Here is a 72,089-nt window from a genome sequence, read left to right as displayed (position 1 = left end):
GGTAGATATTTTCGTGTCTTCACCAATCAAGTATATTCTCAGACCAGTATATTTTTACCTAGGCCCATTTATGTATTTTTCAATTTCATACTTTCAAGATTGTAAGTTATCATTGTCAGCGTTCTTAAATAGGTAAGTAATATCTAAATCAAATTCGTTATCTTCTTTTTTCAGACTAAGTGCTGGCTCTGGTATTGGATTCTGTAGATCATTCTGGGATTTATTAAAATAGTAAGCTTTAAATATTTCTTAAAATTTTTGTACTGATTGTAGAAGGTTTCTCCAAGATGAAGAGGAAAATGCTTTATGCTGAGGATCCAAAATAAGAACTATATAGTATATCCAATATCCAATTAGATTTGTTATAGTGTTTCAGTATTTTATCTCTCGTAGCTTGAATGAAGTCAATTAATTACTCTTCCGTAGTGTCTCTACCAACTTAATTATCAAGTTAATGAGCCCAATATTTCCAGTTTGTCTAAAAGTAAGTTTACTCAAATTACCACCAATGGGAGTGTGCAATATTTTTCCCCTTCGAGCCTTCGAGTATTGAAGAAAGTGTTTTAAAGCTTCTCAGATACTGAAAAAATTTACTGATCAGAACCCATTATTTATCTAATATTTTGCATTTCTTTAGATATTCGATCGGGACTCCCCCCAGTGGCCGTGTTAGCACGCAACGCAATAAAAAGGTCGCCGGGGAATCACCGGGCCGGGTAATCAAGAAATTTCAAGATCTTGAAATTTATTGAGTCAAGACAAGATATAAAATGTCAAGAAAACGTCAAGACAAGATTTTCTAAATTTCTTGATTTTTTCTCAAGACAAGACAAGAAGTTATTGTCAAGACAAGAATTCTTGTGTGAAACAAAAATAATGAATCAGGACTAGACAAATATAAAAGTACAAAACCATATCATAGAAAATGTTGAACATTGTATATATCTAAGCCATGTCATCAAACTGAGGAAACCAATTCAAGACGTTGAAATTAAACGAAGAACACAACTGGCAACTGGCATGGGCCGCTTTCGGTAAACTAACATATATCTTGAAAAACATATCCATTCCTATAAACTTGAAGAAAAAGGTGTAGATGAAAAACACATGCATACTACCAGTTTGTACCTATGGCTTGTAGACCGTAGCCCTTACAAGAAAATCTGCTAAAACACTAAAAACAACCTGAAGGGCGCTGAAACGAAATATGCGGGGAATATCAGCGAGAGACAAGATAAGAAACATCGAGATATTACGTAGAACGAAGGTCAAAGATATCGTGGAAGAAATTACAAAAATGAAATGGCGCTGGCAGATGACATAGCCAGATATAATGAAAACAGGTGGACACGGAGAATCCTAGAGTGGAGACCAAGGAGTACGACAAGAAGAATGGGCAGACCTTATAAGTAGAGCCTGGATTATATGAAGAATGCATGTGTTTATTTATGCAGCATATTTGTGGGTTTCTAGCCCAGTAAATGAACGGGAAATTCGGCGATACCTTGTAATTTTCAGGGGCAACTCCGAATTGCATGAAAATTTGGATTTAGGTTCTACTTACCCTCCACTTCAAAGTTGAAATTGTGCCGTTGGTTGCTTTTACTTGGGGGTGACAGTCACCCCTTCTCGGGGGTGAAAAAACATACGTTCAAGATAAGACCGGAACTGGATAAATTTACTGATTTTAAGCAACTTTGGTTCTATAGAGTTTTTTACGTAAGTAGATACTTTTCGAGTTATTTGCCATTGAAAATGTTGATTTTTCGACAAAAAAACTAGCTTTTCAGACGGTTTTTCGCAAATAATTCAAAAAGTAAATATTTTATCGAAAAAAATATCGTTGCTTATAAAAAACCCAAAAAAATGGTGTATCAGTAAAGTCTATCAATCAAATAAAAACAAAGTTGTAGCTCATAAAAAATGCGTTCTTATTCGTCTAATTCCAAATCGAATATTTCAAGGTGAAATCGCCGAAAAATTAAGCACTTTTCGGGAAAAACCCATTTAAACTTTTTAAAAGTGTTTATAAAAAGCTTTGTTTTAATTTGGTATAAAAGTTTATAGCATTAAAAATAAGCGAGTTACGCTCAAAATAAAGTTGGCCCTCTTTTTTTTTGTAAAAAATCATGAAAATCTCGCCGTGTTTAGCTCTCCAAATGAAATTAATTGCTAACGCTTTACAAACAATTTACTTACCTATCTATTTTTTATATGATTTGTCAGTCTCACCGATTTAAAGTGTTTATTTTTGAAAGGGTTATAATTGAGAAAGCTTGAATGGGTCACTAATCACGAGTGTATGCAAATTTTGAACAGCCATATCTTAACCAATTTTTGTCTTACGGAGAAACAAAATGAAACTAGCATATTTATAATAGCAAAACCTACATTTGTTACTCTTTAATATTTTTCTTATCACTAATACTTTTAAAGTTATTTTGAAAAAATGAAATTTTTCAAAAATTTTCAAAAATTTTTTTTTTACTATAAAAGCAAATGTTTTCAAAAATAAGCACTTCAAACCAATCAAACTTATAGATCATATAAACAATACACATACAGTTAAAATAGATGGTAAAGCCAAACAATTAATTTCATTTAGGGTGCTAAATAGAGGGAGGCTTTCACGATTTTTTTTACCAAAAAAAGGGGCCAACTTTTTTTCAGTGTAACTCGTTTATTTTTTATGCTGTAAGCTTTTGTAAAAAACAAATAATAAACTTTTTTCGATACTTTAAAAATGTTAATAGGGTTTTCTCGAAAAACGCTCCTTTCTTCGGTGATTTCGCGTTGAATTATTCGATTTGGAATTAGATGAATAAGAACCTATTTTTCATGAGCTACAACTTTGCTTCTACTCAATTTGTAGACTTTACTGGTACACCATTTTTTTAGTTTTTTTATACGCTACACTTTTGCTAAAAATATTTTTTCGATAAAATATTTACTTTTTGAGTTATTTGGAAAAAACGGTCTGAAAACGTAGTTTTTTTGTCGAAAAATCAACATTTTAAATCGCGAATAACTCGAAAAGTATTGACTTACGTAAAAAACTTTATAGAACAAAAGGTGCTTAAAGTAAGTCAATTTATCCATTTCCGGCATTATTTTAAACACGCGTTTTTCTCCCCCCGAGAAGGGGTGAATGTCACCCCCCAAGTAAAAGCAACCAACGGCACAAATTCAACTTTGAAGTGGAGGGTAAGTAGAACCTAAATCCAAATTTTCATGCAATTCGGAGTTGCCCCCGGAAATTACACTCCAAAACGGTCATTTATTGGGCTATTCTTGATAAATGCATATGTTATTCATATTTACTTGACTAAGAGCATATTGCGGCATATTTTGATGTATTTGAAAATATTACATAAATAATTTTCTATATATATTTAGATAATAGGTTCTTGGTTCTTGGAATTAGAAATCAGAAGAATAGGGCCAACAGGTAGCTAAGTAAAGTAAATTCGCTTTTAAATACTCTTTACCAGTTAGCAAAGCTACTTGTGATTGTGAATATTGTGCTTATAAAATAAAAATAATTTATTTTTTAAAGTATGTTAAAAGTAGCGAAACAAAAATCAAGTCTTTTACTGGGCTGGATTAGTGAAAACAGTGGATTGAAGATTATCGAAATAAAATGAAAGAGTTTTCTTTAATTCACATATTTCTTTCTTCGCAAGAAATATCTTAAAAATATGTTATAAAGACGTTATCAAAGGTATTAAAAGTAGGATAAGAGATGAATATCTGTGGATATATCTGTTTTTTATTGCGATCAATAAATAGCATTATCAATGGAAGCTTTGTACAGCAGGAACAAGGACTGTTCTTGTGAATTTTCATTTATATTTTATTATTAAATGCAATAATATATAAACACTCTACTAAGTTAATGTATATTTTAATTTCTCACCGAACTGCAAGCCTTGAGAATTGCAAAATCTTTGTTCTAAAGTGCATATATAGATGCATATTGCATATAACATATAATAAAAGCATATTTGGTTACTTTTTAAGTGCATATTGCATGCATATTTTAATAATTTTTTAGTGCATATAATCCAGGCTCTACTTATAAGAGATGGGTAGATGGCATAACAGAAGAAGCAGGCAAACAGTGGATTAGATAGTCAAATAGAATATAATAGATGCTTTATTGTCATGGAAAATTGTACAATTTTATCGACAAAGCTTATAAAAAGTCAAGAGTTGACTAAAATTACATAAATCGTCAATATAATTGAAAAAAAAAATAATGAAGTAAAACAGAAACAATCAATTGCAAAAATTAAACATTTAAATAAATTTTAAATTGCATAGTCTATCTAGTAACTAATAAGTTTCAAAGTTGAGATGCTGCATATGACACCCAAATATGGATAAAAAATACTACTTGTACAAAGGGTACTGTAATTTCTTAATTGAATGCTATGCTGGAACAACGTTGTAACCGCCTAATATGGGTTTTCCATGGAACAACGTTCTAAATGTGCAAAATAATGTACTGCTGACTGTGGGGAATATTATGAGACTTAACTTTCCTGTTTTGGTAGTTTGAAAATTAGTCAAACTTCAACTTTCGGTGTAACAACGTTGTATGTGTTAAAGTGGATAATCTTTCGCGTCAAATTTTCTGCATGAGTTTTGTAAATCAACGTTTACAATGGTGTAATTTGTCATTTATAACCCATGTTATAGTATAACCCATTCAGTGATTACCCAAATTAATAGAGGGAAAAAACGTTTCTTAATTTCACGTGTACTTCATTTTTTATTTCTAAAACAACGTTTTAACCGGCTTACTTCCACACAACAACGTTTTAACCGACGGGGATTTAACACGTTATTTTATTGAAATATAGCATATAAGTTCATAAATGCTTGATTTGTATAACCTAAGGTTATTTTTGTTGATATTAATGTTATTCATCCTATAGTCTATCATATTATTCTCATAAATATTTTTTTTTCACAATAATCAATTATAAAGTGTTTTTTTCAATTTATCAACAAAATGAGATTTGGCGTTTACAACGTTGTTCCAGCATAGCATTCAATTATTGATTAAGAAATTGTTCTACTGAATAATATGGTCTTTTAGATAGGTAGGCTTTTGTCAATTTACGGAATTTGGGGAAAGATGCTGCAGATTTAAGTTGTAGAGGGAGATGGTGGTAAAGTTTTTTGCGGAATATAATATAGATTTCTTTACTAACTCAGAGAACGGAGTCGGTAAATAGACGTCAAAGGTAGAATTTCTCGTGAAGTAGTCATGATTAGATCTTGCTGAAAAGACATGTAGATGTTTACGAATTAAGCAAACAGTTTCTAAAATATACAAGAAAGGAAGAGTTAAAATCCTGTGATCCTTGAAGTAGCTTCTGCAATGTGTTATTCTTCTGAGGCCAAACAGATATCGTATTGCTCTTTTTTGTAATTTGAAAATAACATCGAATTGGGCAGCTGTACCAGAACCCCAAAAAGGAAGACCATATCGAAGATGCGACTCGAACAAGGAAAAATATGTTATTTTGGAAGCTGCTAAACTGAGTTCCTTCGAAACAGATCTTATAGCATAGCAAGCTAAACTAGAACTAGATCAAACTAGAACTAGACATTAGTGACATCAAATTGGGCTTACACAATGATATGGCCACAATACAAGCCCTACCTATTTGCTTTTAATGTTTTTATTCAAATATGATTATAAAGACCTTTACGTTTATAGGCCATTCCACGAATATAGGTACGGCTGTTGTGGATTATCGCGACAATATTTTTAGTGTGCAACATAAGAAGTACGAAAGTAAATGGATCTAATAATTATTCCAATAAACAACAATGTAATTTGCAATTTACTTTAGTTTTTCATAAATTGCACAGTAAAATATTCGTTGTCGAGATAATCTAAAACAGTCGTATATTCTTGAAATAGAGTATATTTCATAGACTAAAATAATGTGTTTTATAGAAGAACTTTTTTACTTAAGGGGATAGGCGCAAAATCTTTGTCCAATGCTATTTAAATGCATAATTTTTTTCGAATCCTGAGAAAACTAAAAGTATTTTTAAGAAAGTTTTAAGAAACGAATAATGAAAAATTATACTATTACCGAGGGCCGAAAGTCGCTGAGAACTTCTATAATGTTTATTTTAATAAGTTACAGAGGTGAAAAATAAAGAGAAAATTCAGTGCGATATTTAATTTCAAATATTTCATTCAAAAGAAACTTCTTGTTTATTCTGAGGGACTTTCGACCCTCGGTAATAATGTAATATTTCATTCTGCTTTTAAATTTTTCAAAAATATTTATTAGTTTTCTCAGGATTCGAAAAAAATGAATGCGTTTAAATAGCACTGGACCAAGATTTTGCGTCTACCCCCTTAAATTTTAACCATTCAGAGGCCATACAGATATTTATTTGTGACAAACAAAACTAGTCCAGCTGGCTAGATAATGTAAGAATTAAGTAAACAAAAGTCTACCACAGACAATTTTAATCAGAGAAGCTCGAAGCACTCCACTATCGCACACAATCAATAAATCATATTATACACGATCCTTATTCCGTGATGGGAGCTATAGACGAGCGGCAGCAATCCCTAAAATTACGTTATACCGACCAGAAAAATCAACTTTAAGGTGAATGACCAATTTTGATCATTATTTATGTTTTCGAGATTGCTAAATCCGAATATGAAGTTTATATTTATCTAGAATTGGTGGAACATGTTCAAAAATCAAATTTTATGCAAAAATGCAAAAAATAAATTTTGATGATTTATCAAATTTACTCCGCTGTATCTTTGGTCTCTGTAAATATTTCCTTTTGAAAATTTTACTGTGTCTTCGAAGTATTTAGATAACAATGAGATTTGTCGAAAATCATCATCATCATCATTCTCTTTGCCTTATCCCTATGCGGGGTCGGCTTCCCTAATTGCATTTCTCCACACAATTCTATCTTGGGCCATATCAATGTTAATCCCCTTTACCATCATGTCCTGCCTTATCGTCTCCCCCCAGCTCTTCTTTGGTCTTCCTCTCCTACTCCTTCCAGGAATCTGCACTTCAGCTATTCTTCGTATTGGGTGGTTAACGTCTCGACGTTGAACATGACCAAACCATCTTAACCTATGCTCTCTCATTTTGGCATCAATTGGTGCCACACCTAGACTTCCCCTAATATACTCATTTCTAATTTTATCCTTCTTTGTCACTCCACTCATCCATCTAAGCATTCTCATTTCCGCCACATGCATTCGCTGTTCCTCTTTCTTTTTCACTGCCCAACATTCAGTTCCGTACATCATAGCTGGTCTTATGGCTGTTTTATAGAATTTTCCCTTCAGCTTCATTGGAATTTTTCTGTCACACAACACACCACTCGCTTCTTTCCACTTCATCCATCCAGCCCTAATTCTACTGCATGCATCTCCATCTATTTCTCCATTACTCTGTAATACCGATCCTAGGTACTTAAAACTATTGCTTTTTACAATCATTTCACCATCCAAAGATACCATTTTATTTGTAGTAGCTCCATCTTTAAATGAACATTCCAAATACTCTGTTTTTGTCCTACTAAGTTTTAAACCTTTTTCCTCCAGAGCTTGTCTCCACTGTTCCAGTTTTTGTTCTAAGTCTCTTTCACTATTTCCTACTAACACGACATCATCAGCATACATTAAGCACCATGGAATGTTACCCTGTATTTTCGCTGTTATCTGGTCCAAAACTAATGAGAATAAATACGGACTAAGCACAGAACCTTGATGCAATCCTACTTTCACATGAAATTTATCAGTCTCTCCCACACCTGTCCTAACACTAGTCGTTACTCCCTCATACATATCCCTCACAATCTTTACATATTCACCAGGGACTCCTTTCTTATTGAGTGCCCACCACAGAATCTCTCGAGGAACTCTATCATATGCTTTCTCAAGATCAATGAATACCATATGAGCGTTTGTTTCTTTACTCCTGTATTTTTCCATCAACTGCCTTATAATGAAAATTGCATCTGTTGTTGATCTACCCTGCATAAAGCCAAATTGATTCTCGGATATTTCGGTTTCTTCACGTATCCGTCTATCAATTACTCTTTCCCATATTTTCATGGTGTGGCTAAGCAGTTTTATAGCCCTGTAGTTTGTACATTGTTGTATATCTCCCTTGTTTTTGTAAACAGGTACCAGTATACTGCTTCTCCATTCGTCTGGCATTTGTCCAACTTCCATAATTCTATTAAATAGACCTGCTAGCCACCTTGTTCCTGTCTCTCCCAATGCTCTCCATACTTCCCCAGGAATATCATCTGGTCCTACCGCTTTTCCTTTCTTTATTTTTTGAAGCGCTTGAGCCACTTCCTTGTTGGTTATTTTGGTGACCATTGCTGCTACTGTCTCCGTTGACTCTACAGGCTGTCTGTCAAATTCTTCATTTAATAAGCTGTCAAAGTACTTTCTCCATCTCTTTTTGACATCCCTTTCGTGAACTAGTATTTTATTATTTTCATCTCGGATACATCTAATCTGATTAAAATCTTTTGCTTTCTTTGCTCTCTGTTTGGCTATTTTATATATCTTCGTTTCGCCTTCCCTGGTATCAAGTTGATCGTATAGGTTTGAATACGCTTCTGCTTTAGCTTTTGCTACTGCTACTTTCGCTTCCTTTTTGGCGACCATATAGTTTTGAAGATCTATGTCCGATCTGGTTTCTTGCCACTTTTTATATAATTTTCTCTTCTCTTTTATGTTTCCTTGTACTTCATTTGACCACCACCAAGTCTCTTTATCTTCAAACTTCTTTCCTGACGTTTTCCCAAGTATTTCAATAGCCGTCTCTCTAATAATATTGGCCATTTTTCTCCAAATTGTGTTAGGGCTTCCTTTCATGTTCCAACATATTTTTTCTACTATTCTTTCCCTGAATAGACCTTCCTTCTCATCTTTTAGCATCCACCACTTGATTTTTTGTGGTCCTCTCCGATATTTTTGTTTAGTTTCGCTTTTTACTTCGATGTCCAGAACAAGCAGCTTATGTTGTTGGCTTACTGTCTCACTAACTATTACCTTGCAGTCCTTGCATTCACGTATGTCTTCTTTCCTTATCATGAAGTAGTCTATTTGGGATTGATGTTGTCCACTTTTGTAGGTAATAAGTTGAGTTTCTCTCTTTTTAAAGAATGTGTTAACAATCGCCATATCCAATGCTGTTGCTAATTCTAGCATGTCATCTCCAGCTTCATTTCTAGTTCCAAAGCCTAATCCCCCATGTATTGTTTCATATCCTGTCTTGGCTTGGCCCACATGTGCATTGAAATCACCTCCTATTATAACTTTCTCCTCCGCTGGAATATCACTCAGTATGTCTCCCAATTGATCATAGAAAGCCCTTCTTTCATTCTCACCCAGACCTGTTTGAGGAGCATACACACACACAACATTCAATACCTCTTTATCAATTACAAATTTCACTGACATCATTCTATCACTCGTTCTTACAACATCTACTACGTTATCTTTCATTTCACTATCAGCAATTATACCAACTCCATTTCTAGTGTTACTACTCCCTACATACCACAATTTATATCCATCACCTAGTTCTTTCGCCCTTTGTCCTTTCCACCTAGTTCCAATGAGATTTGTCGAAAATGTTTAAACAAATTAAAAGAGGAGTTGTTAATTTTTCAAATATTTTTTCGTCAGATTTCGTTAGTTTCATGTTTACTTAAAACAGTTGAGTGACAAACTATTTAGTTTATAATATTAACTAACATAAAAATAAAACATAATGCATGAAGAAGTTTTGTGGAAAATTTTAAATCAAATATGCAATAGGCAAAAAGTTATGTGACTTTATAGACGAGCGGCACTCCCCAAGAAAACGCTTATTTCTCGAGATACTGACCACGGTGTGGTGAATGGCTAATTTTGATCATACTTTATGTTTTTGATGATGCTGAAAACGAAAATGAGGTTTTTTTGATTTTTAGATGGGGGAACATTGTCAAAATTGCAATTTTACCCTAAAAATAAAAATAAAATGAAATCGCGTTTTTTTGCGTTTAACTCGATACAACTCTGTTCCATTTTAATGTTTTTTTCTAAAATTTTTATAGTATATATTTCTTACCTTTCTGAAGACAATCTGATTCAATCTTTCTGTCATCTTATTATAATTAGTGGAGTCACTGAAGGGTTGCACCTCCGATTTCGTTGAACCTTCATCGATTTTCATGAAAATTGGTGGGTCGTTAGAAGATACTTCAAGAAACAAAGGTGACATGATGCCAATTTGCGCTTTTACCCTGGGGGTGGATTCCACCCCTTCTCGGGGGTGAAAATTTTTTTATTAAAAGTAGTACCAGAAATCGGTAGAGGGGCAACTTTTAAGCAAAATTTGTTCTATACAGTTATTAACATAAATCAATACTTTGTGAGTTATTAAATATCAAATATTTTATTTTTTCCTAAAAAAAATGCATGTTTTAAAGCTGTTTTTCACGTATTACTCAAAAACTATAAGCTTTTGCAAAAAACCTATTATTACCAAAATTACAGATAATAAACAATTTAATACACTTCCCACTTAAAGAACTAAACTAATTTCAAAGTTATTTCAAAGTGGGTTACGGGTAATTGAATGTTAATTTTTTCGACGAGTACTTAAATCTAAGTATTCAAGCTTACATAACGGGAAAACGATGCATTTTATAGAATATACTTGATAAACACTTGTCAAAATACTTTGGAATATCTATCAAATGAGCTCCAGTAGAAGTTAATAGCATCAAAATTAATCAAGTTATGATGAAAATAAGAGAACCCTGTCGATTTTTTAGGAAAAAGTGAAAAATAAAACATACACCATTTCCACAAAAAGTAAGATTTGTAGTAATCCTCACAAAAATGTCTTTAGGTTAACATAGTAAATAATTTCAACAATTTTGACCGGTTTAGAATGCATATTTTTGAAAAAAAGATATAATTCAAAAAAATCATAATTTTTAAAATTATTGTACTTTTCATTTTCTTTTGAAAATAACTCCAAAAATACTCAATATACGTAAAAAATGATATATAACTAAATTTTAGTTTTTTCTGTTCCAAATACTTTACCTATTTTACTATTTCCGTAGAGTAAAAAATAACCGAGACAGAATCGTTTAAAATTTCAATTTTGCTGCGAGAACCATGTAACCGGGCCCATTTAACCTTTTTTTTTAAGTAAGAGATTTGAAGGACTAATTTCGAAGTTTTTTAATAGCCCTTGGAATTAACTTTTAACTAATTTTGAGGTGAATCTGATACCTTAACAATTAACGGAGTTATTTACAAAAAAACAATAACATTTTTTGGAAAAATTTTTAAAAGATACATTTTGAAACATTTTGGTGCATAAATTTTAATGGTATCAACTTGTTCGTTGTCTTATTTGATATATATTTTTATGAACTTTGACCAATGTTTAATAAGTTTATGTTATATAATGCATTATTTTCCCGGTATTTAAGCTTGAATACTTAGATTTGGGTACTCGACGAATGAAATATACATTCAATTACCTATAACTCACTTTTAGTTAACATTAAAAGGTTTTCCTAGTAAGGAGTTTATTTGATTTTTTATTAGCCTCAATTTTGATAATAATAACTTTTTTGTAAAAACTTATAGTTTTTAAGTTATTTATGAAAAATCGGTTAAAAACATGCATCTTTCTCACGAAAAATTAAAATCTTTGATCTTTAATAACTCAAAAAGTTTTGATTTATTTTAATAACTTTATATAACAAATTATACTTATAATTTGTCCCTCTATCGAATTGTGGGGTTATTTTTAATAAAATAATTTTCACCCCCGAGGAGGGGTGGCATCCACCCCCAGGGTAAAAGCGCAAGTTGGCACCATGTCACCTTTGTTCCTTGAGATATCCTCTATCCACTCACCAATTTTAATGCAAATCGATAAAGGTTCAACGAAATCGGAGGTAATAGCTCATATCCACCTTCAGTGACTGCACTAAATAAAAGTTATGAATTGTTTAATGTAAAAGGTGGAGTTTCCTGAATTGCAAAGTTTAATCCCAAAAGTTGAGTGATAAATTTCAAATTTAGCTTTTTAATCAAGTTTATGTTAAAATGGGTCTAGGACGTTTCATCGCCGCCAGTTCATCGCCACCGTTTCGATGCCGCCAGTTCATCACCGGCCGATTCATCGCCGGCCCATTCATCGCCGGCCGATTCATCGCCAGTCAGTTAATCTCTAACTGATATATTTCCGAATTTTCGACAGTTACATTTATTATTTATTTTTAGTATTATTTAGGAATTCTAGGAAATGCGAGATATGACCATTCCCGTTGCCATACTTAATCTTTTAATAGACTTTTAAACTTTTATAATTTAAAATATAATTTAACACTACAAATTTAATACTATTTAGTCTCAAATTTAGGGGAAGTAGAAATAGAACAGTAAATTAATATAATAATATTATTTATCTATTTATTTGTCATAAGATTTGAACTGAATTTAACGTCGTCAACTGGCGATGAAACGGTCGGCGATGAAACGGACGGCGATGAAATGGACTGGCGATGAACCGGCGGCATCGAAACGGCGGCGATGAACCGGCGGCGATGAAACGTCCCATTCCGTGTTAAAATATATAGTACAAATAGCAAAATGTTTTATAAAAAAAATGGTGCAGCTTTTAATTTTAATAAAAACGTGATCTAATTTTTTTATTTTTAGGGTAATAGTGCGATTTTGATAATGTTCCCCCATCTAAAAATCAAAATAAACCTCATTTTCGTTTTCAGCACCATCAAAAACATAGAGTATGATAAAAATTAGCCATTCACCACACCGTGGTCAGTATCTCGAGAAATAAGCGATTTTTGGGGGAGTGCCACTCGTCTATAAAGTCACATATTTTTTTTTCTATTGCATATTATGACTTGAAATTTTCCAGAAAACTTCTTCATGTCTTATGTTTTAATGTTATACTGATTAAAATTATAAACTAAAAAGTTTGCCACCCAACTTTTTTAAGTAAACATGAAAGTAACGAAATCTGACGACAAATTGTTTATTATCTCATTTGTTTATTATTAAATCTCGTTATTATCTAAATACTTCAAAGATGACACAGAATAATTTTCGAAAGGAAATATTTACAGCGAGGTAAATATGAAAAATAATCAAAATTGATTTTCAGGTAAAAGGGGGAGAAGTGTACTTTTGAAGTGTGTAAAATTAATAATTCTTAGCTGAGCGCTTTCGGCTTATAAAGCCATCTTCGGAGCTATGGTCAAAAAGGTCAAAATACCACTATGAAGAGAGATGGGTTCCATTTATGATATGAAATACTTCTGTTTCTTATGTAGTTTTTTATTGGTTGGAAAAAACCTTGTCTGTCTGTTTAAAAAATTGTTCAATTTGCTGCTGGTTGTTTTTGTATCCAGAAAAGTTAAACATCAAGAACGAGCACAAAGGACTTTCACACGAAAATTAGATTATATATAAAACGAATATTTGATCATGGTAAGGTCAAAAAGACCTTACCATTTGAATACTACGGTGTCAGATAGCAGAATTCTGCTATCTGACACCGTAGTATTCAAATGGTAAGGTCTTTTTGACCTTACCATGATCAAATATTCGTTTTATATATAATGTAATTTTCGTGTGAAAGTCCTTTGTGCTCGTTCTTGATGTTTAACTTTTCTGGATACAAAAACAACCAGCAGCAAATTGAACAATTTTTTAAACAGACAGACAAGGTTTTTTCCAACCAATAAAAAACTACATAAGAAACAGAAGTATTTCATATCATAAATGGAACCCATCTCTCTTCATAGTGGTATTTTGACCTTTTTGACCATAGCTCTGAAGATGGCTTTATAAGCCGAAAGCGCTCAGCTAAGAATTATTAATTTTACACACTTCAAAAGTACACTTCTCCCCCTTTTACCTGTTGTCATAAGTGTGTACAAAACTTTTTCAGTCTTTACATTTAAAATTGATTTTTCATATTTTTGGTTAAAATTTGATTTTTGAACATGTTTCACCAAATCTAGATAATTATAAACTTCATATTGGGATTCAGCGAACTCGAAAATATAAAGAATGACCAAAGTTTGCCATTCACCTATCATGGTCGCTTTTTCGATTTCTAAGCCTTAAATTAGGGGTGTTCCGCTCGCCTACTAGTCCATGTGGAATAGCGGAGTATAATTGTCTATTATCAAATTTAATAATACATTTTAACTATCCTGCTGATCTTTTGGACTTTTGAAGTCACGTTGTTTTCGATCTTCATCTTTCCTGGATCTCTTTCTTTTTCTTCTGTTTCCTTTCCGTTTATTTCTTTTCACCCTTGCCACCAAAATAGATACAGGGTGATTGATTAGTAGGGTAAAGCTCAATAGCTCCGCTCTAGTAATAGATAGCAATAAAAGTTAATAACAAAAATTTTAGCCACCTTTGAGCTTCACATTAAAAAATTAGTTAGAATGTTACAGGGTGTTCGATAACACAGCGGCAGACCTAAGTTTTGTTTTTTTAAATAGAACACCCTATATTTTATTTTATATTCGAAATCCTGTTAACTTCTACATCACAAAAATATAAAGGTTTGTAATGTTATACAGGGTATTTACAAAGTTATAACCAATTTTGTATGAAAATCGTAATAAGTTCAACTCCCTGTATAAATAAAAATAAGCACAACAGCAATGGTTTATTAATGCCATATTTTTTATTTATTGTCAAAATTTTTAAGAATTATTGATATTGCTAATTTTCTTTATATCAAATACAGGGTGAGTCAAAACGCAAGTACATTATTTTCTCAGTAATGTTAAATGGAACACCCTGTATTTTATATCATTATTGAAAAGTAACATTAACGTACTTTAATTTTTATATAACATTCTTATTTATGCCCAAAATTAGTTTTCGAGATATTTTCATTTGTGAGAGCAAATTATTTTAGGTGTTTAAATTTATCTAAATTTTAAGTAAGCCATGACTGAATTGACAATTGAAGATTACCGATTATCAATCCGGTAATCAATGTAACAATGTAGCAAATAAAGAAATAAAAATAATTTATTAGTAATACATTTTACAAACAAAAACACAACCACTACATGCAACATTTTTGAAACAATTAAAAAATATCTTTTTATGTAAATGCAACAAATAAACAAAGAAAATTAGTAATAAATTTTACAAAAAAACACACAAACACAAAATACAATATTTTGTGAACACAATTAAACACTACTTTTTTATGTAAATGTAACAATGTAACAAATAAAGAACGAAACATAATTTATCAGTAATACATTTTGCAAAAAACATGTTTGAAAAAATTAGAAGCTACTTTTAATAAAATATTTTAATTATTTAATAACGTAAGGTGTTCAAAATTATCTCCTAACACATTTATGTACGCCTAAAAACGATCATTGAATGAGCTACTATTCTATTTTTCATCTCATCCCTTGTTGTTGGAGGTATTTTATAAACTTCATTATTGACGTAACCCCAAAAAAATCAGTCCAGTTTATTAAATTCTGGTGATTTGGGTGGCCACGCTACTGGTCCATTGAAAAATGAAAATATCTCGAAAACTAATAAATTTAGACATAGAGAATGTTATCTAAAAATTAAAGTACGGTAACGGTACTTTTCAATAGTTATATAATAAAATACAGGGTGTTCCATTTAAAATTACTGAGAAAATAATGTACTTGCGTTTTGACTCACCCTGTATTTGATATAAAGAAAATTAGCAATATCGACCATTCTTGAAAATTTTGACAATACTTTAAAAAATATGGCATTAATAAACCATTGCTGTTTTGCTTATTTTTATTTATACAGGGAGTTGAACTTGTTACGATTTTCAAATAAAATTTGGTAATAACTTTGTAAATACCATGTATAACATAACAAACCTTTATGTTTTTGTGATGGAGAAGTTAACAGGATTTCTAATTTAAAATAAAATATAGGGTGTTCCATTTAAAATAACATAAGTTTGGTCTGCCACTGTGTTATCGAACACCCTGTAACATTCTAACTAATTTTGTAATGTGAAGCTAAAAGGTGGCTAAAATTTTTTTTATTAACTTTTATTGCTATCTATTACTATAGCGGATCTATTGAGCTTTACTCTACTAATCAATCACCCTGTATATTCGGAATATAATGAAATTACCTTTCCATCTTCTCAGTTAAGTTCATCATTTTTAACTCCTCCTATGCACTTTTTGAACAATAAAGAATATTATTAAAATCTTACATGTGACTAAATATGATGAACTGATGCAAAATCTTAGAAACAAAACCTCCCCAGCGATATGTAACATTAATATTATTATCAAATCTATACTATATTTAGCGAGCAGCAGTAAAACAATAATTGTATTGAAAGTTATTAATTAAGAAACAGCACGGGTAAAGTGAAAAGTGAATGGGTTTTTAATTAACTCTATTAGGTATGCTTATGACGTTTTAATAATAGCCGATAATTTTTAAAACTTAAAATTAATGATGAATAAAAGATTAAGGTGCCGTGGAAAATATGGACTCACCATCAACATAAAAAACATGTTCGTAAAAATGATTAAGAACAGAAATACTAACGAAACCCTAATGGCAGCAGAGGACACCAGTTTAAACGAATAAAAATTGACGTGTATCTGGTAATAGTCTTCTTCTTGAAGTGCCCTCTCTTCAATGGATGTTGGCTACTACAATAATAGCAAACTCTTCTCTGTTGTCAGCTGTTCTTATTAGCTGTTCAAAATTTAGCTCTGTCCATTTTTTCCTAGTCCTCGCTTTCTCCCTATCTTTTTTTCACTATTACGTAGTTGAGCATATTGGTACTTATTATTTCTCGGTATATGCGGCCTAGGTATGTTTTTCTAACTTTCACTCTGTTGAAAAGTTTTCTTCCTATTCTTGCCTATTCTATGCAGCACTCTTTCGTTTGAGGAATGCGACGTCCACAAAATTTTGGGGATTCTCCGGTAGATCCACATTTCAAAGGCCTCCAATTTATTTACGGTTGATATTTTAAGGGTCCATGTTTCAACTGCATAGGGAAGAGTCGACCAGACGTAGCATTTTGATAAACGTAGTCAAATTTCAAATTTTATTCGAGAATCACAAAGCAGTTTTTAATTTTTTCGAAAAATTTTCTAACCTGTTCTATTCTCGATCTTATCTCTAGATCAGGATTTAGCCTGCTATCGATCCAATGTCACAGGTACTTAAATCTTTTGACCTGTTCTAAAATGTGCCCGTGCATTATGCAAGGTTGAGGTACATTTTGTTTTTTTTTTTGGATTGACATTACTTTGGTTTTTAATGTTTATTTTTATACTAAATTGCACTCAGGTCGACCTGGTCTTGTCGATGAGTCGTTGTAGACCCAAGTCGGAATCCGCAATCAACACCGTATCATCGGCATATCTGATGCTGTTGATATTTACGCCATTCACTTTGACTCCATCCTTGTAATTCTCCAGTGCCTCTTTAAATAGATACTCGGACACGGATTAAACAGCAAGAGTGACAGAACACATCCTTGTCTAACTTCCCTCCTAATTTCTACTTCTGCGGATGTGGAGCCCGCGATCCTAACTCTGACTTTTTGGTTCCAGTGCAAGATTTTTAGTAATTTGATGTCTTTTCCATCTAAACCGACTTCTTACAAACGTTATAATAGTAGGTCGTATCTTACTCTTACTCTGGTAACAGTAATAATAGAAAATAACGACTAAACTGCCGAAATAAAATAGATTAAATAAAGATTATAATATTTCTTTCTAGCAGTGAGCGAACTGAAGTCATGCATCAGTTCCATCAACAATGTTTTCCGAATTCCTCAGACGAGTATTCAAATCCGGAAAACCTCAGAAATCACATGTAGCTCCCGCAGAATGATAGGCAAATGAAAGACTAGGAGATTCCACAAAAAGCGACTCCATATTATTATATTATTGAGTTCTTCTTCTACATCATGTGCCATCTCCTCTAAGAAGGTTGGCAACCATCACGGCAATTCGCACTTTCGATACCGCTGCTCTAAAGAGCTCAGCAGAAGTGCAATTAAACCAAGCTCTCAAATTGTTTAACCAGGAGATGCGTCTTCTTCCGCGACTCCTTCTACCCTGTATTCTTCCTTGTATTATTAATTATAACAAGTTATAATGCTCGCCCCACATAACATGTCCCAGATATTGCAGTTTTCTGACTTTAATTGTATTTAAAACCTCTTTATCTTTTTCCATTCTTCTCAACACCTCGATATTCGTGACTCTATCCACCCAACTTATTCTTAATATTCTTCTGTAGGCCCATAACTCGAAAGCTTCTAATCTGTCCGAAACATCCTTCTTTAATGTCCAAGCCTCCAACCCATAGAACAATATGGAGAACACGTAGCATCTCAGAAGTCTTATCTTTAAAGAAACTGTAATGTCCCTGCTACAGAGTACTTTTTTCAGTTTGTTGAAAGCATTTCTTGCCTGTTCTATTCTTGCTTTAATCTCTTCTGTGTACTCATTAGTTTCATTAATTATTGTACCTAAATATTTATATTTTTCAACCTTTTTAATTTGTTCTCCATGTATTGTTATGCTCTCTTGGCGCTGTTGAGCTTTTGTGATTACCATAAATTGTGTCTTTTTTGTGGTTAGGGACAGTCCGTTTTCTTGGCTGACTTCTATCACTCTGTCAACCATTTGTTGTAAATCCTCAAGACATTCGGCTAATAAAATAGTGTCGTCGGCAAACCGTATATTATTGATTGGTCGGCCATTTACTTTTATTCCCGTGGTTAGGTCTTCTAGTGCTTCCTGGATTATTTCCTCTGAATACAAATTGAACAAAGCAGGAGACAGGACACAGCCCTGTCTGACGCCCCTCTCAATCTGTATTTCATTTGAAAAGGCGTTGTTCTCTTTTACCACAGCGATCTGATTATCATAGATACCACTAATGATCCTGATGTCCCTCATATCTAAGTTTTTCTTTTCAAGTAATTCGATAAGGCGGTTATGTCTGACCTTATCGAAGGCTTTGTTGTAATCCAAGAAACACATATATACTGCCTGATTAACATCCATGCACCTTTGCTCAAGTACATTTACAGCGAATAGGGCTTCCCCTTTTGGCAGTGTTATGAACGTTGACAGCAGCCAATCTCTGGGAATGATTCCTGTACTGTATATTGTATTAAGTAAGTAGACCAATATTCCAATTTGCTGTTCTTCTATTAACCGTATTATGTCTACAGATATTTCGTCAGGACCTGTTGCCTTGTTGTTCTTTGTTCGCTTTATCGCCTCTAATACCTCATCGTCTGTTATGTCTGGGTCGTTGTCGAACTTTTCCTGCTCTAGTACTATCTCAGTCCGTTCGTCTTTAAATAGCTCTTGAATATATTCCTGCCATCTTGTAAGCCTTTAACCGACGTCTATAATTATTTTGCCGTTTTCATCCAGCAGCATGTTTGATTTTTTCTTAATATTAGTGCCTGTTATTTCTCTAATTTTCTTATGAAGGTTTAAGTTATCATGTTTCTCTACCAACTGTTCAATCTCTGCGCATCTGTCACTATACCATCTTTTCTTTGCCTCTCTGATCTTTCTCCTTATTTCTGTGTGTATAATATTGTACATGTTTTTGTCTTTGGTTTTATAAGATCGCCTTGCTTCCATGAGATCTAGAATCTCCTCGGTCATCCATTTATTTTTATTCTTAATTAGTTTAGGTGTTAGTGTTGTCTCACATGTGCGGATAAGAGCATCTTTTAACATGTACCATTTCCTGTTCGCATCTTCAGTAGGAATAATTTCTATTTTGGTGAGCTCTTCTTTAATTTTTTGTGTGACTTGCTCTTTTGTTGATGGATCTCTCAAACGAGATACTTGTATCGTCTCTACTTTAGTTGTAACCACAGACTTCTTTAGATTAATTCTAAACCTTCCTACAACTGGGTTCTGATCTGATATGACATCAGCTCCAGGGTATAATTTTACTGATTTTATGGAATTTCGGTATCGTTTTCAGATGAGAAGGTAGTCAATTTGGTTTCTGATGACGTTATGTTGGTTGTCTGCTGGTGATTTCCATGTATAGAGTCTCCTGGTCGGCAGATCATAATAAGTATTCGTGACAATAAAGTCGGTTTCTTGGCAGAATTGAGCCAATCTTTCTCCTCTCTCGTTACGAGTGCCCAGTCCAAAGTTTCCAATAAAATCACCTTGACTTCCTCTACCGATTTTTGCATTTAGATCTCCCATTACTATTGTAAAGTCTCTAGACTTGGTTACTTCTAAAGCTTGTTGTAATTCGTTATAAAACTGTTCGAGTTCTTCATCCGATTTATCTGCTGTGGGAGCATATACTTGAATTATATTGACTCTAGACTGGGCTGTTTTGAGTGTTACCATCATAACTCTATCCGAGATGGGTAAGAAGCCAGTTACAAATTTCTGGCTGGTTTTATCAACTAATATCGCTACTCTGTTCCAGTGATTTGGGTCATTGTCATTACCAGAGTAGTATATCTTTGTTTGGCCCACTAATATGTCACCTGAATTGGGCCATCTGGTCTCACTTAGTCCTAATATTTTTATGTTTTTCCATTTCCTGAATGACATTATGGACTTTACCTGCTTGGTATATTGACTTAACATTCCACTTGCCTATTTTCATGCACTTTTTGTCGATTTTAGTCTTCTTTTTGGACGATGTGTTACTGATGGGTATTTCACAGGGATTTCGTTTGATATCGACCTGAGAGGCCCTGTGGTCTATCTGTGATTTGCCTCCCCTGTCGGATCTTGGTCTCCGATATCCATGATCAGTAACAGAGTTACTTTTTTGTACAGCCATGACAATTGTACTAGGGATATCCGTATATGACCTTTAATGCAGTGGTTTCCCCTACTATTGAGTAACAAAATCGAAAATATCACCCACTATTATATGTGGCATATGTATCTCAAAAATCAGAAGGACTAAATACAGAGAACTACTAATCAGAGAACTACTAAAAAATCCTATTTCGGAAACTATAAATCCTAGAGACTTCTTCTAAACGTCATTTTAAAGAAGAAAGATGGAAGTTATTTTTTGCTAAAGCAATGCCTATACCTATATCACTGTGGAAAAAAGATATGGGACAAAAAACAAAATTGCTTTCTTTCGTGTTTTTTTCTTGCTTGTCATTTAAATATATTTTTGTAAAAAAAATACTTTGGACTTTAAGATATGATATTTCGATAGTAAATTTAACCTGGAACAATATTCCTGTAGAAGTGCTTGTACCAAAAGTGAATAGAACTCACCCTAATTCGCCCTGTGCCTAGGGACTAATTCACCCCTTTCTCAAAAACGCACCCATTTAAATGGTAGCACTCCGCGGTTTTTTCAAACTTAGAGGCACATTGACCATATGAGACAATAAAATCCCATTAACGTTGTAGTTCCTTTTAGCTCTCTTATTTTGAACATAATCAATAGCCTACAGACGATGCAATACTAATCTCTCAAAGTGACGTATACTATACTGCATACTGCAAACGTATACTGTACCAATTTGATATAACCGCTAGAAAATATAACAAGTTAATTTCCCCAAAAAAGACAATATGCATCGTTATAATAGCAAATCTAGAAAAATATGAAAAATATATTTTTAAGAAACGCTTTTCTTTAGTTACGAGTGATTAAAACCAAAAAGCAAAAAATAAAAAAAAAATTGAAAAGTCCAACACATTCGTCAAAGAAAAGCGTGGCGCGTCTTCATCGAATAAGCGGTTTTCGCCCCACGCTTTTCTTTAACGAATGTGTTAGATTTTTTCAATTTTTTTTTATTTTTTGCCTTTTAGTTGATTTTTTTTATAATATGTTTAATTTTAGCCACTCGTAACTAAAGAAAAGCGTTTCTTAAAAATATTTTTTCATATTTTTTTATTTTTTACTTTTTAGTCTTACACTTTTTAAACATTAAAATATATCGTCGTTTATTAAAATATGTATAAAACATATTATGATGTACAAACATGAAAAGTAGTCGGAATCGGCAAAAAATTTGAAACTTTATTGTTTATTTATGAAGTATAACGTAAACAATTAACGTAAAAAGTGAAATTATGTATAGTTCATATAGTTAGCTACAATCTGTAAAAGTTTCAAGTTTTTTCATTGTAAAAAACAGGAGAATTTAATCACTTTCCGTTAAAATCGTTTTTTTTTATAAACAATTAATAAACAAAAATTTTTTTTATTGACTATTCGTGTATTGTTCCCGCGAATGCATATGTCTGCAAATTTTTAGTCATTTGCATTGAAGAAAAGGCAGTCAAATTGACGTCCAAAGATTTGACCCAAACGATTGGACTAAAGAAAAGCGTTTAATTAATTAATACGACAAAACGAATTCTAATGTTAATTGTAGCACAAAACGTCTCTACCGGTGATTTTTCCAAGACTACGGTAAAAACACGAATTTTTTGAATTCGAGTTTTGGTTGAAGTTTTGTTTGGTATCGTATTGAATTTTTTTTTATTTACATTAACGTGCTCGGCAACTATGGCCACTCGCACGGGACGATTACAAACAAGATTACAAGAGGTATAATTAAAGAGCATTAACAAGTTATGTCATAAAAAAAATAAAAGTTTATGATACAATGATATTTTTTTTTAAACTGAAGAACTCTGTCTAACTGGATGGTATCACTTAGAATGTCACATAGCTGCGGTTTGAGTTTGAGCTGTTGTCTTACTACACTGAACTGATGACATTCGGTAATAATGTGGTTCACGGTAAGTTGGCACTGGCATGTTAAACATATAGGCCGGATATCTGATGACATCAGGAAGCAGTGAGTAAGTTTGGTGTGGCCTATACGGATTCTTCTTATAATTCGAAGGTCTTGTCTAGAGAGTCCTGTGGGGCCAGTGTAAAGTGGCTTATATACTGAGGGCTGGATTGCACGTAAAGATGTATTTAAGGAGCTCCAGTGGGTTTGCCATAATCTCCATGTGAATCTGTACGCTTCTGTTTTCAAATCTTTACAAATTTGGATGTGGGTTTTTGTCGTGGTATCTGTTGAAGCCGTTTTAGCATGCTGATCTGCAAGTTCATTGCCAGGTATACCAATGTGAGACGGAAGCCATATAAATGTATTGAAATTTGACACGAATAAATGCCGATTTATATATAAACAAATATATGAGCGTTCAAAATTTGAACCTTTATTGTTTATTTATGAAGCATAACGTGAACAATTAACGTAAAAAGTGAAATTATGTATAATTCATATCATTAGCTAAAATCCGCAAAAGTTTCAAGTTTCTACATTGTAAAAAACAAGAGAATTTAAGCATTTTCCATTAAAATCGTTTGTTTTTATTTAAACAATTAATAAACATAACTTTTTTAAAAATAAAAAGTGAATAACCATTTTCAATTTCTTGATATTTTTTGATAGCAGTTTTTTGATAGCAGTTGCCGCTAGGGCATCCCTGCCATTTCGTTCGTTGCAATCCGTGACTGCACGCCGGGGTTTGTCCTAGTTGGGTCAGAGAGAGCAGCATATGTGCCTCCTGATGAGAGACTAATAAGTTTCGAAACCATTAGAGGTGCTTGCTGCACTCTCTGATTGAACTGGAATAATGATGCGGCTGTAGTTTCGTGTTGCAACGAAATTGAAAATGGTTATTCATTTTTGATTTATGTTTACTCCCATTGGAGTACGAAGGGAACCATTCCCGTTGGAACTTTACCGCGCTGAGCAGTTATAAATTGTAAAATTCCCTCATCTTCCTTAGTCTCAGCATCCGTTATGGCTTGCAAAGTGTAGAAGCCTCGGAGGTGTTACCAGAGAAGGACCCCATTGTTTTCAGTCTGGTAGAATGTAGAATAACATTTTTGGATGTTGTTTTATGTGCTATTAGATTGAAAACTTAGTTTTTTATAACTTTTTTTATTGACTATTTGTGTATTGTTCCCGAGAATGCATATGTCTGCAAATTTTCATTCATTTGCATTGAAGAAAAGTCAGTCAAATTAACGTCTAAAGATTTGATGCAAACTCTTGAAGTAAAGAAAAGCGTTTAATAAGATGCAAATTAGATCTGGACGGCCAGATAATAGAACAAGAAATGATGGAGTTTAAATATCTAGGCATCATACTATCTAGCTACGGAAAGTTCTAAACAGAAGTGGAAGAGCAAGTGAATAGAGTAAACAAAGCCGGAGGTTGCCTGAATGATACAATGTGGTGAAATAAAAGTATCGGAAAAGAAATGAAAGGTAGAATTTACAAAACAGTCATCAGACCAATAATGACGTATGTGTCAGAATCACGATCTGACACAGAGAGAACAAAAAGGATGCTAGAAACAGCAGAGATAAAAACCCTTCGAAAAATGGTGCTGAACACTATGGGAATGACAACATAAGCCGAATGACAACAAATAGAGTAATACAGGGTGTTTCATTGGGAAAGTAACATACGCTAACTGTAGAAAGAGGACACTGGGGCGGTCTCAAAAATACCATACTTAATGGGTCTTACTTCATTAATAACAAAGATACTGATTGATTTATCCATTTTGCCATTTCCTTATTTGGTTCATAACTTTTTAACCACACTGTATATTTATTTTATATATGGCACGCAAATATTATTGAAGGTGTACAATCAAATAATTTATTTAAAATTGTAAATAATCCAGGTCCGGATTAAAAAATAATGGAAAAATATTCCGATCCAAAAACAACACCCTGTACATTAAATTTTTTTAAAATAGATTTTGCATTTGAAGAGAGGATGAAAAACTGAACATAGTGGTATACTTTGAATTTTCGGCAAAATGATTTTTCTGGTAAAATTTTGAATTTGAATTCTGAAATTATGTGAATTGCTAAAGTTTGAAGTAGAAAAAAAAATTGAAATACGACTTACAACTTGTTAATCACACTGTATATTTATTTTATATTTAAAACCCAATATTCTTAAGGTGTCCAGTCATTTAATTTATTTAAAATTATAAAAAATCTAGCGCCGGATTAAAAAATGTTGGAAAAATGTTCCGATCCAAAAAAACACCCTGTGCATTAATTTCTTTTAAAATGGATCTGGCATTTGAAAAGAGGATGTAAAACTAAATTTAGTAGTATGCTTGGAATTTTCGGCAAAATGATTTTTCGGGTAAATTTTTGAATTTTAATTCTGAAATTATGTGAATTGCGAGATATCGAAGTAAAAAAATTAAAATGTAACTTAATTATAATTATTACCATTATTTAATCTAAATTGATAAAATGTTAACATTTTAGTATTTTTTTATTATGGCGACAAATAATTCATAACAAATATTCAACTTTAATTAATGAATAAATAATAAAGAGTCCACAATAAACACATAACTTTAATCAACGAACTATCTTAAAAATAAAAAAAAAACAGGAAAAAAAATTGCTGAAAATAACTTTTGGATATCTAAAATCCAAATTTTATAACAAGGAAATAAATAGTAGGGAAGAACTTCTTGGCCGTATTCGAGACGCCTTCCAAGAAACGAGGAATAACCCTGGCGAGATTAGGAAGTCAGTCGGACAAATAACAAAAAGAGCATGACTTTTTATTCAACAAGGTGGTGGCAATATTGAACAATTACTATAGTTTTGATGTTATTTTTTGGAAAAATTGTTCTGTTTTTTTTTTAATTTTTAAGATAGTTCGTTGATTAAAGTTATGTATTTTTTGTGGAACTTTATTATTTTTTCATTAATTAAAGGTGAATATTTGTTATGAATTTTATTTGTCGCCCTAATAAAAACCATTGAAATATTAAAATTTTACCAATTTAGATTAAATAATGGTATTAATTAAAATGGAGTCACATTTTAATTTTTTTTTACTTCGAGCTCTCGCCATTCACATAATTTCAGAATTCAAATTCAAAATTTTACCAGAAAAATCATTTTGCCGAAAATTCAAAATATACCACTAAATTTAATAATTTTTCATCCACTTTTTAAATGCAAAATCCATTTTAAAAACTTAATGTACAGGGTGTTTTTTGGGTCGGAATATTTTTTCAATATTTTTTAATCCGGCCCTGGATTTTTTATAATTGTAAATAAATTAATTGATTGTGTTTAACATATTGTAAGTCGCATTTCAATAACATGTTGTAATTCGTTCAATTCGCATAATTTCAGAATTCAAATTAAAAATTTTAAAAGAAAACTCATTTTGCCGAAAATTCAAAGCATACCACTAAATTAAGTTTTCCATCCTCCATTCAAATGCAAAACCCATTAAAAAAATTATTGTACAGGGTGTTGTTTTTGGGCCGGAAAATTTTTCCAATATTTTTTAATCCGGACCTGAATTTTTTACAATTAAAAATTAATTAATTTATTGTACACCTTAAATAATATTTGCGTGCCAAACATAAAATAAATATACAGTGTGGTTAAAAAGTTATGAACCAAATAAAAAATGGCAAAATTGACAAAAAGTATCTTTGTTCTTAAGGAAGTAAGACCCATTAAGTATGGTATTTTTGAGACCGCCTAAGTGTCCTCTTTCTACAGTTAACGTATGTTACTTTTCCAATGAAACACCCTGTATAAACGGCGAGAAATGGTTCCCCAATAGGAAGACGATCAGTGGGAAGACCACGAAAACGATGGAAAGACATCTTATTGTAAGCACATGGAGGTAACTGGAGGCACAGAGTCATGTATACACAAACCGAAGAAGAAGAAGAAGATTTTCTCTAAAATGTTCAATTTTCAGATCTGGCACTATTGCCTCAGGTGTGTGATGTATAAATATGAAAAAATATAATCTTTTGGAGATAAAATAAGGTTCAATAAAAAACTAATTCTAAATGAATTTAACATTATTGCGTGAAACGCGTTCTTGGGATTTCTATAGTCCATTCTTTCAAGGTTTTTGGCTCTAAATTTTAAAGAACCGCTTGGATTGACATGAAATTTTGGCATGCGTATAGCTTACATGTCAAAGAAAAAAAGTGATATTGTGCCGATGTGAGCTTTTGGCCTGGGGGTGACTTTCACCCCCTCTTGGGGGTGAAAAAATATATGAACAAAATAAGTCCGGAAATGGGTAAACTGACTAATTTTAAGTAACTTTTGTTCTATAGAGCTTTTTCGCCAAGTCAACACTTTTCGAGTTATTTGCGAGTGAATATGTTAATTTTTCAACAAAATAACCACATTTTTAGACGGTTTTTCGCAAATAACTAAAAAGTAAGTATTTTGTCGAAAAAAACATTCTTAGCAAAAATTTAGCTTATAAAAAAGTAAAAAAAATGGTGTACGGGTTAGGTCACTAGATCTCGTAGAACCAGAGTTATAGCCAATAAAAAATAGATTCATATTTACCAAATTTCAAGTAGAATATTTCGACGTGAAATATCCAAAATATTAAGCACTTTTTGGGGAAAATCCATTATAACTTTTTTAAAGTCTTTTAAAAAATCTTTATTTCTGTTTTTACAGAAAGTTTCTAGCATTAAATTTAAGCAAGTTACGCTCAAAATAAAGTTGGTCCCTTTTGATCTTGCAAAAAGAAAATCGGGAAGGCCAACCCCTAATTAGCAACTTAAATGAAATTAATCGTTTTTGAAAAATTTGGTTTCAAAGTAAAATTTTTAAAAATTAAAATTTTGAAAAATATGCTTTTTTTCAAAATAACTTAAAAATTGTTAGAGATACCAAAAATCTCGAAAAACAAGAAAAGTCAGATTTGCTTTTATGAATATCATGTATTTTTTTGTTTTTCTGTTAGACAAAAATTGATTAAGATTTGGTGTTTCAAAATTTGCATACATTCGTGATCAGTGACTCCTTCAACCCCTTTTAACTAGAGCCCTTTCAATAATAAAGACTTTGAATCGATGAAACTTAAAGATCATATAAACAATATATACACGAGTCAAGAAACTTGTGAAGTCGTAACGATTAAGTTCATTTAAGATAGTAATTAGGGGGTGATTTTCTCGATTTTTTTACCAAAACCAAAAGGGACTAACTTCATTTTGAGCGTAACTTGTTTAATTTTGATGCTAGAAATTTTTTTTATAAACAAAAATGAAGATTTTTTTAATCACTTTAAATAAGTTGTAATGAGTTTCCCCCAAGATGTGCTTCATTTTTGGTTATTTCACGTTAAAATATTCCATTTGGAATTTGACGAATATGAATTTATTTTTCATTAGCTATAACTACGCTTCTACTAGGTGTAGAGACGTGATGTATACACCATTTTGTTAAATTTTTTACAGGCTATATTTTTTCTAAGAATGTTTTTTTCGACAAAATACTTACTATTTGAGTTATTTGCGAAAAACCGTCTAAAAGCGTGGTTATTTTGTTGAAAAAAATGAACATATTTACTGCCAAATAACTCGAAAAGTATTGACTTAGTGAAAAAACGCTATGGGACAAAAGTTACTTAAAATTAGCCAGTTTATCCATTTCCTGACTTTCTTTGAACGAATATTTTTTCACCCCCAAGAGGGAGTGAAAACCACCCCCAGGGCAAAAGCACATATCGGCACAATATCACTTTTTTTCTTTGACTTATTAGCTATGTGTATGCCAAATTCTATGTCAATCCAAGCGGTTCTTTAAAATTTAGAGGTTTTGAAATATTTTACCGTTAAAGAACGGACTATTATCGCAGAAAAAATTTCTTGTCGGTATAAATCAGCATAATATTAAACTCTACGGAATCTTTCTTACATTTTCTAGTATAATATTTTTAATAACAATAATTTTCTACTTGCACAACACCATAAAATCTCTATTACTACGTCCATTAATATATATTTAAATTTTCCAAGATATTTCCAAAATTATCAAGATATAGTTTTTGATTCTTGTAAAAATAAGTCAAAAGTCTATTAAATACATCTAGCCAAGTAATTAGCCCATTAAAATATTTCAAATACACACTTTCTTCCTTTATGTCTTAAATTTTGAGCAGAAAATTACTTTTTGATTGGTACGTTCGTCAAAATTTTGTTTACAAAGTAGGTATTAATGGCTTTAGAAAATCAATTTGACTAATGACAGAATGTAGATATTTAATCGATGTATAGCCTTTATTGGTACTTTACACCCAGTGTTAGTTTCTGCAGAGACAGTGTATAGTTTGGACTGTCTCGTTTGCTCCCGGTTTTAGAAAAACGCTTCGACATGGCCGTATTAAAAATTACTTTGGTAAGTTACAGCAATTATTATATAAAAATTGAGTCTACAGGGTGATTGATTAGTAGGGTAAAGCTCAATAGCTCCACTATAGCAATAAAAGTTAATAACAAAAATTTTAGCCACCTTTGAGCTTCACATTACAAAATTAGTTAGAATGTTACAGGGTGTTCTATAGCACTGTGGCAGACCAAACTTATGTTTTTTTTAAATGGAACACCCTATATTTTATTTTATATTCGAAATTCTGTTAACTTCTCCATCACAAAAATATAAAGGTTTGTTATGTTATACAGGGTAGTTACAAAGTTATAACCAATTTTGTATGAAAATCGTAACAAGTTCAACTCCCTGTATAAATAAAAATAAGCACAACAGGAATGGTTTATTAAAGCCATATATTTTTATTTATTGTCAAAATTTTTAAGAATTATTGACATTGCTAATTTTCTTTATATCAAATACAGGGTGAGTCAAAACGCAAGTACATTATTTTCTCAGTATGTAATGTTAAATAGAATATCCTGTATTTTATATTATTATTGAAAAGTAGCGTTACCGTACTTTAATTTTTATATAACATTCCCTATGTCCAAATTTATTAGTTTTCCAGATATTTTCATTTTTCAGAGCAAATTATTTTAGGTGTCTAAATTTATCTAAATTTTAAGTAAGTCATGACTGAATTGACAATAATTGACGATTACTGGTTATCAATCCGGTAATCAATGTAACAATGTAGCAAATAAAGAAATAAGAATAATTTATTAGTAATACATTTTACAAAAAAAAACACACAACCACAACATGCAACATTTTTGAAACAATTAAAAAATACTTTTTTATGTAACAAAGAAAATTAGTAAAAAATTTTACAAAAAAAAACTCAAACACAAAATACAACATTTTGTGAAGATAATTAAACACTACTTTTGTATGTAAATGTAACAATGTAACAAATAAAGAACGAAACATAATTTATCAGTAACACATTTTGCAAAAAAACATGTTTGAAAAATTAGAAGCTACTTTTAGTAAAATATTTTTAATATTTAAATACATAAGGTGTTTAAAATTACCTCTTAACACATTTATGCACGCCTAAAAACGATCATTGAATGAACTACTTACTCTTCGAAGCATTTGTAAATTAACACATCGAAATACACTTTGTATTCTATTTTTCATCTCATCCCTTGTTGTTGGAGGTATTTTATAAACTTCATTATTAACTAACCCCAAAAAAATCAGTAAAGTTTATTAAATTCTTGTGATTTGTGTGGCCACGCTACTGGTCCATTGAAAAATGAAAATATCTCAAAAACTAATAAATTTAAACACAGGGAATGTTATCTAAAAATTAAAGTACGGTAATGGTACTTTTCAGTAGTGATATAAAATACAGGGTGTTCCAATTATTGAGAAAATAATGTACTTGCGTTTTGACTCACCCTGTATTTGATATAAAGAAAATTAGCAATATCGATCATTCTCTAAAATTTTGACAATACGTAAAAAAATATGGCATTAACAAACCATTGTTGTTTTGCTTATTTTTATTTATACAGGGAGTTGAACTGGTTACGATTTTCCTATAAAATTGCTTATAACTTTGTATAATACCCTGTATAACATAACAAACCTTTATATTTTTGTGATGGAGAAGTTAACAGGATTTTGAATTTAAAATAAAATATAGGGCGTTCCATTTAAAAAAAAACATAAGTTTGGTCTGCCAATGTGTTGTCGAACACCCTGTAACATTCTAACTAATTTTATAATGTGCAGCTCAAAGGTGGCTAAAATTTTTGGTATTAACTTTTATTGCTACCTATTTCTATAGCGGATCTATTGAGCTTTAACCGTCGGAAATCGAATTTGTCGGAAAATTTTAAAAAAGTATAAGTATTTAATTTTTTTGTACCTTCTTACCTAAGAATTCTTTTTAAATTCTTTCCAAATTCATATTATTTGACACACCTCGTATAAAATTAACAAACTTGGATAACTGATGGTTGCATCTTGAGGTTTAGACCATGCACAGATTTTTATGAAAAATCCTCAAATTATTAGTAAAAGAGTTATTACATATCTAATAAATAAAAATGATGTTCGAAATCGGTAATTTAGGAAAATTTCAGAAATTTTTTTTTCTCAAGTAGAAGGCTGTTATTGCATATTTAAATATGGTTTTATACCAAAAATATATGGTTTAAATATATACCAAAAAATTAGAATTTAAAAATAAAAATCGACCTGTTTCGGGATTTATCTCCAGAGACGCCTATTCTCGAGAAAATGAATTTATGCCAACTCAAACGTCCTCACTGTATTTGTTTATAAGCCAAAAAATTAAACTGTAAAGTGTATTAGATAGGTAGAGAACCTCTTTATATGCAAAAAAATTAGCAAAATTCTTAATTGGTTACTTTTTCTTCAGAAAGTTTTTAAAAAATTTGAACTTTTTTAAATAAATTTAGATTGCAAAATTATTCTGCAAAATCTATCAGGTCGATTTTATTGAAATTTGGTGAACGATTTAAGTATGTTGTAAGAATTTTCTAAGCGAATTACGAAAGTTTTAAGTGCAACAAAAGTGGTTGAAAAACATTGAATAAAAACAGGCTTATTTTGCCCCCTTATTTTGTATTTATTGCTATTTTGCAGAAAGGGTGATAATTGAAGACATTTTTAACCAGTCGTTTATCATACAAAATTCAACTGTCTTTATTTTATTTCGCTACGACTTTGTTCCAAAATGAATCGTTTTAAAGTTATAAGAAAAGAAATTAGAAAAAAATCGATATTTTTCGAAATTTTTAAATATTTTAATTTTTTTATTTATATTCCGGGCATAGTTGAGAAGGAACTTGAAGTTGTCACTTCCTTGTTTTTTCTTTTATTTAGTGGTATTAGTTTATTATTTATTCTAAGAATTTTTGCGCTTTTTAATATACTTTTATACCTTTATTATAATCCTCAAAATTTGAGTCTTACTTTCATCTTATAGAGACGAAGAATTCTCTATTTGATACCTTTTTATTAGCAATTATCTTTTTTGGAGATTTTTATTTCCGTGTGACTTGCTCTAAGTACCCTTTCAGACTAAGACACTGGTGTCTGACGCCGGTGTCCGCCACCGGCAGCAATGCATTGTTTTATATGACCGAGTACAGACGAGCTACTTTGAGTGTCTAGCTGATTTTAGTGGCCAACACTGCTTTGTTGCAATTGAACACCGGTGGTGGACACCGGTGTCAGACACCAGTGTCTTGCTACCATACAGTCATGATGTGAACAAGTCAGATTCGAGCTCAATGGTACCTAGAGCATGAAACATTGGATATTTTAAACATCCATTTTTAATTTCACATCTTATTTCTATATTCCTATGACGGATTAATTGTAAAGGGTTTTTACCCAAATATTTTTATTTGGTGATTAGCATGTTAGATTCAAGCAAACACTGATGATGATCGGTCAACCGATTGAAAACTAGTTCTGTTCTGTGATGTAGCCCTGCATAGGGTGAGGCAGATAACTGGCCTATTAGAAATATCTCGAGAACTAAAGGTAACAGAATCATGAAAATTGAAATAAAGGGGTTTTGAAGGATGATCTACGTTTTTTTTAATGGGACACCCTGTATATTTTTACATTTTTGGATTCTCCTCAATATCTTATTTCTTAAAATATGAGGTTTTGTAATAGTATACAGGGTATTTTAAAAGATATTTACGTTTTTTTATTAATTTAGTAGCAACATTCACACCCTGTAGAATTGTAATAGTTTGACATTAAAAACTCTGCTTACGTGCTAGCGATTTTTAATATAGTCTATTATTGTTAAGAATCATTAGTATAGCTAATTTTGAAATTTTAGTATAGAGGGTTGGTCGAAACTTGGAATGAATATTTTCTGAGTTTTCTTAAAAGGAACACCCTGTATTTTAGTAATGTAATGAAATCATATTTCATAGTACTTTTTTATTTTATAAGTATTCCCTATACCTAACTGCTTTAATTTGTGAGTTATTGGTGATTGAAGCTAAACGTTAATTGCAACAAAAAATACGTAAAATTATATTAGGTTGGCCGTGAAAATATTCAATCACAAATAATTTTTTAGAAAGAAATATATATTAATCCAGACTGATCCTTAAAATTACCAATAATGGTTTAGCTATCAAAATATCTACGTAGTAAAGATTGTTGGTGCGGTTAACAATTAAGCACAAATTAAAGCAGTTAGGTATAGGGAATGCTTAAGAAATAAAAAAGTACCATAAAATATCATTTCGTTACAATACTAAAATACAGGGAGTTGTATTTAAGAAAACTCAGAAAATACTCATTCCGAGTTTCGACCAACCCTGTATACTAAAATTAAAAATTTAGCAATACTAATGATTCTTAACAATAGTAGACTATATTAAAAATCATTTGAACGTAAGTAGAGTTTTAGATGTCAAAGTACTACAATTCTACAGGGTGTGAATATTGCTGAAATTAATAAAAAAACGTAATTATCTTTTAAAATACTCTGTATAACATTACAAAACCTTGTATTTTAAGAAAGAAGACATCAAAGAGAATCCAAAAATGTAAAAATATACAGGGTGTCCTATTTAAAAAAACGAAGTTATAAGCAACTTCCGGTATAACCGGAAGTAGCAAATAGATGAAAATATTTTCATTAAACAGATGACTCTTCAAAACCCCTTAATTCAAATTTTCATGATCCTGTTGCCTTTAGTTCTCGAGATATTTCTAATAGGCCCTTTATTTGCCTCACCCTAGGAATTTTAACAAATATACCTTTTATAAAGGATTTTGTGGTTTCTTTCCTTCTTTAGTTCTTGCTTTTTTACTATTTCATCCAAGATCAGGTTGAACAGTAGAGGACTCAGGGAATCAGGGAATACCTTTTTCGGTTTATCTATCTATCTTATGCTCCATTGTTTACCTTACATGGATAATGATTTTGGCTGTAACATCTTGACTATATCATTTTTACAAATGAACGTATTTGAGCGTATTGCATAATATTATGTATACAGGGTGTTTGGTAAAGAATGGGCCATAGCTTAACCTTAGATTCCTGAGATTAAAATAGGTCGATTTGAGCTAACTTACCTTGGTACAAAAGTTGATAATAACCGAAATACAGGGTGTCAAAGTTTAACTTTTATTTTATTTATTTTTGAATATTTCCTGACAGGCATGGGACAACAACACGAAATTTGGTATGTGGAGCTGGTACTGTACACCCTACTTAATTATGTTAAACAATCGTTTCTGGCTGCTACCAGAGGCGTACAACGGGGGAACGTGAATGGTTGACACTTCCAAATTCTACGCCACTGGCGGGATTTCTCTTTTAGTGCAATTTTTTGATTCTCCAATACTTTCTATGTAAATAACATACTCTTCATTCGTAACGATAAAGCCATTAGTTTATGAGATATTTGAAGCTAAATATGAAGGAGCATAATACATTAATCAAAATAAGTCTGCCTTTTCATTTTTAACTTCAAATATCTCGAAAACTAATGACTTTATCGTTACGAATGAAAAGTATATTATTTGCATAAAAAGTATTAAATAATCTTAAAATTGTGCTAAAATAGCAGTTTCATCAGTGACGTATAATTTGGGAAGAGTCAACCATTCACTTTTCCCTGTCGTACGCCTCTGGTATTAACCAGAAACGATTATTTAACATAATTTAGTAGGGTGTACAGTACCTACACTTTATGCAAAGTATCATAAGGATATGTCAAATAGTTTTATAGTACCGGGCACACATAATTCTTAAAGTTTTAAATAAACAATAAATTATAAAAAAAAATAATACTTTAAAATAATTTGACATATCTGTGTCATACATGGCAGAAAATGTAGGCACTGTACACCCTACTAAATTATGTTAAATAATCGTTTCTGGCTACTACCAGAGGCGTACGACAGGGTAAAGTGAATGGTTGACTCTTCCCAAATTCTACGCCACTGATGAGACTACTATTTTAGCATAATTTTTAAATTCTTCAAAACTGTCTATGTAAATAATATGCTCTTTATTCGTAACGATAAAGTCATTAGTTTTCGAGATATTTGAAGTTAAAAATGAAAAGGCACACTTATTTTGTATTATACTCCTTCGTTTTTAGCTTCATATATCTCGAAAGCTAATGGCTTTATCGTTACGAATAAAGAGTATGTTATTTACATAGAAAGTATTGGAGAATCAAAAAATTGCACTAAAATAGCAATTCCGCCAGTGGCGTAGAATTTGGGAAGGGTCGACCATTCACGTTTCCCCGTTGTACGCCTCTGGTAGTAGCCAGAAACGTTTGTTTAACATAATTAAGTAGGGTGTACAGTACCAGCACCACATACCAAATTTCGTGTTGTTGTCCCATGCCTGTCAGGAATTATTCAAAAATAAATAAAATAAGAGTTTAATTTTGACACCCTGTATTTCGGTTATTATCAACTTTTGTACTAAGGTAAGTTTGCTTAAAGGTAGGCGTCCACAGACCCGCATCGTAAGCATCGGACGCATCGTACGCAACGGATTTTAGTTTGCCTTGTACAAAAACTTATGTAACTGCGTCCACTGATCCGCATCGTAAGGATCGCATCATCGGTAATGCCGAAGGGTTGCTTCGAGAGGCAACTTTTGCGATGCGTACCGATGAATCATACGGAATTCCGATCAGTGGACGCACCCCGCCCGCATTTAATATTTATAATTATTTTTAAAGTATAACTTTTTGTAGTAATCAGACAAGTATACTCAGTTTTAACTTTTAGTTTATACACAGGTATATTCAGAAAAAATATCATAGGCCATGATAAGTTGATTATGGGGATTAAAATGTCATACACATTACTTATTTTTCATGTTTATTGGTCTTTCTCAAGATATTTCGAATATCTAACTATGAAGATTATTCTCGTTAAATAGACCAGGGCCCATCTGTAAATATTAGTACATTTGGACGTTGAGAGGTGACTCAAATTTTTTTGCAGAAATTGCTTGAACATAAATCAAATAATAATATTTGAGTTATCCTCCCTCTCAAAAAGGTCCGGAACATTGTTTAAATAATCAAAATGTCAAAAAATTAAGGAAAAATTCGATTTTTTTTTTGGTTTTTTGATTATAACTTTAAAAGTATTCATTTTCGAGAAAAGTTGTACTGACATAAAAGTTGCGTAATTAAATTTCCCACGATATAGAATTGGTTAAAAATTTAAAAAATAGTCACCCTTGTTGCAAAATAACAATAATTTTGGAAAAAAAACATACAAAAACAAGTATTCGCATTTTACGTTTTTCAACCATTTATGCTACACTTAAGACCTTCGTATTTCACCCTAAAAAACTTTATTATACAGTAAAACAATGCTGTAAATTTGATTAAGATCGGTTCAATAGATTTTGCAAAATAAATTTTGCAATCCAGCTTTCGTAAAAAAAAATTCATTTTTTCAAAATGTTACAGGACTGAAAATAAAGCAGATAGGAAGTTGAAATTATTTTTGTTTATAGAAGTGTACTGTACCTTTCATTTGCAATTTTGCAAAATTAAAATCGATTAACACCACGGCGTCAGGAATTTTTTTAAATAAACAATAATTATTGGTGCTACGCGCAGGACAGCGGATAGTTTTCTCTGATTGGGCATTTCAATGACCTTTGATAATGATTGATACATTTTAATTTTTATTACATTTCGATATAAATAAATAAATTTGTTTATTGCAAAATAAAAAGACATACTCTATCCTTTGAAATAACACTTTTATTAGCAAAAACTTTCTTTGTTCATATATTTTAACTTAAATAATAAAAGTTTATTATTTTTAAACATATGCAATTGTTTAAACAATAGTTCACAAACAATAATAAAATTAGTTTGATTTTTGTGGAATTAAAATATTAAAATACAACAAAATATAGAGTAAGAAAAAAATATATTAGATAAAGATAGGAAGAAATTTTCGTGGAAATCAACTTGTGTGTATCGAACACCGCTGTCCTGCGCGTAGCACCAAAAATTATTGTTTATTTCAAAAATTTTCTGACGCCGTGGTAATTAATCGATTTTAATTTTGAAAATTGCAAATAAAAGGTACAGTACACTTCTATACGCAAAAAAAATTTCAACTTGCTATCTGCTTTATTTTCAGTCCTGTAACATTTTTAAAAAATAAATTTTTTTTGCGAAAGCTGGATTGCAAAATTTATTTTGCAAAATCTATTGAACCGATGTTAATGCAATTTACAGTATTCTTTTACTGTATCATAAGGCTTTTTTGGGAGAAATATGAAGGTCCTAAGTGTAGCATAAATGGTTGAAAAACGTAAAATGCGAATACTTGTTTTTGTATGTTTTTTTTTGCAATTATTGCTATTTTGCAACTAGGGTGACTATTTTTCAAATTTTTGACCAATAGGGATGTTCACAAAAAATTGAAAAGTCATTTCAAACATGTAAAACGATTAAGAAACACCCTAGGAATAATTGTCCAAAATTTCAACAAAATTGAAAAAGCCTTTCTATAAAAAATCTTTATTAGAAATCTAGCATTATTTTAAATTTCAAGAACGCTTCTCTATTGGCCTGACGTCACTAGTTGCATACCCCAAGCGCGCGCCATTCTCATAGTGTTATTGTGTACCTGTTTACCGTTTCAGGTCATTTTATTTTGTTCTCTTCTTGTTTTATCAGGGTTAAAGTGGAGTTTTATAGTGAATTTGTTTAGTTTAAAGTGGATAGACTTTGTTTGTAAGAAGTAAGGACATATTTTGGGTGGAACAAAAATTAACAAATAAAATGGAAGAAGGTTTTCAGAAAGCCGATTCGTTTCGTATAAACTACCGACTGTAGTGTAGATGGTAACAATGGTGTATGATTTATTGGCATCTTGTAAAAAAATAAATCTACCACAGCTTTACTGAGTGTATATTCCATATAATTTTCCATGTCTTCTTTAAGCTAAAAAAATAAATGCTTAATACTCCACAAAAAAAATAGAGAAAGTTGTATGCATGCATTGTATGCATGCATATTGTATACATACATTGGCTGGTTATTACTTTACCTTGGTTAGGTGTATTAAAAATATTTTTATTCTTCTTCATGTGCCTTGTCCGTTGTGGACGTTGGCTATCATCATGGCAATTTTAATTTCATTTGCGGCGTTTCTGAATAACTCGATCGATTCTTGTCCAAATCATTGGCGTAAGTTTTAAAGTCATGAGTGTCTTTTCTTCCGGGTCCGCGTTTGCTCTCTATTTTACCTTGCGTTGTCAGTTGGAGTATACGATATTTATCATGCCTCATGATATGACCGAAATATTGAAGATTTCGTTTCTTAATTGTAAAAGAGATTTCTTTTTGTTTTCCCATTCGACGCAATACCTGCGCGTTGGTGTGGGTCGCCCAGGATATTTTGAGGATACGTGGGTACACCCACATCTCGAATGCCTCTAGCTTTTTCATTAATGTTTCCATTATTGTCCAGGCCACTGCGCCATATAGCAAGACCAGAAATAATAACATTTTAGCAGCCGCATTTTTAGTGGGAGAGATATTATGTCGCACTGGGTGAAAATATTTCTCATGCATGTTGTTAAATGTTGCTCTGTCCTTTTCAACTCTAGATCTTATTTCGGTTGTTTCGTATTTCGAGTTGACGACTGTTCCAAGGTAAAAAATATTTTTGAACTTGGGTATTATACATTTTCATTTCAACCAATCTTTTCACTAAATTATTAATGGTTTTAATATAATATAAAGTCATACCTACATCCACATGTAGTTATTTCAAGGTTTACTTTTACTGTATGTATTATTAGAATCCCGTTTTTAGGAATATCCCAGTTTAAGGAATACAAATTTGAGGTCCCGAAACTTTTTCATTTACTCCTTAAGGGGGTAGGTGCAAAATATTGGTCCAATGCTATTTAAATTCATTTATTTTTTTCGAATCCTGAGAAAACTAATAAGTATTTTTGAAAAATGTAAATGCAGAAAGAACAATTACATTATTACCAAGGGCCGAAAGTCTCTGGAAAACTTCTATAATGTTTATTTTATTAAGTTAGTTCTTTAAGTTAGTTATTTTAAGTTCTAGCTGCAACAAACCATTTCTTTTTCTGTTTTAAATTGGCTGGAACGGTAATAAAAATCTTGTCAGAACTGTTTTTTGATGTATTTACACACCCAGGAACAAAGCACCACTTATTTGGCTTCATTTTTAATAATTAAATACGTAAAAAACTGCGCACATTCAAATGCACTTCGTAAATAAGTATACAAAACTAGTCGTCGATCAAAGACGTTACAACTGCTGACGTCACAGACCGTAGCCTCGCTGCAGGGTACCGTTTTTCTAGCCTCCAAGAAAATCAACATTATGAACTCATTTATCTTAAAAAAGATACATTTTTAAACAGTTTTATGATTGTTACGTTTTTATATACCTTGTAATCTATTGAATTTAACTATATTTAAAAATTAGTGAACATCCCTATTCTATATTGTAGGAAATTTAATTACGCAACTTTTATGTCAGTACAACTTTTCTCGGAAATGAACACTTTTAAAGTTATAATCAAAAAACGAAGAAAAAAATCGAACTTTTCCTTTAATTTTTGACATTTTGATTATTTAAACAATGTTCCGGACCTTTTTGAGAAGGAGGATAACTCACATATTATTATTTGATTTATTTTCAAGCAAATTCTGCAAAAACATTTGAGTCACCTCTCAACGTCCATGTTAAAACAGATGCGCCCTGGACTAAAAAAAAACAACACATTTCTGTAACTAATTATACAGGGTGTAACGAAAATTCAGGTCATAAATTTACTTACATATTCTGGGACCAAAAATAGTTTGATTGAACCTAACTTACCTTAGTACAAATGTGCATATACAAAAAGTTACAACCCTTTGAAGTTACAAAATGAAAATCGATTTTTCCCAATATATCGAAAACTATTAAAGATTTTTTATTGAAAATGGACATATGGCATTATTATGACAGTAGCATCTTAAGAAAAAATTATAGTGAAATTTGGACACTCCATAAAAATTTTATGGGGGTTTAGTTCCTTTAAACCCCCCCAAACTTTTGTGTACGTTCCAATTAAATTATTATTGTAGTACTATTACTTAAAAACAATATTTTTAAAACTTTTTTGGCTCTTAGTACTTTTTCGAAAAGTCAGTTTTTATCGAGATATTTTGAATATTGGTCAAATCCACCACATATTTGTATATGGTTCAGTACGATTATGGAGACTTGGTAATAATATGAAAATTTAAGTATGATTTACATTTTTAGGTATATTTTGAACCGTATTAAAAAAGAACGATAAAAGGTGCCTCCTCGAAAAAATACAAAGAGGCAAAAAAGTTTTAAAAACATCGTGTTTAACTAATGGTGTCCCAGTAATAGTTTAATTGGAGCGTACACAAACATTTGGGGGGTTTAAAGGAACAAAACCCCCATAAAATTTGTATGTAAACATATTAAAAAATAAGCCGCAACTCGATAAAAACTGCCTTATCGAAAAAATAATAAGAGCAAAAAAAGTTTTAAAAATATTGAGGTTAACTAATGGTACCACAATAATAATTTAATTGGAACGTACAGAAAAGTTTGGGGGGGTTTAAGGGAACAAAACCCCCATAAAATTTTTATGGGGAGAACAAATTTCACTCTAATTTTTCTTTAAGATGCTCCTGCCATAATAATGCCACATATCCATTTTCAATAAAAAATCTCTAATAGTTTTCGATATATTCGAAAAAATCGATTTTCATTGTATAACTTCAAAGGGCTATAACTTTTTTTAAGTGCATATTTGTACTAAGGTAAGTTAGGTTCCTTCGAACTATTTTTGGTCCCAGAATATGTGATTTAATTTATGACCTGTATTTTTGTTACACCCTGTATATTTGAATACAAACTTTTACTGATATAGTTACTATTTTCCATTTAAATCAAATTGTAACAGCTTTGTGTATTCCTTTATACTCAAATGTATAATTAATTAGAAAAATGAGTGCTGCTATGCAGTCTACCGTCGTGTTTCTTCTATACCTTGCGGTCTACTGAGAGAATCGGTGTATAAGCTGTAATATTACAATGCTGACAAAAAAATGTTTTCCACCTACCTCTATCGAAAGTATACTTTTCCGGACCTGATTGTAGGGAGCAAAGTTGTACTTTTCCTCCCTAGGGAGGAAAATATTTTTCCTCCCTAGGGAGGAAAAGTAAAAGTGACGTCATGGTATTTCATTCATGAAATATAACTTATTGACGCCCTGTACAATATCTATTTTCTATTACGTAAGTATCTATACATTTTAACGTTTATTTAAAAACACTGTATTTCGCAGAATGGTAAAAAACAGTAAATTATTATTCTGATCTAACAATGTTTACATTAATTATTTGACTTATATTTGACAGTTGACAGTTAAAATGTACCTACTTGTTGGTTTTAGTTCTAATAAATTTTGTTGGTTAGTTACATAAATAAATTAAGTAAAAATGAAAAAATGACTTGTTACTTGAGGAAGGTGGAAAAACCATATGTATAACATGGGAGTAAAGTGCCTTTTCCTCCCTTGAATGATTACTGCCCTCCGCTACGCGTCGGGCAGTAAACTTCATTCTCGGGAGAAAAAGTAGCACTTTCCTCCCTTGTTATACAAATAGCTATTACAAAGTGAATAAAAATGTGATAGTGTGGGACATTCTCCATGTTTCGATTTCTTGTTGAATATGTTGTATATCCAAAAATTATGCTTCCTTTTTCTAGATTTTTTTCTTCTTCCTCTTCTGCTAACAAACAAGTAATAATGACTTATTCTTCAAAGGTTTTCGTCCATTCTCACACACACTTTCCTCAGGTAGGCACCGGCAATCCGATCGCTGCCGATACAGTGGACGCAGTATGAAAAATTAATCCGTTTGATGCGATCCGTTCGATGCGTCGGACCTGTGGACGCTTGCCTTAAATCGACGTATTTTATCCTCAGGAATCTAACGTTAAGCTAGGCTCATTATTTACCAAACACCCTGTACATAGGGTAAAAAATTTTATTTTCTGATTAATAAAATTTCTACATGACCTCGATACAGGGTTAGTCATGAGGAACTGTACATACTCCTACCTCGTATAGAGGCTCCTATGGGGAATAACAAATGACCATTAAAAAGTGTCTGCTCCCCCTGTTTAAAATATACAGGGCGAGTTTCGCATTTTGACAGAAATTTTTATTCGTCATAATTTTTGAACAGTCAGATCGATGTGTCTCTTATTTTGGTCAATCGTTACACTATTACCACCTAATCAACTGATTTATTCAAACTAGAAAAAAAAATCAGGTCCGGCTTTAAAAAATTAGTCCGTTTGGGTCTTAGAAAAAACTTCACCCTGTATACGCTTTTTGAAAATTCTAATATAAATTTTACAAATTAGACGAATAGGCAATTAAAATGGCATATTTATTTTTTTCCCCACACGATTACTGAATTTTTTATAAAAAAATCAAATTTGACTATGAATTAAAAGTTAAAAGTAAACCATAGATTTAAAAAAATGAACTTTTATTACAAAAATTAATTTTTTTAAACAATTATTTGATTTATGTTATCACCCAATCAACTGATTTATTCAAACTAGAAAAAAAGCCAGGGCCGGCTTTAAAAAATTAGTTCGTTTGGGCCTTAGAAAAAATTTCACCCTGTATACGCTTTTTGAAAACTCTAATATGAATTTTAAAAATCAGACAAATAGGCAATTAAAATGGCATATTTATTTTTCCCCACATGATTACTTAATTTTTTATAAAAAAATCAAATTTGACTATAAATAATAATTAAAAGTTTGGTAAAGTGAACCATAGATTAAAAAAAAATTTACTTTTATTACAAAAATTAATTTTTTTTGAACAAATATTTAATTTATGTTACCACCCAATCAACTAATTTACTCAAACTAGAAAAAAATCAGGCCTGGATTTAAAAAATTATTTCGTTTAGGTCTTAGAAAAAAATTTACCCTGTATACGCTTTTTGAAAACTCTAATATAAATTTTACAAATTAGACAATTAGGCAATTAAAATGGCCTATTTATTTTTTTCCCCACGCGATTACTTAATTTTTCATTAAAAAAATCAAATTTGTCAAAATCGAAATTTTAACCTAAAATAATAAAAAAAAAAGAAATCACGGTTTAACTCGCTACAACGTTCGATTTAAAAATTAAATTTTTTGTCTGAAATTTTTACAGCACATATCTCTTACCATTGTGAAGACTATGACAATTGTTATAGACTTTCAGTCTTCTTCTCGTAAAAGTTATGAATTTTTAAAAATAAAAGGTGCAGCTTCGTGAATTGCAAAGTTAAATCGCAAAAGTTAAGTGAAAAAATTTAAAATTTATTTATTTGATCACGTCTTTGTTAAACTATAGAGTCCAAAGAGAAGTGTTATGGGGAGTTTTAGATATAGACGTGTTGTAGAAAAAAAATGGTGAAACTTTTAATTTTAAGAAAAACGTTGTTTAATTTTTAATTTTTAAAAAAATAAATATGCCATTTTAATTGCCTAATTATCTAATTTGTAAAATTCATATTAGAGTTTTCAAAAAGCATATACAGGGTGAAATTTTTTCTAAGACCCAAACGAACTAATTTTTTAAAGCCGGAACTGATTTTTTTCTAGTTTTATTAAATCAGTTGATTGGGTGGTAACATAAATCAAATAATTTTTTAAAAAAATTAATTTTTGTAATAAAAGTTAATTTTTCTTAAATCTATGGTTCACTTTAGCAAATTTTTAATTCATAGTCAAATTTGAATTTTTTTATAAAAAATTAAGTATTCGTGTGGGGAAAAATAAATATGCCATTTTAATTGACTATTTGTCTTATTTGTAAAATTAATATTAGAGTTTTCAAAAAGCGTATACAAGGTGAAATTTTTTCTAAGACCCAAACGAACTAATTTTTTAAAGTCGGACCGGATTTTTTTTCTAGTTTGAATAAATCAGTTGATTAGGTAGTAATAGTGTAACTATTGACCAAAATAAGAGACACATCGATCTGACCGTTCAAAAATTATGACGAATATAAATTTCTGTCAAAATGCGAAACTCACTCTGTATATTATTAAACAAGGGGAGCAGTCACTTTTTAATGGTCATTTGTTATTCCCCATAGAGGCCTCTATACGAGGTAGGAGTATGTACAGTTCCTCATGACTCACCCTGTATAATTCATCTGTATACTTTTATTTATTTATTTATAATATTTTATTTATTATTTTGGTTACAGCTTCTACTTTTGGTCCTTTTCTCCTATGTTTCGGCAGATGACACTCCAGATTCTCTTTCGGCTGCAGTCAATGAACTTACAACCACAGAGGCACCCAGTATACTCGGAAGCATCACATCTGTCATTATCGACTGGATTTCCAGAATCATACAATACCTGTTCGAGCTCTTTGATCTTAAGATGCGCACAATCAGATTCCTTGCTTCACTCTACACCGATGACAATTTGCAACTGCTGAAGAAATACATGAACATTGGACTCAGATTCGGAACATGGTTGTATGGTATCATTCCAGAATCCACAGCTGAAGGTGGTTCAAGATTGCTGTCTCTGATCTTCCCCTCTGAAAGTCAACCTGAAGAGCCCACTACAACAGTTGCTTCAACCACTGAAGACACGCTTTTTACCTACCAGGCTGCAAGTGCTCGCGAAAATGAAATAGATTTGGATCAAGACATGAAAGATCGGCTACTTACTTTAGACAGATTGATCAACTCTAGAAGAGAAGACTACGTGAGAAGGCGATAAAATATCTGGAATGATATATTGGTACCCTAGTTTTAGTAATTTTGAATAAAAAACTCTTATTTAGTTTTTGTTTAATTTACTGAAGTATACGCTGATTGCTTGTTACCGATAGTCATTAAGAGTGTAGGCGCAAAATTTCGGTCCGATGCTTTTGAAATGCATTCATTTCTTTCGAATCCTGAGAAAACTAATAAGTATTTTTGAAAAATTTATACGCATAATTAAAGACTACATTTAGGGGAGTGCAATTAGAACGAAAACATGCATTGTTTCGGAAAAATTCAAACAAGCTTATATTTTTCTAAAACTGTTTTTGTTAGTTTATATACATGTTAAAGTAAAAAGTTCTTTATTTGGCGGCTAATTGTTTATTAATTGTTTAAACAATAACAATATTTGTTTTGTATTAATAATTTTAAAAATATCGTTAAATTCATCATTTTACTTTGATCAAATATGTTTCTATTTTGTTTTTGATTATACTGAATCCGAATATGGCATTGCAATTTGAAAATTCTCATACAGAAGCTTTTATACAGTATGACTGCGTAGCTAGGGACCACATGGAAAACTTTTTTATTATCAATTTTACGAAAAAAAAAATTATTCTTCATAAAATGTTCTGGATAGTCAAAATTCTAAAACTCAACCATTAGATATCAAATTTTATCAATTTTATACGAGTTATGTCAAAAATATGAATTTCGTTAAAGAGTAAATAGACAAGGCGAAAACGGCGGGTTCGAAGGGAAAAATATTCCCATGAGATTTTTTTGCATAATCACATTCGTGAGATATCCCAGAATAAGGTTCAAGAAGTCGCCCACGTGAAAAGTGGGCCAATTTTTTTTTAACAGTTTTTTTTAATCAAATTGCAAGAATCAATATTTTTGGCCCGAACAATTGTTTCTTTAATTTTTTGGACCATTCTGGACAAAAAAGGTCTCTTATAATTTTTCTCTAAAGTTGATCGTTTTCGACTTATAAGCAATTTAAAATTGAAAAAAACGAAAAATTGCGATTTTCAAGGCTTAGTAACTGGGTTAAAAGTTATTATTATGAAAGTCAATATAAGACTAAATCAAAGTTTAAAGCCACCCCTACAAGATCCTGAAGAAATTTTTGTCATTATTTTATTACTAAGCTGTTATTTTTAAGTAATAATAATACGCGCCATGCACGTGTGCGGCCGCTGTAAATTCTCAGTGCGAGAGAGAAGCCATTCCAACAGTCCAATTGTGCATCTTACTCGCACTCACATTTACAGCGGCGTCAATATGATCTAACCACTCTTTTTTATTAATTAAAAATAACAGCTTAGTAGTAAATTAATGACACAGATTTCTTCAGGATCATGTAGTGGCGACTTTAAACTTTGATTTAATCACTTTCTGACTGTCATAAAAATAATTTTTAACCGAGTTATTAAGTCTTAAATATGGCCATTTTCGCGTTTTTCAAATTTTAAATTGCTTATAGCTCGAAAAAGATCAACTTTAGAGAAAAATTATAAGAGAGTTTTTTTATCCAGAATGGTCCAAAAAACCTAAAAAAAAAATAGTCCGGGCCAAAAATATTGATTTTTGCAATTTGATTAAAAAAAATTGTTAAAAAAAAATTGGCCCACTTTTCACGTGGGCGACTTCTTGATCCTTATTCTGGGATGTCTCACGAATGTGATTATGCAAAAATATCTCATGGGAATATTTTTCCCAACGAACCCGCCGTTTCCGCCTTGTCTAAAAGTAACTTTATATTTCAGAATATCAAAAAATGCTCTTATGACAAGTTGTTTGAAATTAAAAACTATGTTTAAATATAAAATTACATTATTCTAATCGAAAATGTTATCATCATCATTTTATTAAAATTTTGATAACTATTTTATTATCACTTTTACGAAAAAAAGTTATTCTTCATAAAATGCTCTCCCTGGTCTAAAATCTAAGAAACAACCATCAGTTATTAAACTTTTTTAATTTTATACGAGGCATGTAAAAAATATTAATTTTTCTTAAGAGTTAAGTGCCTTTATTATTCACAATATTTTAATTAGAAGGATGTAATTGAACACTAAAACAAATTTTTTCATTCCAAACAACTTTTGTTAATAACAATTTTTGATATTGTGAAATTTAACCATACTTTACTCTTGAGTGAAATTCATATTTTTTGACATACCTCGTATAAAATTCATTAAATTTGATACTTGATTTGCATCTTAGATTATATACCATGTAGAGTATTTTATAAAGAATAACTTTTTTTCGTAAAACTGATAATAAAAAAGTTATCAATAGGTTCCAAGTTAAGCAGACATACTGTATAAGAGCTAAAAAAAAAATTTAATATTTATTAACATTTATTAACATTTATTATTGTTGAAGTCTATTATTAAATGTATCTTAGGTAAGTTTTACAGAAAAATGTTTTGATCACTTTATATAAACATTTTTTTTTTGGCTGGTAATTTTCGGTTTTTGTATTACATTTTTGTTATCTTTCTTAATTTTCTCAAAAAGAAATAGTCTATTTCATTTCTAAAGTAAAATAATTTAGTGCATTTTAAATATTACATCCTAAGATTTAAAAAAGCACTTTTAAAACTGTAATAGATCTGTTGAAACTTGAAGTAATACCGTCTTAAAATGGTGGTAATTCTATAAAACTACGAAGATTTCAAAAATTACATTTTTTAAGATTTAAATTTGAATTAAATTTTTGAGATTTTTTTTGAATGAAACATCATTTAGTACGATGCTTAAAAGGTAAGTTGTGCAAAATTGAGGGTTTTATAGGAAAAATTGTATTAGTTACACATTTTTAAATAAAATTCATGTAAGGCTCATTTTCCGCCCCCACCGTACTTATGCCCATACATTTTATCTCTTTTTATTATAACCATAAAATAGCTTAATTATTCTTCTTTTAGGTTCAATTTGTAGAATTTCATTCGATTTATTAGTTAAAGAATTACATTAAAATAACTCAACCGTGCACTTCGCCGTACGCTAGTTTACAGTGCGCCAATGTTTGTGAGAAGGGTGACTTTAGCGTTATAAATAAAAAATTATCGAAGATACAGATTTAATTTTAGAAAATTCTTTATATAAGTTTTTTTTGTAAACTTTTCTGAATTGTTCAATGGTCAAGTCAGTTTTGTTCTAAAATTTATATTTTCGGAGTTATTTAAAAAAAACATCAAACTTCGTAGTTCATTTGTTTAATAAAAAATGAAGCACCCACTTCTTGAGTAGAACTTTTTGATATGTTGTTTATTAAACATTTCTTAATGAAATTACAAACCAGTTCTACCTTGTTTGATTTTTTCAGAAGTGAAAATCTATATGCACTCCCCTAATTATTACCGAGGGCCGAAAGTGCCTGAAAACTTCTATAATGTTTATTTTAATAAGTTAAAGGGGTGAAAAAAAAAAAGAGAAAATTGAGTGTGATTTTTAATTTCAAATATTTCACTCAAAGGAAACTTTTTGTTTATTCTAATGAACTTTCTGTCCTCGGTACTAATGTGATCTTGCATTCTGCATTGAAATTTTTCCAAATTATTTATTAGTTTTCTTAGGATTCGAAAAAAATTTTACGCCTACGCCCGAGTTAATAAAAAACGTAATGGGGATATACAGGGTGTTTGGTAAAGAATGGGCCATAGCTTAACCTTAGACTCCTAAGGTTAAAATAAGTCGATTTAAACTAACTTACTTTACTACGAAAGTTGATAATAACCAAAATACAGGGTTAAAGTTAAACTTTTATTTTATTTATTCTTGAATATTTCCTAACACACATGGGCTAGTAACACGAAATTTGGTAAGCGGGGTTTTTTGGGACGAGAAATCTAAATTTGCCACCAAAAATGATGTATTACCCAGAAGGCGCCACATACGCCTTTCAGCGCTCATTTAATAGGTTAAATTTTTTTAATACCCCCTGTACATACTTTTTCAATCAAAACTTTTATTCTATTATTATTTTTATTTAAGAAAGGTATTCTAGATTCATCTCGCTAGACTCAACCGTTTCCGAGATAAACGTATTTTAAATCTGCGAGGCAACATAATTTTTTGCATAATATCATTGTAGTTACACCCGAAAAATAACTTAAAACCATAAAAATTTACAAAAATGTATCAAATTTCATCAAATGGAATTGGCGATGCAATGACATAAATATGAGAACTGGCACAGTTATTATGGTTTCAAGTTTATTTTTCGGGTCTAACTACAATGATATTATGCAAAAAATTATGTTATCTTGAAAACAGTTGAGTTTAGCGAGATGAATGCAGTATGCTCTTTTTAAGTAAAAATATTAAGAGAATAAAAATTTTTATTCAATACGTATGTACAGTGGTGAATAAAAAACGCTGGACGGAAGGGTCGCCCGAGAACTTTATCGTACCGATCTATTATCGTTATGGTACTAGATACTGGCATTCTATAAAAATAACAAAGTTACTCGTTATTTTGATATTTTAGAATTTAAAATTAGTTCATTTTTCTGAGAAATTAATAGCTTATATTATTTACATTTCATTCTATTTCGATTATGCCAGTCAAGATATTATCTCCCAATTCTATCCTACTGCATGGATTTTAAGGAAATTTTGGGAGTAGTCCAATCTCCTAATTCAAAGTCAATCCTATATACTATGGCGCTTTTATCATGGGGGCGGTTCCCACCAATTCTCAGGGGTGAAATATTTTTATTTTCGAATTACATGTGGAAAAAGGAAGATTTTTAAGAAAATTTAAAAATTCATTCTATAATTTGATCACATTTTCTACAAAAACCATTCATTTTAAACTCGTTCAACTTTTTGAAAGTAGAAGTAACACTATATTAAAAGGTATTGCAAAAGAAAAACAATACATTTAAATTATGTTGGATGGGGAGTTAAATGTATATACTTTTCATTTTTCCTTAAAGTACATTAGTCTTATATTTTTTTACACCATATCTCGCTTAATTTGTATGTAACCGACATTTAACGGTGCTCTTTTTAAAGGCCTTTTCAAACACTACAAAAGGTGTTGGTAGCATTATACACCTAAAACCTACCGTTCCTCTGTTATTTTAAGTTGAATACACCAATTTGAGCATGCACCAAAAAACAAACTATTTTCACCTACCATATCTATTTTTGTATTATAAATACAACATTTACGAATGAACGAATCTCTTTATTATTTATAATCTAAATAATGTTTTATATAGTGTTTTTAGTTCGATGCATAGTTTTTAAGGTATTCACAAAAAATCAGTCCGAAAAGGTGTCATTTTTCAATGAAAATGGCCAATTTTCAACTACGCATAACTCAAAAAGTATTGAGTTCTCAAAAAAAAGTATAGACCAGTTTTTGCTTAGACATAGGTTCTTTAGCCACTTCCGTGCTTATTTTGACCAACAAATTTTCCACCCCCTTGAAGAAGTGGGAACCGCCCCAAGATAAAAGCGCCATAGTATATAGGGTAGATTTTGTTTCTTGAGCTATTCCCTACTTACTGTGAAAATATCAAGTACATCAATGTAGTAGGATAGAATTCGGAGCCAAATACCCTCATTGAGTGCCCTACAATAATGCTCTGCTATGATCGCGTGAGAGAGGACACACTTAAGATTATAGCAAAATTTCTATTTACCGTAACTTTTCGAGTTTTTGAGGTACAGCAACGAATTTTATGTCATTGGAAAGGAAATTTTGCATTCTTTCAAAATATGTAAAAATATACAGGGCGCATCTAAAAATATTAAGATTTTTTATTCATTTCCGGTTCAACCGGAAGCCATATTTTTGGTAAAATTTATTGTGATAATAGATAATAAAGTACCATATATGTCTGCAAAATTTAAAATTTAAGTTTCTATTATGAAGGAAGTTACGGGCACTCAAACATTTTTTTATAAAAAATACATAACTCGCCTCCTATAGGGAGTTAAGAAATCTGACTAATGTCATTCAATTTAGCGATAGGATATCAAAAACATATAAAAAAATAAAAAAATTCCTTGGAGCCATTTTTGAGAAAATCTAGTTCAAATTTATGTCAAATTTTGACCCCTTAAATATAGGCAACCCGTAACTTTCTCTGAAAAACGATAACATTCTTCTTATAGCCCCATCTTTAAGCTATATAACGACGTTTTCAAATTAAACTTATCTTAAACAAGTTTTTAGATAGGTAGCGAAATGTGTCGGGTGGGCGGTCGGCCATGTTGGCCGCCATTTTGAATTTGGAAATGTCAAATTCTGTATTTTTATTTACCTATAGATGAGCTTACTTTGAGTTGAATTTCATTCATTTCGGTAAAAATTTGCAAAAATGGGCCCTAAATAACCCCCCTATTTCGGCCCCCCTTTGAGAGGTTTTTTTTAAAAGCTTAGTTTCTCGACAAAATTCTCTTAAACTTACTCATACCGAATTTCATCAAAATCGGTCCGGTAGTTTTTGCTGGGCGGTGGCGACATACGTACGTACGTACATACGTACGTACGTACATACGTACGTACGTACGTACGTACATACTTCCGACATGTTTTTTTATTTGCTTTTTAGACTCAGCGGGACTCAAAACGTCGAAAAAAAGTGAAATCTGAAAAAAATTTTTTTGCACGATCCTGTAACTTTATCTATTATACTATACTACGTATATAGTACGATAAAGTAATATCTATTATACTATACTACGTATATAGTACGATAAAGTAAAAAATTAAACGTATTAAATGAGCGCTGAAAGATGTATGTGGCGCCCTCTGGGTAATACATCATTTTTGGTGGCTAATTTAGATTTCTCATCCAAAAAACCTCCGCTTACCAAATTTCGTGTTGTTATACCATGCCTGTCAGGAAATATTCAAGAATAAATAAAATAAAAGTTTAACTTTGACACCCTGTATTGCGGTTATTATCAACTTTAGTACGTTTATCAAGGTAAGTTAGCTTAAATCGACCTATTTTAAGCTCAGAAATATAAGGTTAAGCTATGGCCCATTCTTTACCAAACACACTGTATATCGTGATTAACAATGTATGTACTAACATTCATCTTTATATTCAGACATGAAACTAATTTCAATATCCAGAGTAAAATAAGTATTAGACCAAATCGTTGTGTGTCAAACTAATAGGTCAGTTTTTCTTTTCATTTATTAATACCGCTTACCTAGTGCTAGTGTTTTCTCTAGTACCTACCTCTCTAATTCCGTATAGTATTTTTAATATATTTTCATTGAATATAATAATCGTTTCCGGATATCCTGAGTATCCTTCTACAAAGTCACATTTCGAAATGTGTCTATTTTTTTCTGGAGACATCTATAAGTAAAATCAATGGGAAAATCCCAGTAGCTGGCTGGATACCACAGTTAAAAAAGTCATACACAGAAGTAAAAAACTTCGATTTGTGTACTGGTATAAAATAGTTTATTAAAAAACTTCTTAAAATGCCATCCAAATGGATTGCAAAACGTTTTCGATCTAAATTAGATCATCTTCAGTACCTAGAATGAAGTATTTCCTCGTTAGATTAAAGCAAAAGGATAAAATTGTCACTATTAATTAAAGAAAAAACATGTGGAAAGTACTTAGATTCTGCTGAGTAGATGAAACTAACACACTATTGAAAGTGGAAACTCAAAATATATGGTTTACATAGTATTATTTTACAAAATATAGCGACTCCAAGTCGATGTTAACGGATTAAATTATGTTATGAATGCTTAAAGTATAGTCACATCTATAAGTGCCTATGTCTCAGCATCATATAGAAGTGCTGGAGAAACCTAGCTTTTAGAGAGCTGAACTTTTATTCTTGCCTTTTCAACTTTATATCTCTAAAGAATGGTTCCATTTGGAATTGACCTTAGTACATAAATATTTTTCGTCCGCTATAACTTTTCCCATGCGTCACGATTCATTTTCAAACAAATTAAGTCAAAACATAAAGTGAAACGAACGTCGATGTGTATATAAATTTTGTATACTGTATAAGGACAAGTGGGGGAATGGTGCGCAGCGGGTAATCGTGCGCTGCATTGTATTTCAAATTCCGTGGATGATTTTAAGAACTCAACAAGTCCTACACCTTTGGATGATCTCGTGAACGGTTGACGCCATTATCTTCAGTCGAATGTTGCACGTGAACTAAGTGAGATCCGATTATTAAAAATCGCAAGAATTCTTTTAGTTTTTCTGCTCCAAAAATTAAGACGCTAAGTTCGTAGGTTTTATTAAGTTGCTTTGAGCTTACTATTGATTTAAATCATGTTGTTTTATGTATATTTTGGTGCATCTGTTGGTTTATATGGTTTAGTAGTTTTGGTTTGTGACGAAGTTTGCTATATAAGGCGTAAAGGGGGTATTTAATAATGCACAGTATTGCGCATGATTCCCCCACAAACAATGAAGTGGTAAATAATAAAGTTACCATTTTCCTTTCCGAAGGCCACAAAACTACATTAGAAAATCTATGATTCTTACATATAACTACTAACGAAGATTTACAAAATCCTCTGTATGCAATCAGAAATGACGGCAAAAAAATAAGGGAAACGATAAGAGCTTTCGACATTCAAAATCGACTTCAAGAAAAATACGAACGGATTTATGTACCTAAAGGAGCTACAAATGTAGGCTCTGTCTGTGGATGCTGAAAGAACTATAATGGCCGTTTATTGCACGAGTGCTGGAGAAATTATATTGTACTCATGTTGATCTGTCACGAATTAAACCAGAAATTAAAAGAAAATCTCGAACAATCCAAAAATCTTACAAGCTCACCAACGAAGATAAAATTGGAGAACGCCAAGGAAAAAAGATGATTAAGAGACGTGGATCTCAAGAGAAAGGAGGAAGAGAGAGCAGCAAGAAAGGCAACTGTTCAAAAATGATTTGTTACAAAAACGCTAGATATCTCTCCAGACAGAAGAAAACTTGAAGGCAAACAAAACAAGAAGAGAGTGCAAAAGGAGCTAACACCTGAGTAGTCTGATGTAACAGACACTGATTTGTCAGATATTATCGATGAAGACAAATTAATTATATGATATAAAATTAAGTTTCATTCCACCAGCAGAAAACTGGCTGCACCTGGGGACATGTTGTATTTGCTTGAAAACAGAAAAGAACAATATTTAAAGAATTTTATAAAAACATTATTCAGTGCGCACCATTTACCAATCCGCGCGCATGATTACCCTCATAGATGGGGAATCGTGCGCAAAGGCACTTCTTTTCGTTTTTTAATATCCTGCTTTAGTACTTTGTATTTCTCTAAATCCTATTTTGAATATTTAAAGTAGAATAATTAGAGCTTACTGTAACATACCAGCCGTTATGATAGATTTAAAGAATTTACAACAGAATCGATTTCTGCTTAAGTGCGCACCATTCCTCCACTTTCCCTTACTCTATACTACACAAATCGGCGTACGTTTCATATTATTAGGTCTGGATCCCGCGTATGAAAAAAAAGTTGATTAATAGCAAGCCGAAAATTTGTTAATAGCTTAAGGGTGTCTAGTAGAGTGGTGCGAAAAAAGTCAAGTTGATAATTCCGTATCGCTATAGTGCGGAAAAGTTGAGATTGGTAATTACAAGAAAAACAAAAAAAGAATTATTCAAATCGGACTTTATCTTCCGATCCCGCAACGGACCTAAAGATTATGAAAAAAAAATAAAATTTTACCTTTTTTTCAAATATGTTTATTTATCCTTCGAGTACGTTTTATTTATCGCTATAGTAAAGTTTATTTACACTTTGCATGGTTGATTACTTAAAAAAATTGTTTTACGCATTTAACGGATATTTTCCGATCCTGCAAGGTTAATCAAAATCTATAAAAATTTGAAATTTTTGATGATTTTGAAAAATTACAAAACATTTAGTTATCTCATATTTTTTGTTACATTGTGAAGCTCTTCGCTTGTTTAGATATCGTATGACAATATTTAAACAACCCACATCTCAAAACGAGGGGGTGGTTTACCCTTCCCTCTAACCAACCAATAAGTGTGTGCTTTTTACATTATTTACATATGTACATTTCTTTTTCATGTGTTTGTGTCCAGCTCTCAAAAACCAACTTTGCATTGTGATTTCTTGGTAAAATCTGGCAGCATGGACCTTGATTTAAGTGTTGTCCTGATGCATCCATCTCTTGATTGAGGCCCACATACATTAGCATTAGACGATGCTTCCGTGGCCAACTTTAGATACCGCTCATCAGCTGGCTTGTGGCAGGGATAGTTTTGTACATTCCAGTCTGACATGTCGCCCGATGTAATACAAGGAGTTATATCTTCATTTGAAACTCTTCGAGGAAGTGGCGGAGAAGATAGTTTTGCAACATTCCAGTCGATTACTTTAATTTAGTCCTGTGCTTCAAAATTTCAAGTAGTAGGGAGAAAGGAAACACATTAGAGAGCTAGGGCCAAGGAGAGTGTTAAAAGCCGGACAGACTAAAGCCAAGGACAAAAGTATTAGAAATTTCATCTCTCCTACTTTGAATTTTCAAGCACAAGACTACACTGAAATAATAGACTGGAACGTTACAAAACTATCTTCCCAACAGTTCTTCGAAGAGTTTCAAATGAAGATATAATTTATTGCATTACATCGCGAGACATGCCAGACTGGAATGTACAAAACTATCCCTGCCACATGCAAGCTGACGAGCAGTGTCTAAAGTTGCCACGGAAACATCGTCTAATGCTAATGTATGTGGGCCCCAATCAACAGATGGATTCATCAGGAAAACATTTAAATCAAGGTCATGCTGCCAGATTTTACCAAGAAATCACAATACAAAGTTGATGTTTAAGAGCTAAACACAAACAGATGAAAAAGAAATGTACATAGTATATGTAAATAATGTAAAAAAACACACAGTCATTGGTTGGTTGGAGAGAGCGGTGCGCGTGGAGCTAGAACTGCATCCACCCCCCCCCGTTTTGAGTTCTGGGTCGTTTACATATTGTCATACAATATCTAAACAAGCGAAGAGCTTCACAGTGTAACAGAAAAATGAGATAATAAATGTTTTTTAATTTATCAAAATCATCAAAAATTTCAAATTTTTATAGATTTTGATTGACCTTGCGGGATCGGAAGATATTCGATAAATGCGTAAATCTATTTTTTTATTACTATACCATGCAAACTGTAAATAAATTTTACTATAACAATAAATAAAACGTACACGAAGGATAAATAATTTTTTTTTGAAACAAGGTAAAATTTTATTTTTTCATAATTTTGAGGCCAGTTGCGGGATCGGAAGATAAAGTCCGATTTGAATTTTTCTTTTTTTGTTTTTCTTGTAATTACCAATCGCAACTTTTCCGCACTATAGCGACACGGAATTATCAACTTGACTTTTTTCGCACCACCCTAGTGTCTAGTCGAATAAACTTTGATATACGGAACACTGTAACAGGGGCAGTTTTAATTGTGGAACAGGTTAAAAATTTGGAACGGTCAGACCACGAAAACGGCACATTCATTTTGTCCGACAGAACAGACTTAAACTCTCCGAACAGAGATTAAACTCTTATGCAAAAATTAGACTGCTATTTATCACTTGTCATATATAAATGTATATATATATATATATATATATATATATATATATATATATATATATATATATATATATATATATATATATATATATATATATATATATATATATATATATATATATATGCTTTCTGTTGTTTTCCGGGTTTGACTCCGCGTTGAATAATTTTGGTTTTGATAAAAACCATTATTTTGACGACGTTTCGGCAAGATCTCACTTGCCATTGTCAAGTCAGGTAGTTCCGCTTCTCGCTGCTGCTTGAAGTAAACTGAATTTTTACTCACGATACCGTCGCTTATGTAGTTGATCCTGATGCTGCTTGCCCTGCGCGAACTCTGGCTCTTGTTATTGGTCCGGTGTAGGTTGCAGTCGTCGGCGGGATGTTACGCGTGGATGTTGCGGCCTGATTTATTTTGGTCTTTTTCTTCAATACCGTTTTCCAAGTTGTAGGAAGCCGTTGCGCATCATCTCTTTGGTTTAAGCCGTTGGGATTTCTTTCAATTTCTATCGATTCTCTGATTTCCCGTTTTCTTTTTATTTCGATGTTAGCTAACATCGTTGTTTGGTTCAGGTTTATTGTGTGTCCTGTATTTGCGACATGTTGAGCCAGGGATGACGTGGTTTCTCCCCTTTCGATAGCATTTCGGTGTTCTTCTCGTCTTACCTGGATTCTTCGGTTGGTCTGTCCAATGTACGACTTTCCACAATCCCCACACGGAATCTCGTATACACCTTGGCTTTCTAACGATATTTTGGTCTTTGGTGTTGGTAAAATAGTTGAGATCTTTCTGTCCGTATTAAATATCGTTTCTATGTTGTGTTTTCTCAGCACTCTCCCTATTTTCTCTGTCGTACCCTTCACATATGGCAGAATGGTTTTGCCGATCGGCTTATTGTCTTCTGTAGGGTCCTTATCTCTTCTTCGAGCATTTTGAGCTTTTTCGATGTTGTATGTTGAGAAGCCGTTTTTTCTTAACGCTGTTTTCACGTTATGCATTTCTTCATTTTGATGTTCTTGGTCTGTCAGTCTTTCGGATCTTGTAATCAAGGTTTTGATGACTGAATGCAATTGTGCAGGATGGTGGTGTGAAGCAGCATTTAGATATCTATCGGTATGTGTCGGTTTCCGATACACTGTATGGCCTATGTGTCCGTCTTGTTTCTTTATTATTAACACATCTAAGAATGGAATTTGATCGTTTTCTTCCAGTTCCATGGTAAACTGAATTTTATGGTGGATATTGTTGATGTGTTCTAAAAAAGCCTTTAGTTTTTCTTCTCCGTGGGTCCAGATAATAAAAGTGTCATCCACGTATCTAAGCCACAGTTTGGGTTTGTATTCAGCTGTTTCTATTGCCCGCTGTTCTATTTCCTTCATAAACAAGTTCGCTATTACTGGTGACAGTGGAGAACCCATCGGTGCTCCCTCAATTTGTTTATATCTTTGTTCCTTATAGATGAAATAAGTGTTATTTAAACAGTGTTTGGTTAGGTTTAGTGTATCCGGTGATATTGGATACTTTTTGCTTATGATGTCCAGTGATTCATCTATATATATATATATATATATATATATATATATATATATATAATGTTCTTGAACTCCTAAGTGGAGCATAGAGCTTCAGTGAAAACGCGCCATCGGGTTCTATTTTGCGCTAGGGCCTTCACCTCATTCCAAGACTTTCCTTGACTTCTTATCTCGTCACTTGTCACATTATCACTTGTCATAATTCCTGTTATTTGACATATTCTACATGTTCCACTCATTAAAACGCCCATTTGGTGATAAATAGCAGTCTGATTTTTGCATGAGAGTTTAATCTCTTTTGGGAGAGCTTAAGTCTGTTCTGTCCGACAAAATACATGTGCCGTTTTCGTGGTCTAACCGTTCCAAATTTTTAACCTGTTCCACAATTAAAACTTCCCCTGTTCCAATGTCCCCATATATCAAAGTTTGTCCGACTAGACACCCTTAAGCTATTAACAAATTTTCAGCTTGCTATTAATCAACTTTTTTTTCATACGCGGGATCCAGACCTATATGTTTTGACTTAATTTGTTTGAAAATGAATCGTGACGCATGGGAAAAGTTATAGCGGACGAACAATATGTGTATCTATCTCCGTTTTTTTTTAAATGGTTTCGTAATTAGTGCTAACGAGGGCCTTTAAACTTTATTACCATCTGATCCAATTGATTGTGTTTCTCAAAAGTCACACCTGCCACGTGAGATTTGTTTAAATGATTATGGAATTACTGCTAAAACCTATCAGGTCTCACTTTAAAATTATTGGCCTAGAAACTGATTATTGAACTTGAAATTACATATGCAAATATAACCGTGTAACAATGACTGATATGCATTGTCCTATATTTTGAACGACAAATTAGCTAACTTAAAGCCAGTCAAGAAATCCAATAAAAAAGTAATAAAAACAAGTAATCACTTTCTACTATTTGTCATAGTATTGTTTATTTTGGATTTTCTTCATCAAAGTGTCCGCAATCTCATTTAAATATTACCCGTATCATGACACGTAGTTTGAATAACCTTTGTCATGGCGCATATAGCACCAAATGATCGCCTTTTTCGAGGTTGTAAATAAGACGTGAAAATATTCTTGGCGAAAGTGAAACTAGACTGTCTTGTGAAAAATAGACACGAACTTGTACGATCTGTATATTAGACCATACGGGTCCGTGTTAATAAAAGAAAAGAAAAACTGACCTATTCATTTAACATACAGGGTGTCAAAAAAGTAGCGGACCGGTCGAATATTTCGCGAAATGAACATCCAATCGAAAAACTGAAAAATATGTTTTCAATAATTTTCAAAAATCTATCGAATGACACCAAACATGACCCCCCACTTCATCCCCTAGAGGTGGGGTGGGGAGTAACTTTAAAATATGAAATGGTAACCCCTATTTTGTATTACATATTTGGAGATTTGGATTCCTTACGTAAAAGTAAGGAACTTTTATTCGAGACATTTTTTTCGAATTGTGGATAGATGGCTGTATAATCGGAAAAAACGATTTATCGTAATAACATAGTTAAATTATAGATACGGTCTAATATCTTGAGAAATACACTTTCAAATGAAAAACCAAAAAGTGTTTATTATTTTTGCAAAAAACTATCGAATAACACCAAAAATTACAGTGGAGTTGGAGTGGAAGTAACTTTTAAATCTTAAATAGTAACCTCCATTTTTTATTGCAGATTTGGATTCTTTATGAAAAAATAAGTAACATTTGTTCAAAAATTTTTTTAGAATTGTTGATAGATGATGCTATAATAGGAAAAATACGATTTATTAGCGCCATCTATCAACAATAATTCTAAAAAATGTTTCGAATAAATGTTACTTTCTCTTTCATTAAGAATCCAAAATTGCAATAAAAAAATGGAGGTTCCTATTTAAGATTTTAGAGTTACCCCCATCCCACCTCCAGGGAGTAGGGGGCAGGGTCAGGTTTGGCGTTATTCGATAATTTCTCGAGATATTAGACCGTTTTTATAATTTACCTATGGTATCACCATAAATCGTGTTTTCCGATTATAGCGCCACCTATCGACAATTCGAAAAAAAAAATCGAATAAAAGTTACTTAATTTTACGTAAGGAATCCAAATCGGCAATTAAAGCTGGGGGTTTCTTTTTAAGATTCTGAAGTTAGTCTCCACCCCACCTCCAGGGGGTGGTGTTTGGTGTCATTCGATAAACTTTTGAAAATTATTAAAAACGTATTTTTCAGTTTTTCGATCCAATGTTCATTTGTTCAATGTTCAATTTCGATCCAACGATTTGAATATGATTCTAATATTTATTTTCCTTTGAATACTGAAATTAAATGTTTTATTTCTCTGTTTACCCGTTCGTCATCATTTAAAGCAGTGGTTCCCAACCTTTTATGTCTGGCGACCCACCTTCTGATGCTTTTTCATATTCGCTACCCATCCCTCACCCATGATGATAGAAAAAAATAAGGAACACGGTCACTGTACGCTACACAGCTACTGTAAGGCCCGGCCCGGCGCAAATTGAACCTAAGCGAGACACAACCTGCACCGGCTAACTGCTAAGACAGTTTTGCGCATCCTACTATCAGTACATTCGTTGGTAGGTCTCGCTTGGGAAGGTTTGTCATCGGCGTACAGTTTTCTTGGGCCGTGGGACGCGTGACTCACCGCCAGATGTTTATTTTTACTTGTTTTTGTTTGCGAGATGGACTTATCTGAAATGAATACGGATGGTACCTAAGTACAATTTATTATGATAAATAACAATATTAGCATAGTCAACACCCCGAGTGAAAACTGCGTTGTCTTTGTCATTAAATTCTGATAAATTTTGGTAGACTAAATAAGCGGCGATACGAAATTAATAATCAAAGTTATGCCTCTACAAGAACACATTATTAGAAAAATAAGGTGAAAAATTATTCATGTTACTTAAAACCCTGATCGATAAAAATATCGTATTACCCTCAAATTCAACTTGTCGGAATATTACATTTTTGTTTATTACATATTACATTTTTTATGCTTAAAAATTAAAAACGAAATATGCAGATAGTGTTATTTTTTATGACCGATTCTTAAGAGGGGGATTATGAATTATGACCTGCAGTAATTGTAAATGATTGCGATACTGCAGTAATTGTTAATGATTGTGATCCGAGCAGTAAATTGAGGAATATGAGTTATGACCGAGCAGTAGGGGAGATATTATTTTAAAGATGTAGGTATTATGTGCAGAAATGTTTGAGTGTTATATGCAGCAGCTTAACTTATTAAATTTCTTAAGGTAGATTACGCAATTTGCAACTTTTTTTTTATTTTGAAATAGATTGTTAATGATTTTTATATCACTTTTTTATGTTTTATTTATATTGACGATTTTTATAATTTTAGTAAATTGTATTTGTTATTGTTTTTATTATTATTTATGATTCTTGTAAGCTTTGTCTATAAAATTGTTGAATTTTTCATGACAATAAAGCATATTTCTATTCTATTCTATTCTAAATAAAATACTCAGTGTAAGATATCTTTTTATGCACCCGCTTATGATCAAATTCGATGTTTTCGAAAGTCATACCGCTACGACTACTAGGGACGTGTAAGATATTTTTAAAACGTTACTAATTGATGGATTCGACCGTTACTTGATGGAAGTTCATTTTATCTCACAATAAAACACTGAAAAACGTTTGTTTTTTATACTTCCACAAAATTTATTACAACTATGTTATTACTACAGCTGTTTCGGCAAAGTGCCTTTCTCAAGTGATATATTTTACAATGGGTTTGCCTTTTTAAGTCTTTAATTGAAGAGGTTGAGGAGTGGGGAGCTGTTTGTCTCGAGTTGGTCATTCAGAATTATATCTGTATTTTTCAATTTATTAATTTCCATTGATTCTAAAAGTGATAGCTTAAGGCCTTTATTTTGAATATGTAGAATTTGAAACTCTTCATTGAAAGAATGATTATGATCTAGAAGGTGAAGTGCGTATGTAGAGGTGTCTGTTTTTCTATTGTTGAAAGCCCTTTTGTGTTCTGCTATCCGTTTGTCAAAAGTTCTGCCAGTTTGACCGATGTAAGTTTTCGGACAGTCACCACAAGTTAGTTTGTACACACCACTCTGTAGTTGCTTTCTACAGTAAAACAATAAAAGCCGAAAGAGAAAGCAACTACAGAGTGGTGTGTACAAACTAACTTGTGGTGACTGTCCGAAAACTTACATCGGTCAAACTGGCAGAACTTTTGACAAACGGATAGCAGAACACAAAAGGGCTTTCAACAATAGAAAAACAGACACCTCTACATACGCACTTCACCTTCTAGATCATAATCATTCTTTCAATGAAGAGTTTCAAATTCTACATATTCAAAATAAAGGCCTTAAGCTATCACTTTTAGAATCAATGGAAATTAATAAATTGAAAAATACAGATATAATTCTGAATGACCAACTCGAGACAAACAGCTCCCCACTCCTCAACCTCTTCAATTAAAGACTTAAAAAGGCAAACCCATTGTAAAATATATCACTTGAGAAAGGCACTTTGCCGAAACAGCTGTAGTAATAACATAGTTGTAATAAATTTTGTGGAAGTATAAAAAACAAACGTTTTTCAGTGTTTTATTGTGAGATAAAACGTTACTAGTTACAAGTACGGAAATACCGATTTTAAGTTGCCTACTCAATTCAGTATAAGGATCAGATACATCAGTATTTTGTATTCAGTATTTGTACTCAGAACCACTGAGAACCGGTATCAAAAGTAACCGTTACATGTCCGCACTGATTTTGCCCGTCTCTATTCGCCACGGGTTGGGGTTGGGTTGTGTTCAATATGTGGCACGCTAGAAAAATAAATGCACGGGTCACCCGTCCCGCCGGCGCAGGTTGTGTCTCGCTTAGGTTCAATTTGCGCCGGGCCTAAGAGCCACGCCGCTACCCATCTGAAATCCTCCCGTGACCCACAAGTGGGTCGCGACCCACCGGTTGGGAGACGCTGATTTAAAGCATACGAAATAATTCGGAAATTTACTCCACGCAACAGCAAGTAACAGAATGTGATTAGTGCTCCGATCACGGATTATATTATAAAATTTAACGTAATCAAATAAATAGAATATTATAACATATTGGTTTTGCTTGCAAAGTACCCGATCCATTTTTAAAACGAGTCCTTGTGCTTGTAAGGTAAGAGATTTTGCAGGTATACCTAATCTAAAAAAATTCATTAAAATATTTTCTTTTTGTCATTTCTTTCACTTTTGCGGAAACTTAAACAAAACCATTCCAAACAACCAACTATAACTATGTGAATAAGGTTAACTTTGTATGTAAATTAATGACAAAATAAAATAGAGCTACCAAAAAATTTCAAACTCCAATATAAAATTAGTTGTGAAAACAAATGTTTGTGTAATTTAAATAACTTCTAAATTCAAAAACAGCAAAAAAGTCAACATACTGAAATCCACAAGTAAACAAACCAGAAACGTCACAAATTGTACTTAAAATCCGAAAACGTCCCCAAGCGTCTTTAGTATGGTATATTCCACGAATATATGACTGTATTGGATTATCGCGACAACGAATATTTTAGTGTGCAACATAAGAAGTACGAAAGTATTTTGCTCTAATAATTACTCCAATAAACAACAATATAATTTGCAATTTACTTTCGTTCTTGCGCTATGGAAGGCTACAAAAAAATTAAAACAGCAACATCGTCATATCCCACCAATTAGAAAATCCAACGGAACATGGGCCAGAACAAACAATGAAAAGGAGAAACTTTCTGCGAATACCTAGAAGAAGTTTTCAAACCTATACCAGCTGCTGCAACAAGTAACGATCAAGAAATTTACAATTTCCTACAGAACCAAACCCCGACAGGAGAAAACACACTACACGTTTCACCCAAAGAGGTTCAAATCATAATCAACAATAATCTAATAAAAAAGAAAGCACCTGGCTATGACTTAATCACAGGTGAGGTAATTAAAAATCTACCTACCAAAGCAATTAAAATGCTAACTCAATTGTGTAATGCGGTACTAAGGCTAAAACACTTCCCAATCCAATGGAAAATTGCGGAAATTATCCTTATACAAAAATTAGGAAAACCCCCAAATGAGCCCACTTCATATCGACCAATTAGTTTAATGCCAGTAATGTCTAAGATCATGGAAAAAATAATAGAAAAAAGACTTCTGCAAATACTAACAGACAGAAATATGATACCCGACCACCAATTTGGCTTTAGGAAAGAGCATGGTACCGTCGAACAAGTTCACAGAGTGGTCAACGTTCTAAATAAAACATTTGAAGAAAAAAGTTACTGTTCAGCAGCATTCCTCGATGTTAGCCAGGCTTTTGATAAAGTTTGGCATCAAGGACTGTTGTATAAACTGAAAAAGAACTTACCAGAGGAACTATATTACACTCCTTAAGTCGTATTTATCAGAAAGATACTTTCGAGTGAAGTTTGAGTCAGCCTTTACAAAACTATATCCCATCAGATCAGGGGTGCCGCAAGGAAGCGTTCTGGGACCACAACTGTATCTGATTTACACAGCAGACTTACCCACAAATCGTGATACAACGACCACCACCTTTGCAGACGATACTGCAATCCTAGCAGTACACAAAACTCCCGTCGAAGCTGCTGCAAAACTCCAGAGAGTAATAAATCAAATGAATACATGGGCACAAAATTGGAGAATTAAATTGAATGAACAAAAATCAAACCTTATTGATTTTACAAAATGTCACGGTGAATCACCTACATTAACAATAAATAATAAGGTAATTCCCTCAGTTACCTCTGTAAAATGTCTGGGCATGCACTTGGACAGGGGATTAACCTGGAGAACCTATATATGGAACAAACGGAAACAACTGGGCATAAAATTTAGTAAGCATTATTGCTTCTAGGGCGTAAGTCTAAGCTCACGACAAGAAATAAACTGCTAGTCTACAACACAATATTCAAATCAGTCTGGGCATATGGTTTGCAGCTCTGGGGAACAGCATCCAAGTCGAATGTATCCATAATTGAGAGATTCCAGTCCAAGGTGTTACGTTCAATAATCGATGCTCCGTGGTTTGTTAGTAACAGGGATATTTACAATGATCTGGAAACGAAAACCGTCAGTGAAGTGATAGTGGAGTTAAGTGAAAAATACATCGTACGTCTTGAAAGCCACGCGAATGTGCTTGCAATTAATTTGTTAGACAACAGTCAGGAAACAAAACGGTTAAAGAGACAGACACCATTAGATTTACCTCACAGACATTAATATTGTTACAGTAGCTAAATGTAATACAGTAATTTAATATTATCTCTATAGAGATGTGTGGCGCTGGTCACAATCTCTTCATGTCATTATTTCTCAGATACAATGTGCCTATTGTTATATGTTATAACAGATTGCCTAATAAACAAAAAAAATCTTTCGTTCTTCATATTTTGCACAGTAAAATATTCGATGTCGCGATAATCCAAAACAGTCGTATATTCGTGGAATGGGGTATACCTATCTCTTTTCGATATATGTACCTACCAACTGTAGAGCGTTCATAAACATAACATGTGCCTTTACTTAATAACAGGCGGTAACTGGTTTATCTTTAATTTCATGCGTGGAAGACAATGATGCTAGATAAAAAGTATGTGTTTTATCTCGCCAGGTATTAATGACATATGGGTAAAGAATCATGGACTCAACTGTATTCACATCTATTATATTAGTAACTGGGTTTCTATTAGTACCGATTCTGCTCATTTCTTTCTAAACCCAGAACTTTAGAATCACCCTGTATATTTTTTTGATATTTGGCACACATATGTCTCATTAAAATGTAATTGTGACCTTGAAAGTTTCTCTCCTGTCTTCTGTCTCTCTTTGTAATTCCTAGCATGGCTCTCTCCATGGCCCTCTGGGTCACTCTTAGATTTTCTGCTGATCTTTTCGTTAATGTTAGGGTATCTGCTCCGTATGTTATCACCGGCAATATGCACTGTTCACGGAGTTTTCTCTTCAGACATAATAAGGGCATATCATTTATTACATATTTCCCGTATAGCTTACCAAACGCAGCCCAGCCCCAGCCTATTTTTCAATGTACAGTACAACCTGCCATATCTGGACCTGTCATATCCGGACCTCCCCATATACGGACGATAGAGGTCCGTACCAACGTCCGTTCATTTATTACATATTTCCCGTATAGCTTACCAAACGCAGCCCAGCCCCAGCCTATTTTTCAATGTACAGTACAACCTGCCATATCTGGACCTGTCATATCCGGACCTCCCCATATCCGGACGGTTCTACCGTCCGTATCTACCGAAATCTACCGAGAAAGGCAGTCCTGCTGTTGGCAACGCACCCGCTCATCCCGACGCAAAAGAACTAAAAGATGGCGAAATAAAATGTCTTTTTTGCCCCCAAGTGTAAAATCCCTTTGTCAGCCTATCGATTAAGGTATTATAGAATCTATAAAACGTGTCTATCGACGAAAGTTATTGATGGCGTATGAAGGAGAAAACGTTTCAGAGTCTATAAAAGAAGGGGCCTTGATATCCGGATTTTTCATATCTGGATCGGTCTGTCGCCACATTGAGCCGGATATGGCAGGTTTTACTGTATCTCGTGCGTTTGGTTATTGTTTCCAATTTGTATTACATGTCCAAGTTATTTATACACATGTATTTCTGTTATGTCGGCGTCGTCTATTCTGATGTTTTGTGCAAGCACTAAATTTGTCATTCTTTCTTCAACAACAGCTGTAAATTATCGTCGGTATCGAGTGAAGCAAGGAATCTATTGTACACATCTTTAGATCAAAGAGCTCGAAAAGATATTGTATAAGTCTGGAAATCCAGTCTATAATGACAGATGTGATGCTTTCCAGTATACTGCGTGCCTCTGTTAAAGAAATAGCAACTGTATTACAACTGAATTATACTACACGAGGAAATGAAGCATTTTGGCTCCCAATTTTTTCGTTCAGCATGGATTTACTTGAAATTTTCACAGAAGGTAGGGAATAGTCCAAGGATCATTTTCTATATCATGCCGCTATCATACGCTAAAATTTTGGGGTGGTTTCCACCCCATCTCGGGGGTGGGAATTTTTTTATTACATTTTAATCATGTAATTTTTTTAAGAAAAAAAATGTTTTTTACATTTTCTTCGTAAAACTAATATTTTTCGAGTTATTCGCGCTTGAAAGTAAGTTTTTCGATGAAAAAATCGACTTTTTTAGAGGGTTTTTTTAGAATACCTCGAAAAATATGCATTAAATAAAAAAAGCTGTAGATATCAAAGTTGCATCTTTTAGTAACACAAACCAAATTCTTTTTCTGCAATATTTTTAAGACCAATACAAACCGAGATACGTCATTTTAACAGTTAGCTTTTTTCGTCAAATGCATAATTTGAAATATTCAAAGCCAAATAACGGAAAACTTTGCATTTTTTGAGGAAAACTTAAATGATCTTTTTTCAAGGATACAGATAGACCTTTCAAAAAATAATAATATAAAGTTTCTAGCATGAAAATTAAGCGACTTATGATCAAAAAATATCGGTACCTGCTTTTCTCTATGAAAAAATAAGTGAAAACAACCCCCTAACTTCCCACCTAATTAAAAATTGGTCTTCACCTTTCTGTAATTCCTTTTATATTTATATTATCACTACACCCAAGAGGTTTGACCTATTTAAAAGGCCTAATTTTAGAAAAATTGGAGTTCATAGAAAAATTGTTTTTTTGCAATTTTCCTATTTTTCACCTTTTACTTCAAAATATCTCCGAAAGTACTGGAGATACGAAAAAAATCATGAACTACTAAGGGCCGGTTGTTCGAACGCTAATCAACAATGATCACTATCAAATATTTAATTACTATCACCAAAACTGTCAATGTCAACTTTTATTGGGTTGCTGAAAACATAATTGATTAAAATTATGAGATTAGTTAATCAATGAACATAACAATTATTAACATAATTGATTAAGTAATTTCATAATTGTAATCAATTATGTTTTCAGCAATCCAACCAAAGTTGACATTGACAGTTGGTGACAGTAATTAAATATTTGATAATGATCATTGTTGATTAGCGTTCGAACAACCGGCCCTAAATTGTAGCATTTTTAATAAGTAAAATTTCCTTGTGCTCATATTTTCACTAGAGTGAACAATTAGCGAGATATAGCTGTATAAAACCTCTATTTACGAGCAAACGGCCCCTTATTCGAGCCTTTACTCCCCCAATTAAAAACTAAGGGATCTTACGGAATTTAGTTTACATAGTCTTATAACTCTTTAAAAATCCTACAAAATCATTTTTGAAAAAACTTTTTATCGACAAAAATGAAGGAGCTACGTTTATAAAACAATTTTTTTTTTCGAAAAATTCGAATAGTCCGCTTATGGATCATTTTCAATACATGTATAATACCACAGAGCCGGTTCGTATACTAGAAGATGACTAAAATACTATTTGTATTTGTATTTGTACATATTTGTAAATTCGAATTTTTGTGTAAATAAATGTTTTTGTAATTTTTTAATTCTACTTTTTTTCTGTATAGATCTATTAAATTATCTAAGTGTAAAAATGTAATGTTATTAAAGGTGGTTTTTAAGGGTTGAAATATTATGATATTATATCCTAAAGTATAAAACAATCATTATTTAACCAATCAAAACCAAATTTTACCCATATTAAACTTTAAAATGTTTTTATATAATTTTTGACAATAAGGGGTTACACCCCTAAAAATAATCAACGCCCTTAAGCATGATATAGAATATGAAGTACAGGGTGAGATGATCCTAATCCCAAATTTTTATGTAAATCGATGCAAGCCGAAATTATTCTTTTAGGATAAGTAAATTTTTATATATAGCTCCAACAAGGGTGGTTTTAAGGGTTGAAATATTATGATAGTATATCTTAAAGCATAAAACAATCACTATATACCTAATAAGAACCAAATGTTGACAATATTAAAGTTTAAAATGTTATTTTATAATTTTTTACAATTAGGGGTAGTTTTCACCCTTAAAAAACCAGAAGTGTACAACGGCTCAATATAGAAAATGAACTAGAGGGTGTATTGAGCCTAATCCCATATTTTTGTACAAATCGATGCTGGACGAAAAAATTGCGAGGTTTTGCCATTTTTCAGTTTCATTTCCTCGACTATACAGAAATAAAAGGTATAATTTGGCGAGTATGAATTTGACAAGGTATAACACTTTAAATATCTTGGGGTCTCAAGGGTTAATGGAACTAATGATAGAAGCATAGTAATTAATGAAAGGATGCTGGCGCCAAACAGAACTTAGTGAAAATACAATTTCCTCAAAATTTACAGAGCAGCAATTAGATCTGTAATCACATATGGTGCTGAAGTAATGTGTCTGACCATTCGGGCCATATCCCGAATTTTTCGGATTAATTAGTCACACCAACCATACCGCATAATCTGAATAGTTTGTAGCACAAAGTGAATTCGATTCGTATAGTTACTGTTTCATATAATTGCGAAGAAAGATCTTGTGAAATATAATCACCTTTTATAACGAAATTACGAAAAGCAATAAAGTAGAAGAAAAATGTCTGATTGTAAGAGTCGAGTAAAATAAGTGAATCACTGCGCAATCTTCCATTATAAACTACAGAGTAATTTAAGGATCTGTCTCAATCAACGTACGTTCATTTAGTATCAATAAAATATATTTTTTTAAGGTGTAAGCGCGAAGAATACTAAATAATGTATACGTAGACCAGGATATTTAGAAAAAAATAAATACCTAGATTTTTAAATACAGCACCCAGAGACTTGCAACTTTTTGCATTGTATTCAGGATAATGCCAGGAAAAAAGTTTACAATATAAATAGGCTATTGATTATGTTCAAAATAAGAGAGCTAAAAGGAACTACAACGTTAATGGGATTTTATTATCTCTTATGGTCAACGCACCTCTAGATTTGAAAAAACCCGTGGAGTGCTACCATTTAAATGGGTCCGTTTTTCAGAAAGGGGTGAATTAGTCCCTAGGCAGAGTGTGAATTAGGGTGAGTTCTATGAACTTTTAGTACAAACACGTCTAGAGGAAAATTGTTTCAGGTTAAATTTACTATCACAATATCACATTATAAAGTCAAAAATATTTTTTTTACAAAAATATACTCAAAAGAATAATAAGAAAAAAACACAAAAGACAGCATTTTTGTTTTTTGCCCCATAACTTTTTTCCACAGGGATATAGGTATAGGCATTGCTTCAGCAAAAAATAACAACCATCCTTCTTCGTTAAAATGACGTTTAGTAGAGGTCCCTAGGATTTATAGTTTCCGAAATAAGATTTTTCAAAGTTCGGCGCTTACATCATTTTTGCCATTTTCCCCATTATTTCGCAAACATTGTTCTGTAACTTTTTTCTACGTATTTCTAGGTATATCCAAAATGGTACACTTGGTAAAAAGAGAAGTCAATTACCTTTAAAATGGTCTATTGTATAAGATTGTACGACTATTTTTAAGCAAGTTATGCTTTTTCAAGGTTTTATACTTTTATGATTTTTAAGATTTTTTATGATTATTTTTAGAATTTTTCATTATGACTTTTTTTCTTGCACATTCAGTTATATTCATTATGAAATAAAAGAAGCATATTTTCTCCACTTTAAAATGGTGTACCTATTGCAAAAAATTCTAGGGCTATTTTGAAACAAGATATCCGTATCATATCCAAGGATATCCGTAATTTGAGAAAATTTTTAAAATTTTTCATTTTTTCAATTAGAAGAATATAATGTCATATTATAACAAAATTTTTAATTCCAATTAATTTTTCTTAATAACACTTTTTAATATTTTGAAATATAAAGCTACTTTACTCTTGAGCAAAATTCATATATTTTAACATACCTCACTACACTATTGACAAAATTTTATATCTGATGATTGCATCTTAGGTTTTAGACTATGCAGAGCATTTTATAAAGAACTTTTTTCATAAAGTTAATAATAAAAAAGTTTTCCATATGGTTCCAGCTTAGTGACATTTTGAAAAATCATATCTTGTTTAAAAATAGTCCTAGAGTTTTTTACAATACACAGTTTTAACGTAAATAAAATAGGTTTTCTTTTTTATTGGACAATGTATATACTGAATATACAATAAAAAAAACTTATGAGAAATTTAAAAATAATCGTAAAATATATCATTAGAAGTATACAATTTTGAAAAACCATATCTTGCTTAAACATAGTCACACAGCCTTCTACGACAAACCGTTTTAAAGATAATTGATTTTTCTTCCTATTAAATGTGACATTGCATATACCTAAAGTTGCGTAGAAAAAAGTTACAGAACAATGTTTACGAAGTAAAAAGGAAAATGTTCCAAAATCGCTGTGAGTGGCAAATTTTGAAAAATTATAATTTTAAAACTATAAATCATAGAGACTTATACCAAACGTCACTTTAAAGAAAAAAGATGGAAGTTTTTTTCTGTGAAGTAATAGGGAGTTTTTGTGCACACAAATACGTAAACGTAACGCATCTTTTTGACATATACGCTTGCGCATTAATGGTTGAACTCCCGTATCGCGCTACGTATTACCTAAGGTTACGGGCTGGTACGTTAGGTTCATACGCATCCCTATCGAGCCGAAAGTCACCGAATGCACACAGGATCTTGCCCGATTACCTACCAA

General features: G+C 32.0%; 1 protein-coding gene across 1 annotated transcript; it reads left to right on the top strand.

The window, feature by feature from the left end:
* The first annotated feature begins 29,105 nt into the window (after positions 1-29,105).
* Positions 29,106-45,270, top strand: LOC114335910 (uncharacterized). Its single transcript, XM_028286195.2, has 2 exons — positions 29,106-29,320; positions 44,680-45,270. Exons 1-2 carry the CDS (start codon positions 29,297-29,299, stop codon positions 45,205-45,207), a joined length of 552 nt encoding a protein of 183 aa, XP_028141996.1. The 5' UTR covers positions 29,106-29,296; the 3' UTR covers positions 45,208-45,270.
* Positions 45,271-72,089: the final 26,819 nt, after the last annotated feature.

The sequence above is a fragment of the Diabrotica virgifera genome, chromosome 3, assembly GCF_917563875.1.
Source record: "Diabrotica virgifera virgifera chromosome 3, PGI_DIABVI_V3a".
In the NCBI taxonomy this organism is placed as follows: domain Eukaryota; kingdom Metazoa; phylum Arthropoda; class Insecta; order Coleoptera; family Chrysomelidae; genus Diabrotica; species Diabrotica virgifera.
The sequence above is the reverse complement of the archived record's forward strand: the minus strand, read 5'-3'. Positions and strand labels throughout refer to the sequence as shown.

What these genes read in the sequence shown, in the direction of transcription:
- LOC114335910 (XM_028286195.2), top strand. Translation starts at nt 29,297, where the DNA reads ATGGCCGTATTAAAAATTACTTTG. An exon ending in CCGTATTAAAAATTACTTTG is followed by an intron (nt 29,321 to 44,679) that starts GTAAGTTACAGC and finishes TTTTGGTTACAG; the next exon opens with CTTCTACTTTTGGTCCTTTT.